Here is a 72,089-nt window from a genome sequence, read left to right on the forward strand (position 1 = left end):
TCCAAATGTCCATTTTGTAATATTATTATTTAACCACCGAAGTATGCTTAATACACGTCCTACATATGTACATATTGTGCCTGCTTAACCTATGGGCAAACAAATCTTTGCCAATGATGGTATCCGGTTTGCAGGCTATAGCAAAACCACAGTGTATACATGTATAGAGCATGAGCAGATGAAATATGCAGTGAAGAGCAGAAAAGTGTAACTTAAAAATCTTAGAAATGATGCATTGATTATCTTGCAAGTCTGCTTTGATTTCTAGTCCAGGAACCCTGCCAAAAATAGTATGGATGGCAGGCTTGCTTAAAGCTGCTTGACACTTACTAGATTTACTGAAAAACAGTATAATTACTGTCTGGAAAGAAATGACTCGATTTTAGCAGCTGCCCTTGAACAGCATACAAAGTCTTGGTTACTATCAGGGATTGCTCTACCATACAGCCAAACTAGGCAGCTCCCTAATGTGCCGAGCTCATAACAGCTGCCATCCCCAGGTTATTTCCTATGCTAGCGAGCAAGTCCATGCAGGAGCGGGTGCACTGGCCCAGATCACCTAGCGGTTTAGAAATCCTAAGGCCAGCTTGGGCCACATTCACATAAAACTTATACGGCAACATTGATATTTATTATATTTAAGCATTAGTGTCATAAAAAGCAAATAATACCGTGAAATGCAGGTCAGAGTTCTAGTTCATCATAGTCAAATAATTAGCCACTGCCTCTTTGATATTATTATTATTATTATCTTTTATTTATGTAGTGCCAACAGTTTACGCAGCGCTTAATACAATACATAAATTCAAGGGGTATGCCAAGAGGAGAATTGACAGACTAAGACAAAACGATACGTTAAGTGGAGGGAGCCCTGCTCCCAAGCTTACAATCTTGACGGATAAGTCTTTATTCCATTCCTCTGCGATAGTGTCAATGGATTCTAGCCAAGATTTACTAGACAAAGTCCATGCTAAATAGCCATTGTTCTCCCCTATTTGTCCTACTTTTTGTGAATAGTTTTCTCAATAGGCTGTCAAGAGACCTGTCCTAGAAAAGGTGATAAAAAGCAGGAATTCAGGACGATACTGGCCACATTAGTTCTTTAGGATGTTACCGGACACCATGTAGCAGCCCAAAACGTTCTAAAGCGTGTTTGAGGTTTTCCTTTATTAATCATTGGAAATCTACAGTCTTAGTAGACACTGCTGGTTTTTAGTAAAGAAAAGGATTATACTGTATATCACAAGGATTAGTATCTCAAAATCAGATATGGCGAAAAGCACCATATATATTACACCATTGAATGTTTGTGCTGGAAATACTGTTTACTAAAACAATAAGCATCCTTGATGTGCAGCCAAAATGATGTAACTGACTTGAGCGCACCACAAGCGGACGCGTCGGTTTTACACGGAACTTGCTTTATCTCCAAGAAAAACATAAAATAGACTTTGTACTGAAGTCAGTCGACTGCGGGGAGTGAACACTAATATAAACAGAACATCTGACTGAGAGAAAAGTGCATTTATAGCATGTATACGCATCGCAGGCCTTTGGTTTGCTGTTATTGAAAGAGTGGTTAGTAAAAGGAAGTCAGTAACCGCACAGGAGAAATGTTTATTACAGGTTAGCGACACTCTGCGTGAGTATGGGTTCGTCCCATGTGAAACATAGAAAACACATAGAATAACACGGCCTGAGATTTTGTGGACATTTTACTGTTGCTGTCAAACAGGAAGTATTAAGTTCCACATGAGTGAAATTAATTGCTCCTTTCAAACATGAGCCAGATGTTGACGTACAATCATAGACCACATGCTTCCTGCCAACCTAAACATACTCACTGCCCATAATTTCGAGCCTAAAAGTACTAAGGCCGAGGCACTGAGTTTTTGGGGCGGTAGTGGTGGTTTTTGTTTCCGTGCATTTATTTTTCTCTTCTAGTTATTAGTCTTAATAACCAATGTATTCCAGAATCGGGGCCAGATTAACAGCGGAGCACAAAGGACAATTGTTGCACCAATTGTTCCAGGGTCCCGGTGTTCCGATGCGTCCGTGCGTCTTGCCTGTCCCGCAAACCAGTAACCGAATCGGGCGCCGCGACGCGCAGCAAGCATTCTTCCTCACGGAAACTGCGCGCACTGAACTGACGTCACTTCCTGGCGAAGAGTAGCAGTGAGGGAGGATAGTTGGAGCGCGTAACGGACCCGATCAGATTGCCGAGCTGTAAATAAGTGATAGAAAGGAAATGAAGGACGCGGCAAGTACTCTGTGTATATCTGTATATCTTTTTATATGTATGTATGTATGTATGTATGTATGTATGTATGTATGTATGTATGTATGTATGTAGGGGGGGGGTCCTCGCTAAAGGCAGGAAGTCCAAGGAAGGGACCCTTCATGTGTAATTTCTCCAGGGCCCCTATCTCTCTAATCCAGCGTGGTCCACAATATTGATGGCTTCGTCTGGATCTCACACAGGAACACTCTGCACAATAAGGAAAGACTAAGACATCTGAATTGATAGAACTAATATGTGATATACTATATACGTTTTTATTACATTGAACTACTCTAAACAATATATAATTGCAGTAAAATAGAGCGATGTTATAATATAAGCATCAATATGATTACATATATGATATATATATATATATATATATATATATATATATATATATATAATCAAGCAAAGTAATCACACGGAAAGAGAAGCAGTTATAAATTGAGTAGCCTGTTGGAAAAGAAAGTCATGATGTATGATATTTTAAATCCTGAATTTCACTCTGGAAAAGTTGAGAAATTTTTGATGCTCAGATAAGACAATCCATGAAATGTTCCTCCTGTAATTTATGGCAATGGTTCAGAAATAAAAATAAGTAATTAGAATGGGACTTGGGACTCTAGACCTTAAGCCGTGACATAAGGTGGCGGTGTTAACATACATATACACACACATCACACACACACCACAGGCACTAATACCTGCCCAGCTGGTGCCTTTAACATTGCTGTCTTTACAGTAGAGAATATAGGAACCAGCTGCCCTGGGCTTGGGTACTCCACAGTAACTTTCCTTGTGTAACTTCAGCTTCCCTCTGTCAGTGCTAATTAAATTTTATCTAGAAAATTAGGTTACCACATCAGTCATCTCTTCCAGGTCACATTGCAGACCAACACATATATATTGTTGGGTGAATAGATTAATAAATTGGAATCAATTAGTTATACATCCTACAGTGCCCCAGTGACATTAACTCTCATTAAACCATATATAGTTGACAAAGTGGGGTCAAAGCGCCTGATTAATGTGTGCCTATGTAATATATTCAACTTCTTCTATGTTTCAAGATATGGAGGAAGCACGATTTCTCTCATGACATCATACACTCTCAGGATATAAGTACTGTTTGAATGTAACTATAAGTGGTTCTATTCAGTACAGATCAGTACGTGAATGTTTCCGCAGAAATACCTGAAAAAATATATATGTGTACATTTTGGTGAAATATCATACATATCGTCCCTGTGATACGCCATATGATGTGTGTGTATGTTTGTACACATAAGGTAATTTCCTGGGAACTTTTAACATAATTATTTAGTTTTTGCTACTTGGTGTGGCATCTATTGTGAATCATGATGTGTGTGTCCCCTTCCTTCAAGCACTATTGTAAAGCTGCTCAACTACAATCATGAATGTTTTGGCATTATACGGAAATATCTTTGAACAAATTAGAAGTACCGAGTTTATCACTCTGTGTTTTACAATTTTAGCAAGACATAAACTGTGGAAATAATTCACCTTGAAACAATGATGAGTTAACCATTAAGGACCAGGCTGTTTTTTTATTTTTTGTACCCTTTGGGGCCGAGGCCGTTTTAATACTTTTGCGGTGCTTGTGTTTAGCTGTAATTTTCTTCTCTCTCATATACTAAACCCACACAAGTTATATATTGGGGTTTTTCAGCACAAGAAGGGCTTTCTTCAGATACGATTTCCTTAATTTCCTATAAAATATAATAATAAAATATTATTTACGCCATACTCCATAAAATCAAATATTTTTGAAAACTAGACACCTCAAGGTATTTCAAATGCTGGCATTTTAACCCTTTCCATGCACTAATTCTACTACCATCCTGTGTTAAATTTCGTGGTAGTAATTTATTTTGTGTTTTTTTATCACACAAATTGTAATTCAGGTATTTTGGGGCGGATTTTCAGTGTCGCTGACTCCTTTAATTTAGAAGATGATCGTTTTAAGCGCTTTTAAATCAGGTGTCCGACCCAGGGAGGTGTACACGGGCCCCTGCTGTTGATCACAGTGTTGCTGAATGTCTCAACATTGATTCATTACAGCAACACCATTTAAGTGTTTAAATGCCATGAAATGCCATTAACAGTAGTTAACTGACTGTTTTTGCCTGACGTGTCTTGCATGTCATTGGTCATTAGGGAGTTAATGTATTTATTATTACTGTAACAATATAAAAGTGACGTGACAACTACAACAGTGCCATCTAGTGGTAATTTAACTCTTCGACACTCCAGTTTGCCACAATATCATACTTTACATGTGTTCAATGAATACTCAAATGTCCTGCTTTCTAAAATTTAATGATAATAATTCTTATGTTTAAGTAAATGTGTGATTATATAGTATGTACATAATGATTATTTATTATTAACATATAAACATTAGATTACACAGGAGCTGGGTGATTACAAGATTATTATTATTTATATAGCACGCATCATATTCTGCAGCAGTGTGCAATGGTAAACTGGATATAAGAAATAGTCAATGAAATAACAATTTGGACTTAAAGAAAGCAAAGGTGAGGATGATTCTTCTCAGACAAGCATACAGTCTAGAAGATGATAACATCTTATAACATAATACGAGACATATGGGGTAGAAGGGGTCCATCTTCTCTTTCAGTCTGAAGGTATTGAGACAGAAAATGAGGACCTGCTTGGATAAGCATTATTTAATTTGATGATGTATCCTTGAATCCTCTCTGCGGGAGAATTGTTAAAGAGACCTGTGAACTGGACAGGTTTTTAACACGCTATCCTTGTGTCATTTTAGCTGCTTGGCTAAAAATCATGAATGCCCACATTGAAACACTAAAATTTTACATTATTATCATGTGCAGAAGTCAGTAGCCTGGCGATCCCAGACATATCTATAGCCTAATATGTAAATGTAAATATTATCACTAGCATACAACATATTTATATCACATATAATAGGAAACTGTGCGCTTTATTTACAAAGAGAACAGTCCTGAAACAATGGTGAAGCATTTACCAGGAACATTCTACTGGTTTCCAAGGGCATTGTTCCACATTTTGAGCCCCATGAAGGCTCTTGATAAATACAGTCATATGTGAATCATGTGTGCTACAAATATAAATATTAAATGTTCCTTTGCTGTTATAAAATGTACTAAGAAAACAATTAAGCAAACCTTAGTTAAAAATAAGCTTCCTTTAGCCAGTCCCTGTGACATCCTGCTTTCTACTTTCTCTTACCAACACTATAGATCCCAGCAGCATCCATATACACTGTCACTTCTGAGAACGAAGATCCAACAGCATGCTATGGGCATTGCCACCAGTCCAGTATACTGTCTTCCTTGGCTGGGAAAAGTATGTTTATTCGTCACAGCGTATATAACATGCTCTTTCTGTGTTTTTCTCAATGGGACTACTGGAATACGATGTTATAGACTAGCACTAAGTTGAAAGGACAGTGTCCCATTAGATAGGTGTGATGAGAGAAAGCAGGATGATCACTGATACATAAGTAAATCTGTTCTTTTTTATTTTATTTACATAGGTCACCATGTATTTCCCTACATCATGCTTTATGGCATATAACGTCATTGTCTGTCACCAAAGAATAAAACATTGCATCCAGTGCTATATTATGATATGAATGGTATTAGAGATTGTTAGAGCTCTTGTTTATATTTTATCGAATGACTATGTACCACTGGAGCCAGATGCATACCTCCCAACTGTGCTGGATTTTATGAAACAGTCCTGATTTTCAAGCACTGTTCTCTGGTCTCCCCGTACTAGCCAAGGGTGGTGAAAAAGCAACATAGTTCCGTGCTATTTAAGCAGGGTGACTAGAAACTACTCCCTAACGCTCAGGGTTTTGCAGGGCAAGAAAGTACGGACTTGCAAGGGCTGACATCGTGAATCTATGTTTTCCTGTGGGGGCATGAAAAAAGCGGGGTAATGCACGTTACGTGACCCCACTTGGCACCTCATGAAAACTCAGAACTGGATGATTCTCCTTATGATGTCATGGTGACATCACTGGGTTTTTTTATTTTAAAATGTTATTACATTTGAATTTTTTTAAACTATATTTAAATTTTTTATGTTTTTTTTTATTTTACTGATCACAGGGGTGTACAGCCTGCGGCCCTCCAGCTGCTGCTGGACTACATCTCCCATACTTCTCTGCCAGGCCGTTAGCTGAAAGAGCATTATGGGAGATGTAGTCCTGCAGCAGCTGGAGGGCCACAGGTTGGACACCCTTGACATAGTGATTAGTGAGTTGGGCTCCATTGACCTGCATGGTTGCCTGGAGATACCTTCTGGAAACTCTACAGGTGTCTCTCCTAGAAGCGATCAAACTTGACCCCTAATTTAGCAGTTTAGGAGGTGATCATTGATCTTTTTTTTAGCTGTCGGGTGCCGCCACAATATGGTGCATACAAATGCTCCGAGGAGCCCTTACATTTTTTTTTGGGTGTTGCTGAATGCCTTGATGTTGAAGCATTGCAGCAACACCAGCTGAGCAAATGCTCGTTTAACTCCATGAAGTGCCAGGTGTGTCAATTGTCATTAAGGTGCCTGGCACGTTAATTGTTGTCAAGGAATTAAACCTCTCTCTAATTCTGAACATTTTCTGTTTTGCTTCTTTCAGGTTTCAGTTATGAAAACAGACAATTTGGCAATACATCAGCTTGCTTCTTACTCGTGTCATTAGGATACCAGGTAATGCTGCTGATATCTATGTTAATAGTTTTATGATGAAAATAAGTGTAAAATTGATTTTTCAAACTTGGCTGTAACAAATTTTGCCTTTGCTGTTCCAATATTTACGAGAGATTGTCCTTTTTCGGTCCTGCTTGTGTAAACAACATAACTTCCTTGCTGTATGTAACACATATGTTGCTATATTCACAAATCTTCAAGAGTGACCGAGTCTTGTAAGTGTTCTTCTCTTAGCACTACTGTTATCTGTGCCTTTACTTGGGCATTAACAGTATTGATCAGCCTTCTGGCGTTCATTTTTGTGTTGAATATAAGAATATAATTTAAAAACTATATAGAATAATGGCTAGGTAGGATGTCATCTCCAGTTGACTACAGGCCATGTTTGGCCCAATATTTTTCCTACAAATGGTTTTGTGCTATCAACACAATCTTTATGTAACTAGTTTGCCTGTTCTAAAAAGTTCACTTTCAATTTATTATATTATATTCTATCGATCTTAAAATTTATACAGATGTAATGAGCAAAGGCATCAGATGGTGGAATTAACTATACTCAACTTTGTATAAGCGTTAGGAAGCATTAGTGAAGAGGTTTGTACTAACCTAAAATCACGGGGTCCTAAGGAGGAATCTTGCCCTGAGATTCTTTATGTTTAAAGATGACCCCACATGTATCACGTGCTTGTTTGTGAGGTCACATAATCTTGAAGATTTTTCTGAGGCTAGTATTCCATCCCACAAAATTGTATTTCTTGTGTGGATGAATTTTTGGCTTTGCCTCCAAAATAATATAGCAATGATACAGCTCATGTGACAGTGTCCTTTCTGAAAAAACTATTGCTTACAAATATGCCCCAGATTTATATAGATTATTGATTATGCTTATTAATAGATTTTGGTAGTTAATTTTTACATCGTCATCACTATCTGATATCGCACTCTCGTTTTATAGGGCGAATCTGGAAAACATGATTCTTTTTCCCCATATACAGTGTTATATGAACTTAATTTCTTTCAATGTAGTCCTTGTGTTCTTCTACTGAAGAAATTGTTGGCTTCTACTTGTGAACATAAGTAAATAGCCCAGCGCAAGTTTTCCGGCATGTGATATGAATGGCTGCTTTAATGTTTTATATTGAGACATATTATTTTTATTTATGGCTACTGAATGTCAAACTTCTCATTGATGGGTGCTGCCCAGGTTGACCAAAAGGATAATGTGAAACCAATCTCATGGCGTCAGAATGTAAACTTATCAGAATATCAATGTTGATTTAAAAGTTATTATTCTTCCTTTATATCCTTTAATATTTTGTAAATGTATGTTCAGGCAGATCAGAAACAGTTTCCCTTTGTGAGAAAAACCAATCTTTGACCAGATTTGAACAAATCTGAGCAGTTCTCCTTGCTCACCTTATATATAATGCGGGAAGCATAACATTTTAAAGTTTTTTTTTTTTAATAATATAACAAACTGATTTCCTAAACATCACACGTATTAACTGAGAAGCTGCTTCGCTTTAAATGCTCCTGCGGAAAAAAAAAGAGAGAATCAGTAAAATGTTCCTCTGTGTGTGTGAGCATTGATGTGTAAATGTGTGTGAGAAGTAGGTGTTAACATGATTGTGTATGCTGTTATTGTCATTGAGTATGTATATGTGTGTTGGCATGAATGTGTAAGTCTGTGCAGATGTGAGTGTGTATACAAATATGTGCCGGTGTGTTGGTACGTTTCCTATTTGAGGAGAGGGGGGCTAAGGGACCAATGAAGTGGGTGCCAAAAATAGGATCCACTCCACGTGCCAAATACTATAAAATAATAGTGTGTGTGTGTGTGTGTATATATATATATATATATCACACATACATATATTAGGGATGGCAGACATTACTAACATAAACAAATTGTGGAATGACATTTAAATAACGAGTTTATTTACCTCATGAATCCATAAATGTAGTAGCTAAAGATTGTTGGCCGCTGGTGGTTTACTAAAAATAAATGATGAAAAAGTTAATAAGAATAATTATGCAACATAATAGTTTTCAGTTCTGTTAGCAGCTTATTTCAACATCTATCTCTCTACATATCTACATATATTGTGGCCCCAACCATTAACAACAACGCAATTGTGTACATGCATTTTACTGAATGCATTTGTGTCAGTGTCCCCATGGCAGTGCTGTTTAACTGAAATAATTATTTCCATGTGAAATTATCGTAGTAATCGGCCACTTATTGCAGATATTAGAAGATAAGAAGAGTGTCCGGTTACACCTGGTTACTTTACAACTTGTGTAACAATTTGTAACAAACTATTCTGTATCGGATACTTACCGTCCCACAAGAAATCTGTTAATTCTTCCTTCTACAATAAAATTAAGAAATTTAGAGAAAACGTATTAAGTTTATGTTCTTGATTCTCTAACACAGCCTGAAACCTAACAGAAAAAAGAGTATCAATCGGCCAATTTAGACTGCCCATTTTTCTTCATCTAAACACTCAAATGTTTATCAGTTGTTGGTCTTGTCTTAGATTAAAGGTAGCTTTGTGCCCATCCCATGCATGTTTAAGTTCTTCAACTTATCTACCATATTCTCGAAAGAAAAAAGTATTTACATTACTTCTTAGCTTCTGACTCTATATCCCCGTCCCCAACGCTGTGTCCAGCAAGTTCCTAATTGTATTTGTTGTATTGTAAACGTAATTATATAATGTATCTTACCATGTCTTTCAGATTTTCCTTCCTTTGATTGATCTTATTGACATATTCTGCACTGTAATCAAATACAAACACTGAGATATGTTTCTGCAATTTAATACATATGAAACATGGGTGATATATTTCTATCTACTTACATTTCTTCTTGCGACTTGAAATCTGTGGGAAAACACATGTAGAATTATAAAAAGGGTGAGAGAGAGACCCTAAATGTTTAATCTGAGCTGAGAATACATGTTTAACCCGAACAGTAAAATCATATTAACAATATTAAAATAACATGAAAAAAACATAATAATAGGGGCAAAAGGATGTTGGTCTTGCAAGCTAGCAATCTATTCTATCATACAATACCATATATTCTTTTTGGATCTGCTAATAGATGAGCATTATAATTGTTCAGGTAAAGGCCAGTGACTTCTGTATATTCAGTGAGGTCCAACGTTGCCCATACAAACAGTTAAGGTAGCACATGGGAGACTATACTTACGCTTCTTAATTTTTTTGGTCTTAATCTGTGGAAAAAGAATGAGAAATAGAAAGGAAATTATTAGAATTAAATATAATTTAATATCTGTGAAGAAATATGTTGTCATTTTTTTGTCAGGGCATAGGAGTTTATTTTCCTAGTAGAAACATTAACTGCTTTAGTAATTAGACACATACCACTGAAAATGGAAATGGCTAAACGGTATAGGGAGTATGAAACAAATATTAAATAGATGTTTCAATGAAGCATAGGGCTCTGCCATTATCATCTGCCTAAGATATTTGCTGATTAGCGCCTTACATATGAATTGTGGGGGCCAATATCTGGAGGTAAGCGGTCTAGTTAAATACACAATGCAGCAGATCCAGTGTACACCGATCTTATTGTATCAGTAACCCCAATCAAAGAAACAGAAGATTATTAATAGTTTAATATAAAAAATTACCTGAATATATTCTCTAACCTGCATGGAAAAAAGAAAAACATATAGATGTCAGTTCTGGACTGTAGCTTTTTTTATTTCTAATTTAAACCCTTATAGCATTGTTTCCAACCATAAGTGAGTCCCACCTACACATCCCGATTTATCTCAGGTTATTGTATCCATCCCTTTCCTGGAGCAGAGTTGGGTTAGAAGAGTTGGGTTTGTTACCCTGTTGCTAGCAAGTGCGCACACACTTGTAAATGTTCCACACACTCATATTACCAATATACACAACCCCAAACACATATTTCCATTAAAAAGAGTGAGATTGGTCTTATCTTACCATTTCACGTAAACCACGTAAAATAAAATGTTCTGCCATTTTCCAAACCTGTAAATAATAATGTCTCATTAGAAATATCAACAATAAAACAGCCCTATTTTCGCAAGGTTATCAATCTCCTAAAGTAGACCTTGTAAGTGTGTAAGTTCCCCCCCAACAAACCCAGTTACTCCATTAGAAAGCAGAGCACCTCAGATAACGATATACAGTACAGCACAATGTACTATTAATCATCTCTGCTGGTAATAAAGTTCATTACACCTTGTTTGCGTGGTCCTTTGGGTACAAGACTTTGGGTCAGAAACTTAACCCTAGTTATATAATGTATTTCCAAAGGAACATCAGTTTAGCTAACATCAATCACCATATATATGTCCTACCTGGAAACCTAGCCAAATAAAAGTACAATGAAGTTCTTTAGCATATTTTTGGGTACACTATATCCAAAACGTTGTAATATATTCTACTAAATGTTCCTGCAGTTGTGTTTGTTTTCCGAAGGAACCTACATAGTTGCATGTCTGTCTTTCATATGTTATCCTTCTGGCTTTATAATTAAACACATCCACTGATATAATTTAGGAATTCCGCACATTGCCCCACACTTTTGTTTTTAATTTGTCAGGTTGGTGGCTTCATCCACTCACCAAATGTCCGCAAAGCGAAGAATGGATCAGATAAGCAACAAATAACACCTGCTGGAGTCAAAGTGACTGGAGTCAAAGTGAGAAACTAACCGCAGAGCCTTTAGAACATGAACTACATCACAATGCTCCGCGTTGACAACCACCAAATGTTTACCATCCAAGAAGTAGCTAGCAATGTCTGGCCTGCCATATTATATAGTGATATAGGAGCTAATTTTTCATAAAGTTTGAATAATATTCAGTCCAATCACATGTGATATACAAAACAGATTCACACAAATATTCATACAATGCTACTGTATCAATACAAAATATAATACCCAAAGAGATCAATAATTGTGGGGTTTTAGGAGGTCTTTATTATGGAAGGACAATTATTATGAGGATGTTATGACATACATTAATCTAGAAGTCAGATTTTTTTAATATTTTACAAATGGTTTTCATTAGATTTGAACATGAATAATACTAGACAAAACATATTTGACTCCTTACTCTCCTGTTACTGCAGTCCTTTAAGGGAGAGCTTTGCATAAATAAAGTCATAAAATGGGACCAGCTTTTAGCACAAAATAAGCCATTTTTAGTCTTATTCTGCCACTGACTACAGAAGAGAAGAAATAACTCATAGGTTTTGCAGGACAAGAAAGTACAAACTGGCAAGGGCTGCCCTTGAGAATGTGACCCCCTATGCTTTCCTGCGGGGCCCCGGTGAAGTGGGGTAATGCACATTACGTGACCCCACTGGGCACCCTACTGTCTCCATGAGGAGGAGGAGGGAGGGAGAGTAATTTATGTGTTTGTGTAAATATATATATATAGATAGATATAGATATAGAGCCATCTATAGCTGGAATGTGGATATCTGCAATGGATAAAAGCCTGCATAGAGCAGTACAGCAACGATACTTAGCAGCATAAACAGAGAAAGGTGGCCTAAATGGGCTCTCACCTTGCCTGGAGCCCATAGCCTGGCTCCAGGTGTAAACAGCACTGTGCTGACTTAGTGCAGCACTCGCGTATCGGTGACTGGGGAGAGGACATTTGAGTATTAATTTTAACACTGAGTTTTAATAATATATTTATGTTGTGTATGAATATTAAATATACCTTTAGGCTACAAGCTGTGCATTTTATACTCACCTACCCCATCCATTGCTTTGCTGTCCAAACTGTTTACCCTAAAGGGGGAGTCAGCACAGTGCTGTTTACACCTGGAGCCAGGCTACGGGCTACGGGCTCCAGGCTACGGGCTCCAGGCAAGGTGAGAGCCCATTTGGGCCACATTTTCTGTTTATGCTGCTAAATATCGTTGCTGTACTGCTCTATGCAGGCTTTTATCCATTGCAGATATCCACATTCCAGCTATAGATGGATGTCGTATTCTTATATCACACTAGGCGACATAGATTGGTGTCAGTAGTATTGACTCCAAAGAATATCCTTTTAACCCTACAAGGGTGAATCCTGATTTTACGCTCCACTCAGTGATGGTGGGTCGCACCACCATTACCTTTGTTTATACTATTGTTATTGTGGGATAGTGGGATTCCCATAGGGTTTTGTAGTGTAGTGTGTGCTTTTACCTATTGTTTTTACCTGTGTGTGTGTGTTTATGTATATATATACATACACAAATAAGCGCTCCATAAATTGTTGGCGCTATATAAAATATATATATACATACATATATATATAGTGCTAGATGCAGTGTTTATATACTGTATATATAGTGCTAGTATCACTATGTGTGTATACTGTAGTGTCAGTGTGTGTGTAAATGTATAGTGCCATAACCAGTTTGTCTACTGTGTTTTAGTGTCAGATAATGCGTATATTTTTGTTTATGTATAGTGTTAGCCAGTGCATGTGTGTGTGTGTGTATGTTGTTAGATGGTGTGTGCATGTAAAAGTGTTGCGTTAATGTGTGTGGGGTGTTGTGTATGTTATAGTATGTATGTCAGCATATAGTGTTCAAGTGTGTGTATTAGGGTATGGTGTTAGTATGTGTGTACATGAGTGTAGCATGTTAGTGTGTGTGTTACTCTAAGGTGTTAGTGTTTGTAGGCATAAGATGTGTGTTAGTGTATGGCACTAACTCATTTGATTTAATCAAGACGTGTATCCTTAATAAAGGCACTGTCATCAGAATATAGATATTTTGTCGGAGATGGAAACATAACGCAAGCAAATCCTTTTTATCACATTTGATATTGCATGTTTGTGTGTTCTGTTTCAGAGTTTGCCTTGAGTTTAACATGTAAGTTATTTTTCCTTGAACAAACTTAATCGTTTTTTTTTTCCCTTGAAGAATAATATTCAATATAATAAGTTAGCTGACTGATTTTAATAATCTCCACTATTATGGCCATTACCTGTAATGGCATTTAAAAATGTTTTTTAATCTCCTTTAGTATTGTCTACAGATTATCCTTGGAATATTGGGACATCTGATCCACACAGGGCGAGTGTGTGGTACCCTTTGGCTGGTATGTAAGAGGGCCAGATCCTTACATATAATATGCACATATAGCTGTATTAAATATTTTGCTTTGTAGTAATTCATTGGAGCAGAGAGAGTATTTATTTTTCCATTTTAGAAATTAGAATAACATTTCATTTTATATTTACATCAAGTGATTAAAATTAAACACATTGTTTAATCATCTTTCATTTGGTACCTTTGTATGGCCATACATGGATAACCCAGGATTACCCAGATAAGAAATACGCCCAGTTCCTGACACTTGTTTTACTTGTCTTCATCTCCATCTTATTTTCCCCCTATTTTGGTTAGTCTGTTCTTATGCCCTATCTTGAACGTCCACTCCAATTTACCCCATCAAACCATTCATTTTTTTAATTAGACACCCCTTGGGTATTTGAAATGCTTTTACTTTAACTCTTTCCATGTCAAGATTTTTGGGAACATACCGTGCTAATTTTAGCACTTGTTCATGATAAAAAACGTTATTTTACTCTTTTTGGACTTTTTTTTTTTTACATTTTGCTGGAACTGGATGGTTCCTCTGATGCATAATAATTTTTAAATGTTACCATTTTTTTAAGCTTTTATTTTTCCATATTTTTGTATTTTTTAAGAAAATATTTTACTATTCACATAGTGATTAGAAAGCTGGGCTCCATTGACTTGCTTGGATGAATGCAGTACTTTTATTCAACCTGCAAGTGGAGCAAGACTTCTCTAGAGGGTCTGGAGGCCTTCTGTCAAACTTTTCCAACTTTATTTTTTTGACAGGACGAGCGCTATCTTGCGAGTGGCAAAATTACTCGCAGTGACGGTTGTGACCGCTCTCCGCGCGTCCTGGGGTGCGTGTTCGGTGTTGCTGAATCCTTCGTGATTGAGGCATTTCAGCAGCACCATTGAAGTTTAGGAGGTGATCATTGATCGCCTCCTAAACTTTTAAAACGGCCATCAGGGTATGGCGGGTGTTGACTGCCACGGGGAGGGACCAGACATGCCCCATGATACCGATCTCGGTGTTGCCGAATGCCTCTACATCGAGGCATTACAGCAACACCGTTTAAGCGATGAAAGTGATCATATAAGCTTGTTGAATTAAATGACGTGCCTGACCCATCAATGGACGTTAAGGTGTTAAAAATGTGCTGTGAGTGTGTGCCATTCATGATATGCGGGTTTGCGTCGCTAAAAATGTCTTGGCCCTTACTAGGCATATTAAGAAAAAGGTGCACAATTTAAAAATGATCACAGATTTATTTCTATGCGGAACTATAGTCAATATTTGGCAAATGTTTCCTCCAAATAGTTTTGTGCTACAAACACAATCTTGATGTTCTAAATTAAATCACGTGTTAAAAAGAATTGTAGCTTCATCTATGCTAACTAGTTTGCCTGTTCTAAAAAAAAAAAAAAAAAAAATCACTTTCAAATTATATTGATCTTAAAATAGATTGATGTAATAATCAAAGGTATCAGATGCCATAATTAACTATACTCAACTTTTCCACTTTGTATTAGTGTTAGGAAGCATTAGTGAAGAGGTCTGTACTAACCTTAAATCAAGCGGTCCCAATGAGGAAACATGCCCTGAGATTCTTTATTTTTGAACCCCTTAATGACAAAGGCCATACGTGTATGGGCTCAAAATGCATTGTTTTCAATGGGTTTAGGGACCGCTCATTGTCCTTAAGGGGTAAAAGATGGCCCCAAATGTATCATGTGCTTGTTTACATGTTCATATAATATTGACAATTATTAGTATTCCATCCCACAGAATTGTACATTATTTCCTCCAAAATAATCTAGCAATGATACAGCTTGTGCAAACAGTCTCCTTTCTATAAAAAAACCATTGTGTAAAAATATACCCCAGATTTAAATAGATTATTTATTATGCTTATTAATACATTTTGGTTGTTACTTTTTACATCGTCATCACTAGCGAATATCACACTCTTGTTTTATAGGGTGAATCTGGAAAACATGATGCTTTTTCCCCATATACAGTGTTATATGAACTTAATTTCTTTCAGTGTAGTCCTTGTGTTCTTCTACTGAAGAAATTGTTGGCTTCTACTTGTGAACATAAGTAAATAGCCCACTGCAAGTTTTCCGGCATGTGATATGAATGGCTGCTTGAACTGTTTTATATTGAGACATATTATTTTTATTCTTTATGGCTACTGAATGTCAAACTTCTCATTGATGGGTGCTGCCCAGGTTGACCAAAAGGATAATGTGAAACCAATCTCATGGCGTCAGAATGTAAACTTATCAGAATATCAATGTTGATTTAAAAGTTATTATTCTTCCTTTATATCCTTTAAGATTTTGTAAATGTATGTTCAGGAAGATCAGAAACAGTTTCCCTTTGTGAGAAAAACCAATCTTTGACCAGATTTGAACAAATCTGAGCAGTTCTCCTTGCTCACCTTATATATAATGCGGGAAGCATAACATTTTAAAGTTTTTTTTTTAATAATATAACAAACTGATTTCCTAAACATCACACGTATTAACTGAGAAGCTGCTTCGCTTTAAATGCTCCTGCGAAAAAAAAAGAGAGAATCAGTAAAATGTTCCTCTGTGTGTGTGAGCATGGATGTGTAAATGTGTGTGAGAAGTAGGTGTTAACATGATTGTGTATGCTGTTATTGTCATTGAGTATGTATATGTGTGTTGGCATGAATGTGTAAGTCTGTGCAGATGTGAGCGTGTATACAAATATGTGCCGGTGTGTTGGTACGTTTCCTATTTGAGGAGAGGGGGGCTAAGGGACCAATGAAGTGGGTGCCAAAAATAGGATCCACTCCACGTGCCAAATACTATAAAATAATAGTGTGTGTGTATGTATATATATATATATATATATCAAACATACATATATTAGGGATGGCAGACATTACTAACATAAACAAATTGTGGAATGACATTTAAATAATGAGTTTATTTACCTCATGAATCCATAAATGTAGTAGCTAAAGATTGTTGGCCGCTGGTGGTTTACTAAAAATAAATGATGGAAAAGTTAATAAGAATAATTATGCAACATAATAGTTTTCAGTTCTGTTAGCAACTTATTTCAACATCTATCTCTCTGCATATCTACATATATTGTGGCCCCAGCCATTAACAACAACGTAGTTGTGTGCATCCATTTTACTGAATGCATTTGTGTCAGTGTCCCCATGGCAGTGCTGTTTAACTGAAATAATTATTTCCATGTGAAATTATTATCGTAGTAATCGGCCACTTATTGCAGTTATTAGAAGATAACATTGTCCGGTTACACCTGGTTATTTTACAACTTGTGTAACAATTTGTAACAAACTATTCTGTATCGGATACTTACCGTCCCACAAGAAATCTGTTAATTCTTCCTTCTACAATAAAATTAAGAAATTTAGAGAAAACGTATGCATCCCATGCATGTTTAACCCCTTGATGACAATTGCCGGTCCGGGCACGTCACGGAAATTCATGTCGATAACGACAAATGACGTGCCAGGACCGGCACGTCATTAAACGGGTGCAGAAAGCGATCTATTTTCGCTTTCTGCACCGAAACGGCGTTGCTGTAATGCCTCGACCTCGAGGCATTCAGCAACGCCATTATCGGCACAAAGGGGCCATCTCTGGCCCCTCCCCGGGGCGTCAACATCCGCCATACTTTGTATGGCGGCGGACGCCCGTTTTAAAAGCGTTTAGGAGGCGATCAACGATCGCCTCCTAAACTTAAATGGTGTCGCTGGAATGCCTCGATCAGGAGGCATCCAGCGACACCAAACACTTACCTTTGGATGGGCTGTGACCGCTCCGGAGAGCGGTCACAGCCGCAGCTGCCGGTGATCTTCGCCATCTGCAAGATGGCGGCGGTCCGGGAAAATTCAATAAAGAAACAATAAAGTCTAAAAAGTTCGCTAGACGGTCTCCAGACCCTCTAGAGAACTCTGGCTCCACTTGCAGGTTGAATATAGGTACTGCATTCAACCATGCAAGTCAATGGAGCTCAGCTTTCTAATCACAGTGTGATTAGAAAAAATAAATTAAAAATAAAATTAATAATAATTAGAAAAAAAATAGTAAAAAAACAGTAAAATGTAAAAATAATTTCCCACTGATGTCACTATCAGGGGAACCTTCAAGTTGAAATTTTTTTTAAAAAAAATTAAAAAAAAAGGCAAAAAAAAAATATATATATATAAAATATATATTTTTGTGAGCAAGTCCTAAAATTAGCATATTAGCTTAAAACAATTCTCGCATGGAAAGAGTTAAAATACTGGCATATTAAATGCCCATGGGGTGTCTACTTTTAAAAAATTTATGATTTGATGGGGTAAATTGAATTGGCCGGGTTCAACAAGGTCCCAATTAACACGGGGGGAAGGATGGCCACACATCTAATTTCCAATTAGAAAAATGCACACGTACCAAATGTGGCCTTTTAGTTCCCCCCCAAAAATGACAAACCCATGCATGTGGGGTATCACTGTACTCAGGAGATGTTGCTGAACACATATTGGGGTGTCGTGTGACAGCGGCATATACCAGGAGCTGTAAATTCATACATAAAGTAGGTGTGTGTGGGAAAAATACACACACAAAAATACTACTGCAAACTTTAAAAAAAATGCTGGTGGTAAAATGTGTGCATGCAAAGAGTTAAAATACCAGCATTTAAAATACCCTGGGGTGTCTAGTTTTCAAAAATATATGGTTTTGTTGGGCATACTGAAATGGCCCGGCTCAAAGATGTACCAAATAGGGCACGGGCAGTGGATCCCCAAATGCCAAAGTTCAACATTGAAAAATGTGCATGCCCCAAATGTGGCTCTTTTGCCCCCGAACAGCCAGGCAAAATCATTCATGTGGGGTATCACTGCGCTCAGGAGATGTTGCTGAACACATATTGGGGTGTTTTGTGATAGTGACATATACGAGAACTTTTTAATTCATACCTGAAGTAAAATGTGTGTGACAAAACAAATGGAAAAAAATGACTATCACAAAGTTTGACAAAGACTGGTGGTAGATATGGTGCATGGAAAGAGTTAAAATACTAGCATTTGAAATACCCTGGGGTGTCTAGTTTTCAAAAATATATAGCTTTATTGGGCACACTGAAATGGCCCGGCTCAAAGATGTACCAAATAGGGCATGGGCAGTGGATCCCCAAATGCCAAAGTGCAACATTGAAAAATGTGCATGCCCCAAATGTGGCCCTTTTGCCCCCAAACAGCCAGGCAAAATCATTCATGTGAGGTATCGCTGTACTCAGTAGATGTTGCTAAACACATATTGGGGTGTTTTTTGATAGTGACATATACCAGAACCTGTTTATTTATACCTAAAGTAAAATGTGTGTGAAAAAACAAATGCAAAAAAATTACTACCATAAAGTTTGACAAAGGCTGATGGTAGAATAAGTGCTTGGAAAGGGTTAAAATACCAGCATTTGGAATACCCTGGGCTGTCTAGTTTTCAAAAATATATGACTTAATGGGGTAAATTGCATTGGCCGGCTTCAAAGATACCCGAAGTGGCACATGGGGGGAAGAATTACCAGATTTGGAAAAAATGGCTTTGAAATAGCAAAACGCTACCTGTACTTATTGCTCCATAACGTGCAGAAAAAAGCAAAAAAACATAAAAACATTGGGTATTTCTAAACTCAGGACAAATAGTAGAATCTATTTAGCAGGTTTTTTTATTACCTTTTATAGATGAGTAAAAGATTTTTCAACTAAAAGTTAGAAACAGTCATTTTTTTCTAAATTTTTCACCATATTTTATACTTTTTTTAATAGTAAATAATACGATACAATCAAAACAATGTCATCTAAAGAAAGCCCTTCTTGTCCTGAAAAAAAGCAATATCTAATGTGTGTGGGTTCAGTAAACGGGAAAGAAGAAAATTACAGCTAAACACGAGCAGCGCAGAAATGTTAAAACGGCCATTGTCACGAAGGGTACAAAAAGTAAAATCAGCCTTTGTCACGAAGGGGTTAAGTTCTTCTACCATATTCTCGAAAGAAAAACATATTTACATTACTTCTTAGCTTCTGACCCTATATCCCCGTCCCCAACGCTGTGTCCAGCAAGTTCCTAATTGTATTTATTGTATTGTAAACGTAATTATATAATGTATTTTACCATGTCTTTCAGATTTTCCTTCCTTTGATTGATCTTACTGACATATTCTGCACTGTAATCAAATACAAACACTGAGCTATGTTTCTGCAATTTAATACATATGAAACATGGGTGATATATTTCTATCTACTTACATCTCTTCTTGCGACTTGAAATCTGCGGGAAAACACATGTAGAATTATAAAAAGGGTGAGAGAGAGACCCTAAATGTTTAATCTGAGCTGAGAATACATGTTTAACCCGAACAGTAAAATCATATTAACAATATTAAAATAACATGAAAAAAACATATTAATAATAGGGGCAAAAGGATCTTGGTCTTGCAAGCTAGCAATCTATTCTATCATACAATACCATATATTCTTTTTGGATCTGCTAATAGATGAGCATTATAATTGTTCAGGTAAAGGCCAGTGACTTCTGTATATTGAGTGAGGTCCAACGTTGCCCATGCAAACAGTTAAGGTAGCACATGGGAGACTATACTTACGCTTCTTCATTTTTTTGGTCTTAATCTGCGGAAAAAGAATGACGTTCAGTCGTTGGTTGTCTTAAATTAAAATGATCACTCCATTAATTTATATACATAAGAGAAACAACACATGTAGAAGAGGGATCACATAAAACAACCTGTTAAATAATTGTATCAAATAATATAAGATACTTCTATCCCACTTGCTAAAAATATGCCAAAGGGGGAGCTTACATAGCACACTGGTGTCAAATGGAGTCAATCTTTCAATAAATGTAGCCAAAAAATACATGAAACGAAGTAATAAGATAAACAAATGCGTATTCTTACAGGACACTGTGTGTTAGTATGTCTCCAACTACTCAAGAATCACGCTTAATAAGGCGTCAGTCCTCGTTGGTAAGCCTCACATCCAATATTATGTTTTATCGTATATAGCAATTTCACAGCACATGACTGTATTGCTGGGCCAGACACATCCCCTTCCTGAGAATTGCAGTCTTGAGGGCATTTGCCCACGTTCTGCCTTGACGTTTGGGCCATGGTTCCTCGTGTGGGGGAGGGGGTCACCTGAAAATGCAGGTTGAAATGTACAAAGACCATCTGCTCACACCGTAGGAGTCCCCTTCCATAGTCACTGTTTCCCTGCACCTTAAATTAGTTAATTTTATAATTTTGTTCCGTTTAAAACCTTGCTGTTGTCTTGATGTTTCTGTGGGTATATATGCTATAGTCTGTTCAATAAAATGTTAATTCTTGCTGTACCTAATTCAAGGTAGTTGTGTCTACTTATTGGGTACACATAGCAGGGTTCCAAGGTATGCATGCTGACTGGTGCTGGAAGTGATTTCAGGGACAACAGGAGGATACATCTGGGTGATCTCTGGGAGTTACTACAGCTCTCTTGGTGAACCCGTTACACAGCCTTTGTCCCAAAGTGTTCTACAAGTAGAAAAAAACAGTTTGGTCATTAAGGGTTTAAACTGAATGAATTTCTGAAATAAATCAATAACAATACATGGGGAGTGAAATTCACCTCAGAAATAAGTGGGGAACAAATTAATTTTCTGGATCTAAAGATCTATATACAGGAAGGTAATACTAAAAAATATCGTTATTAAGTATATTTACGAGGTAATTGTGAAGTGATTCCCATCTCTGAGGCTTTTTTATTTATTGAGCAGTTGGAGACATACTCACACACAGTGTCCTGTAAGCATATGCATTTGTTTATCTTATTTCTGGAGTCTGGAGCAAGTCTAGGGATGCATCGGTAATTCGGGGGGCATATAGGGGGGTATAAGGCATATCTGTGGGGCAGAGTGGCATATAGGGGTATAAGGCATATGGGGCAGAGTGGCAAAAATTCTTTGTGAACACATAGCCCAGACCAGGTTCCCCAAATGCAGGGGTTTCAGAGGTAGACAAAATGTCTATACATGGAGATCAGTGTCTATAACAAAGCTTGGGGAGGCTCTCTAATGTTGTACAATAGGGGTTCTTTCATCCCATATACACTTAAAATGCACTATAGTGTCAGTCTTAACCTGTCCTCTTTACTCTCCCCATTTCAGGAATGTTGAACTTCTGCTTGTTTTTGCACACCCGTGTGATAATTTTAAGTCTAGGAGGGCACAGTATTTAAAAAAAAATAATCTATATTTAAAAAATATATTTACCAAATACACCAATCAGCCATAACATTATGATCCACCTTTTGCCACCAAAGCAGCCCTGACCCATTAAGGCATGGACTCCACTAGACCTCTGAAGGTGTGCTGTGGTATCTGGCACTACAACATTAGCAGGTCCTTTAAGTCCTGTAATTTGGGAAGTGAGGCCTCCATGGATGCACCTTGGTGCCATGTGTTCTCCAGGTAAGCAGTGCACACGCACACAGCCATCCATGCGATAAAAAAGAAAATGTAATTCACAAGACCAGGCCACCTTCTCTTATTTCTCCGTGGTCCATTTCTTATGCTCACCATAGCCTTTGCTTTCTTTTTTCCCACAATTCATTATTATGTTCTGTATGGTTTGCAAGAATGCAATGTTGTGTATGTTTCCGCCTACATGATGTGATTACTATGTATTAGAGAAATGTATTTTTTCTTTTCTATGTCACTTACACCATGTATGAAATTTCAGTTATATGATATTGTATTCTTGTATTTCTTTACCATTTGTGCAATCAACAGATAATTGATTACAGTTCTTTTGCTCACATGCCCATTGTAGGTGCTTTTGGCACTGGACAGGGCTCAGCATGGGCACCCTGACTTGTATGCAGCTACACAGCCCCATACCCAACAAAAGCATTAACGTTTTCAGCAATTTGAGCTACAGTAGCTTGTCTGTTAGATTTGACCACGCATGCCAGCCTTCATCCCCATGTGCATCAATGAGCCTTGGCCTGATCATGACCCTATTGCCAAGTTCACCACCTTTCCTTCATTGGACCTCTTTTGATATGTACCGACCACAGCAGACCGGGGACAGCCCATAAGAGCTGCCGTTTTGGCCTTTGTCAAATTCGCTCAGATCCCATTTTTCCTGCTTCTAACTCATCAACTTTGAGGGAGAAATGGTCACTTTCTGCCAAGGTCACCTGTGTATTCACCCACTGACAGGTACCATGATAAGATTATCAGTGTTTTTAGTGTCACTTCATCTGTCAATGGTCATAATGATTTATGATATTATGATTCTAAATCTGGGAATTAAAGGGTGTATAGGCCTCAATGCTATTTTCATAAAGAGTTCTAAACCAGAGAGAGACATACTCTTTCATATAAATCAAATGCATTTGAAATGTTTTTATTATGTAGCTATATGCCATAAGACAATAGAGAATATCACAATGCAAAACCAGGAAAAGATAGAGATAATGTATGTTGAACCCCCAACAGTAATCATACGTAATATTTGTCATGGGGAAGAACCTATTAACAATGTGCTGTTATGTTGTTATGATGGTGCATTCCCTTGTAGCAGGGCTCGACAAATCCCAGGCGCCAGATTGCCATGGCGACTGATAATTTTGTCCTGGCGCCTAGGTGTTTGTGAGCCAAACCTATAATTGGGTCCAGATTGCGGCGCTGCAGGGCTCTTGGATCCTCCTTTCCGGCAGCAGCGGACGTCTGTGCGATGCAGGCAACCCCGCTCACTGAACAGGGCTGTCACCTCCCACGAAGGTCACTGAGTCGTGCTGGCCAGCTGACTCAATTCTATTTCGGATCAACGGGGACAGCTTCTTAAAATGCCACCCCTGTCGATTCGAAATAGATGTGATTCAGCCGGCGCCGCTCAATAACTTTTGTGGGCGGCACCAGCGCTGCTCAATGCCCTTTGTGAGTGGTGCCAGCCCCGTTCAGTGAGGAGGGTGGAGCCGCCGGCAGCAGCAGCGGGGTTGTCTGCATCACACAGATATTTGGCAGTGGGAATCCAACAGCAGCGGGAGTGCACATCGGGGTCTTCAGTCGGGTAAGTTGATGTTGCTGGGGGCATGCTTGGCAGTGGGAGGCTGGGACAAAGATGGCAATGGGAGACTGGGGGCAAAGTCAAATTCTGTCCCCAGTTTCCCATAGGCATCTTTGTCACTAAACATGGGACTATGGGAAGCTATTTAGTGACAAAGATGCCTATGGGAAACTGGGGACAGAGTTAATGGGATTAATTAATGGTAGTTAAAAGTATGCACTGGTGCTTTTTAGTGTGGGTGCTGGGGCAAAGTGTAAGTGCAGGGCAAAGTGAGGGCTAGGGTAAAGTGTGAGACTGTGAGTGCTGGAGCAAAGTGTGAGTGTAGGGCAAAAAAAGTCCTGGCTCCTAACTTTTTTAGCTAGCTCCTAGATTTAAAACAAATTTGTCAAGCCCTGCCTTGTAGGTTTGTTTTATTGGATGAGCTGACTGCTGCTTTGTTGTATATGCATATATGAACAGAATCATTGTGCAATGTTGTTGATACAGTGTGTTTTTCTTTAAATGATATATATCAATTAACAACCCATCCAACCCCCACCTACCCAATAAAGACACATATGCAACAAGTTTTGTGGTAAGGGCTTTAAACCACAACTTTATTAATCAACTTCAGTATTCAGTATTTCTGAACATAAAAGTACTGGCTGTAGGGCAATGCTTTCAGCAGCCAATGGAGCTTGGCTCACCAAACTCATTTTTTGTTGGACCTTTCCACCATCAAGGACCACTGGGCAGGCGCCTCCTCCTGTGACAGCAATAATAATTAACAGAAACAAAACAACACAAAATAACAAAACAAAAAAGCTGTTGCAGGCCTGAAGAGCAGTGGCGTCGGCAGGGGGGGGCCAGAGGGGGCCATGGCCCCCCTAAATCATGCTGTGCCCCCCGGTGTGCCCCCCCAATTGAAACGCCGTCTTTTTTTTTTTTTTTTTAATAGATCCGGAGGAGAGAGAGAGAGGCGACGAGCGGTCGCTGAGGAATAAGTTCTCAGCGACCGTTCGGCGCCTCTCACTCTTTTCCGCGACCGCGAGGCCTCTGCCTTGGTCGCAGTGCTGGCATTTCAAGCCGAGCGCCGGTATATGATGTCATATCCGGCGCTCAGCAATGAAGCCGCGCACACTGCGGCAGAACCAGGAAGACAGAGACCTCGCGATCCCGCCGCTGGACTTCTACAAGCCCAAGGTAAGTGAACTTCAAAGGGGGGGGAGGAGGGTAGAAAGTTAGGAGGGGGTTAGAGAGTGAAAAGTGGTAGATAGGAAGTGAGAAGAGGTAGATAGGGATACATTGGGAGGGAGAGAGGGGGTAGATAGGATAGATTGGGAGGGAGAGGGGGTAGTTAGGATAGATTGGGAGGGAGAGGGGGTAGTTAGGATAGATTGGGAGGGAGAGGGGGTAGTTAGGATAGTTTGGGAGGGAGAGGGAGATATTAACATATATTGGCAGCAGGGGCTAATATTAATATTAATTGGCAGCAGGGTCTAGTATTTATATTCATATTGGCAGCAGGGTCTAGTATTTATATATATATCGGCAGCAGGGGCTAATATTAATATATATTGGCTGCAGGGGCTAAGTTTATATATATATATTGGCTGCAGGGACTAATAATATATATTGGCAGTAGGGGCTAATATTAATATATACTGGTAGCAGGGTCAAATATTAATATATATCGGCAGCAGGGTATAATTTTTATGTATATCGGCAGCAGGGTATAATATAAGTATATATCCGCAGCAGGGGCTAATATCAATATATATCCGCAGCAGGGGTTAATATTAATATATATCAGAAGCAGGGTGTAATATTTCTATATATTGTCATCAGCAGGGGCTAATATTAAAGAATGAGAAATAACTGCCTAACGTGTGTGTGTATATGTGTATATATATATATATATATATATATATATATATATATAGTGTATATGTACCGTTTTATAATTGGCCCCCATACTTTGGTTCCTGGCCCCCCATGTGCCCCCCCTAAATATGAAAGCTGGAGACGCCACTGCTGAAGAGGGTACATCTCACCTATATGCAGTTATGCATACCCCGATGTAACAATGCTATAACTTCTCCTAGACCAATGGTGCCACACCGTAGTGACTGATCAGTAGCCGTGCCCATCCCCAGCCGGTTTGGGGTGGCTCTTTTTATTTACTACTAGAAGTAAACTGTATCAAACATATTTCAGTCACGTCATTCACTTATTATCTCTGTTTAGTTGCAGCAAAGATGACCGTGGTAATTTTGTCAAAATCTCCCCATCCCCACAGTTTTCTTAACAAAATATTTTGGAAGCAGTTGGATCTAACCAGTTTTTTTCAGGTCCATATATACAGGGTGAAAACCATGAGCTGATATCAAAGTCTAAAGTGTTGATAGATAGGGTGAATTAAGTAGAACATTTTATGTTTGAATCAGTGATAAATTATTGTACAGGACAAAGTGCTTTCAATTTAAAATGGTTAAATATTTCCTTGCAATTTACCAGATAAGTTATTACTTTTTTGGCCAAATAAATAATGATAGCTAGAACTACTGTAAAAGTAACATCAGCAGCTGAATTGGGCTCAAGTTGCTCAGTGAGTTCACTATTCCAAGATTAAAAGATATGACGTATATGTATATGACACCTACTTTTTGTTGCCATAATGTATTGAAATGTATTCAAAAAGTAACCAACTTTTAACGATAGACCATTCCTTTAAATAAGGACAATGCACTGCATTATCAATGATTGTGAAACATGTCACACTTCCTGTAAGAATCATTAGTAAAAAGAAAAAAAAAATCAAATCATATGATTTTGCAGTTGAATTACTCCACCCAGTACGTGAATGATGAGAACTCATGCAACATAGTATGTCCAGAAATGTATGTCAAGCTGTAAATGTACGGTTTCACCAATTGTGTACATGTTGGTTATCCTAAAGCAAGACGTGAAAGAAAAAATGAAATACACATGAAATGGTTCATACTAGCAAATTAGTATAATAACATTTTTCCTTTGAGTCTTACTGTGTTGAAATTACTTAGCTTATTGCTTCTTCCCAGGCAACCTTGAATTCTATTAGTGTGTTAGCCTTCACTCCACTGGGAGGAATACTCTGTGCAAGAAAATGTGTACACATTATACTTCCATTCTCCACTGGATCTTATACAATCACTTTTTTTTCTTTAATATCAATGTGGTCCAAATACAGCCACATTCGTAATTAGCTCAAAAAACTAAGGAGGACCATGCTCAAAGGAGTTTACAATCCATGATTTAAACAATTATTGGGGTGTGTACTGCTCCTTTAAATGTGAGAAGTAGTCCCTTATCTCCCTTCATTGCTATTGAAAATAACTGCATGTTATGAAACACATCAATTGAACTTATCTTCAAGGTTAGCTCAGCCTGACAATCACTAGACAATCACAAGATTATGCTTTTAGCCTTTGACTCCTGATAAGACACACAAGAAAAAATGTTTACAAATAGCATTCACATATGAGGTTTTCCATTTGTCTAGCAGCCTTTCAAATAGGTTCAAATAGGTTGTCTGAATGAATACCATTATGTTTAACCATTTGCATCTCTACTAATATTCCATGCAGGCGAGGCTAGCACCTTTACTCTTACCCCTGGTCATTAACATTTGTACTGGCACACATATCTACACTCACACTTGTACACACACATTAAAACAATGTGTGTTAACACACCCATACGAATACACACTTATTAAACACATTAATTCTAACAAACACATTAATGTTAACGCACATTAATGTGTATATACTCTAGGGCTGAAACAACTAATCGATAATAATCGATAATGAAAATCGTCTATGATTTTCATTATCGATTAGTCAAATCGATTTTTATCGATTATAAAAAGAGGGTTTTTTTCAGAGCAAATGCTCTGAAAAACGCCTCTCCTTATATAATCCGACCTCAAACAGAGATCGGATTATAACACTAGAATCCAGATCCCCCGCAACGCTGCAGGAGACCTGGATTCCCCTCACTGTCGGCCGGTCTCTCACTTCCATTTCTCTCCCCCCTCCCATACACCCCTCTGACTCCTCCCCCCTCCCATACACCGCTCTGCCTCTCTCCCAACTCCCTGGTATTTTGTGAACCTCCGTTGCTGACAGGCACTTTCACCGCAGCATAAGTGAAGGGCAGTAACGGAGGCTGTCTGTGCGATGCAGACCCCCACCAGCTGACAGAGAGGATGCTTCTCTGTCAGCCGGTGGGGGTCTGCATCGCACAGACAGCCTCATTACTGCCCTTCACTTACGCTGAGGCTTCTATGAAGCTGCAGTGAAAGTGCCTGTCAGCAACGGAGGTTTACAAAACACCAGGGAGTCGGGAGGGAGGCAGAGTGGTGTATGGGAGGGGAGAGGAGTCAGAGGGGTGTATGGGAGCCACCCTCCCATACACCACTCTGGCTCCTCCCCCTCCCATACGCTACTCTGCCTCTCTACCCGGCTCCCTGGTGTCTTGTGAACCTCCGTTGCTGACAGGAGGCAGAGTGGAGTATGGGACGGGGAGGAGGAGGCAGAGTTGAGTATGGGAGGGGGGGAGGAGGCAGAGTGGAGTATGGGAGGGGGGGAGGAGGCAGGGTGAAGTATGGGAGGGGGGAGGAGGCAGAGTGAAGTATGGGAGGGGGGGAGGAGGCAGAGTGGAGTATGGGAGGGGGGAGGAGGCAGAGTGGAGAATGGGAGGGGAGGAGGCAAAGTGGAGTATGGGAGGGGGAGGAGCCAGAGTGGTGTATGGGAGGGGGAGGAGCCAGAGTGGTGTATGGGAGGGGGAGGATCCAGAGTGGTGTATGGGAGGGGGAGGAGCCAAAGTGGTGTATGGGAGGGAGAGGAGGCAGAGTGGAGTATGGGAGGGGGGAGGAGGCAGAGTGGAGTATGGGAGGAGGCAGAGTGCAGTATGGGAGGGGGGAGGAGGCAGAGTGGAGTATGGGAGGGGGAGGAGGCAGAGTGGTGTATGGGGGGGGTATTAAGAATTTCTGGGCATATGGGGGTATAAGGCATATCGATATTAGGCATATAAGGGGGGCATAAAACATATCTGGGGTAAAAGGTATATCAGGGGGCTCAGTTGTATATCACTGGCATATAAGGAGTATAAGGCATATCGGGGGCACAGTGACATATCAGGGGGCACAGTGGAATCTCTGGCATATAAGAGGTATAAGGCATATATGGGGGCACAGTGGAATTTGGCATATAAGAGGTATAAGGCATATATGGGGGCAGAGTGGCAAGCTGGGGGTCAGATGTGCATAACTGGGGGCAGTTTGGTAAATAAAAGAAAATATAAATGTGAGATATAATTAAATATGAGAAATAGTTATATGAATTAATATTTACTAATAATTTTGTTTTAAAACCTAGTTTGAGAAACACTGTGTTTGGGTTCTTTGGTAGCTTTCATTATTATGTCAGTAAAATAAGAAGGTGAATAGAGAGAGGCCATTGCAAAAAAAAAGAGATGAAAGTGTAAATGTACGTTTTTTATTACATTATCTTAAATTAATCGAAAAAATAATCGGCCAACTAATCGATTATTAAAATAATCGTTAGTTGCAGCCCTAATATACTCATGCTAACACTGAAGAAAATGTCCCAACCTGTGCATTTTTTTCCCCTTAAGATACCTGGAATGTTCTGATCATGGACATGGAAGCGTTGCTGAAGTGTAACTTCTGTAGTCAATTTCATTGCATAGAAAAAAAAATTGTTGTGTGATGTGGGAGCTCAGACCTGGGTCTACTTGATGCAGGTGCCCTCTCCTGCAGCAGAGGTATTTGCAGAGACAGATTCCATTGGGAGTGTATGATCAGCATGGCAAAGCTAGCTTCCTAGGATCAGCCAGTAAGAAGTTCCTTTTGTAAATCACATTTAATCAGGGGCGTACCTAGAGTATTTGGCACCTGGGGCGGATCCTGTAAGTGGCACCCCACCAAATGTAAAGACATCTACAAAATTATGTTAAGAATATTTATTGCACCAATTTGTAAACTGTATGTCAACTGTAAACAACAAGAAATCTGAAAAAATAAATTAATAACTTATAAGTAAAATAAATACGTTTAAATAACATTTTACTGAACATATAATAGTACTTTCTTTAATAACCCTCCAAAAAAAACAGCGTCCACATTGCCCACATAGAACCTGACCAGCACCCAAATTACACACACATAGGACATCTTTGTCCCCAAACAGCCCAGCATGAGTCAGCATTGTTCCCAAACAGCCGAGTGTACGCCATCTTTGTCCCATGAACACGCTACCTGTGCCATCTTTGTCCCATAAACACCCTGCCTGTGCCATTTTTGTCCCATAAACACCCTACTTATACCATCTTTGCCTTTTTGACAAATCAACTATACACCTATGATTAACACAAACACTTTTACAGTCACTCACTAATTCACTTTCATTCACACAATTCATTCACACAATCATTTATTCTTTCACACAAATTATTTACACATATTCATTGATGCATTCTCACAAATTCATTAATTCTCTCACTCATTCAAACAATTCATCCACACATTAATCCATTCATTTTCGCTCTCTCATTCAGACTCTTTATTTCAATATTCTTGCTACCCTCTTTTCTCCCTATCTACCCATTCTCACCCCCTTCTCACCCCCTTCTGCCCTATCTACCCCTTCTCACTCCCTTCTCCCTATCTACCCCCTATCCCCCCGTCTCACTCCCTTCTCCCTATCTACCCTCTCCCCCCTTTGAAGTTCACTTACCTTTCAGGAGTCCTGCGGTGGGGGTGCAAGGCCTCTGTCTCCCAGCTCTGCCACTGTATGGAACAGTATAGAGTGATGGGAGTTATGATGTACTTTAGAGCATAATTATATAATGAAAAAGACATTGGAAATGGTACAGCATAACACCCATCACTCTCACACACTTACCAATCCACACTTACCAATCCACAGATTCCACACATACCAATCCACAGATTCCACACATACCAATCCACAGATTCCACACATACCAATCCACACTTACCAATCCACATTTACCAATCCACAGATTCCACGCATACCAATCCGCATTTACCAATCCACAGATTCCACGCATACCAATCCACACATACCAATCCACAGATTCCACACATACCAATCCACACATACCAATCCACACATACCAATCCACAGATTCCACACATACCAATCCACAGATTCCACACATACCAATCCTCAGATTCCACACATACCAGTCCTCAGATTCCACACATACCAATCCACACTTACCAATCCACAGATTCCACACATACCAATCCGCAGTTACCAATCCACAGATTCCACACATACCAATCCACTCTCACTGTCACTCTCACTGAATGATTTCCTACCTTTCCTCTTTTCTTCTTACAGCAGTCAGCTCCTTTTCTTCCTCTTCGCTCCTCTTCTTCTGTCTTCTTCCGGTTCAGAGGGCACGGACGGCGGTGGGCGCGGCTTCAGTGTTGTGCGCCGGAATCTGACAACAAACCCCGGCGCACAGCAGCAGTTGCCGCGTGGATCGCGAGGGAGCGGTATCGGAGGTCTTTAACAGACCTCCGGCTCCCTTGAGTGATTTTAAGCCGGTTCAAGGGAACTGGCTTAAAATCACTCAAGGGAGCCGGAGGTCTGTTAAAGACCTCCGATACTGCTCCCTTGCGAGCCTTCTCCTCCAGCGGCGGACATTACTGTCCGTCTCTGGAGGGGTGCCGGGTGCCGGCAAGTTGGCACCCCCCTGATGAGCGGCACCCGGTGCGGACCGCCCCCCGCTAGGTACGCTACTGCATTTAATTGACATTTGATGGCCATTCAATTAGCTGACTACCTGTCACGCAGCTTTGTGGGAACGAAAACTTGATTTGCGTAATAGTCCTCCTCGTTTTGTTTGTAGTTACCTTCCTGTCCCTTAAATATGATTCATGAGAATGGTACTGACTAGAGCATCCCAGTACTAGACTGAATTGTGTCCCGACTGCTTATGTATATAGGGCTGTATATGTATATTAATTTTCTGGAGGAGCCCCCTGTAACAGTGTTGCCCCAGGGCCCTATCTTCCCCTGAACAGGTAGGACTAATGTTCTGCAGGGTCATGTTCACAGCAGATGATTGTTTTTCCTATGCACCTTGATCTACGTCATCACAGTGCCGTTTAGCAAGATAGGACTTATCAGTTACGTGACACACACCTTATTGCAGAAGACTGTAAACAGGGACTAGAGACTGTGAATGTAAGGAAGTGGCCATATTCAATGTTCAACATTTGTTTAGGAAATCCCCCTGCAGACAACAGCAAAATACTGAAGGCTGTAACAAACCACTGAAATGTAATAGTTTTTGGTGGTATAGCTGTGTAGTTAGTAGGATACCAACATGTGCTGCTGCTCGATCAAGCAGCATCTTCCTGAATCATTTTCTGATGATGTCAGATACCCTTTGTGTGAGTTCACATATTGGTGAAAATCCAGGTGAGTGTTCTTATTAAAGCCCCAGATAAGCCAAATAATAAAATAAAACATTAAAGTTAAATCCCTATTAAGGAAGAATGCATATCATAGCTGCAACTGCTCTTTTCCTCCATTGTCTAACTACTCCAGTCTCTTACTATTATTTAGCTGCTTTAAGTAGCCAAAGAGTAACCGAAGAATGCTGCCATTGAAATCAACAGAAGTGCTTGCTGCACACACCCACACACATGTCTGAAAAGACCCGCCCACAGCAGTCATCTAACCAGTATAGGAGCTGACTGGAGATAAGTATGCCTTATGCAGGGGGATGGAGGAGTCCTCTCTCTCCCCTTTTTTATTAGCCCTTTCACCTCTCCCATTTCATTTTATGTCTTCCTTTCTCTGATCCTCCTCTTTCTCATCACTACAATTTCTTTTTTTTATCTCATCTCTCCCATTTCACCCTTTATCTCTCCTCTTTCTCATTACCGCCTTTATCTCCCCGTTCTTTTTATCTCTTCCCTTCTCATTTGTCCTCCTCTTTCTCATCATCTATCCAATTACTCCCTTTATCTCTCCCTATTATTACTTCCCTCTGTCCCCATCTCTCTTCCTCCTTCCCGTATTGGTTATTTTCCCCCTTTCTTGTTAACGCTGCAACATTTCCTCATCCCTAATTTTTTCTCAGTATCCTCTCAATATATCTCCCCTTTCTCGCCATATATCATTTTTTCTTATTATCCCCCCTTCTCTCCCCTGCTTCTCCTCATTATCTCTACCCTATATATGTCTCTCTCCATTTTCTTACTAGTTCTCCCCTTTTCACCTAGCTATCTCCCCTTTCTCCCCATCACTTAACTTGCGGAAGTCCTGTGGCGGGAGCACTAGGCCTCTATTTTACTACTTTGTCGAGGTCAGAGACCTCATGCTCCCACCACAGCAGCCCTTCTCCCATAGCGGGCAATTCTGTCCACTGCATAAGAAGTGCACCCACAATGCTCTGCTCTCTAGGCAAGCGCCTACCTTGCCTATAACTAGAGCCACCCCTGTATATTAGGCATGTTGTTGCTCAAAATACATTTTTCTATGCTATATTTCTTTGCCACCTGAATGGAGTTTTCCTCAGGGCTAAATGTTGCTCTCTCATATCAATAGAAACACTTCAACGATTCTAACTGAAACCAGCCAAACACATTCTCTTCTTGAGAAAATCTAGTTTACTCCTATTTTCTAATACAGAAATCCACAGAGCATTTTGGTTACTGCCAGAATTTGTCCTGTGGGTGCCATTCCTTAGCACGCCAAAACATTTAAGGAACTTTTCCACATAGGGGATCATTTAATATATACTCCGTTCTGCATTATGTAGAGAGTAGTAAATGATAAGGTAACTGTCACTTTGTTTTTCTCTTTAATGCCCCCTCTCTTAAAACTGTTTTTTTTTTAAATACTGCAGTTGCCTGTCAGTCGTTCTTTCCAATGCACTCTTCTGTATACTAGATCACAGCAGTCCCACAAACAACAAAGCTTTATAGAGCCATGTTTACACAGTGATGACCAGTGACTGTGCTTGAGTGAAATGGTTTGTGTAATGAGAATTATTAGAAGAGCTTAAGGTTAACAGTGACAATGAAGAAAGTTAAGGGCTCATTTTTCTTAATACTATGGCTAGGGGTTTTAGCATCTTCAGATCCTTAAAGTGAGCTTGTCCAATGGACTTATCATACCCATCAACTTGCCTACATTTAACAGGCCAGCAGCCTGAACATAGTCAAGCTATCTAATGGTGCTGCCCTGTTCATTGAGCCCTGTAGACTAGGTTATAAAATAAACTTTAAAAAAAACAGTGCAGTTCCTATTCCTGTCACACTTGATGATTCTGTCAGATTTTGCAGTATTTCTTCAATACTTAACAGGATCAGAGGGGATGTGCCAAATACTAAAACACACAGGCTCACCAAAATTAGACAATGGAAGACTGGAAGAACGTTGGCTGGTCTGTTGTGCCTCGATTACAGTTGCAACATTTAGACGGCAGGGTCAGACTTTGGCGTAAACAACATGAAAGCATGGATCCATCCTGCCTTGTCCTTGGGGGACATTTTCTTGGCACACTTTGGGCCCCTTAGTACCAATTGAGCATTGCTTGAAAGCGACAGCCTACCTGAATGTTGTTGCTGATCATGTCCATCCCTTTATGACCACTGTGTACCCATCTTCTGATGGCTACTTCCAGCAGGATAATGCATCATGTCACAAAGCTCACATCTTCTCAAATTGGTTTCTTGAACATGACAATGAGTTCACTGTTTTCCAAGGCCTCCACAGTCACCAGATCTCAATGCAATAGACTACCTTTGGGATGAGGTGGAACAGGAGATTCGCATCATGGATGTGCAGTCGACAAATCTGTAGCAACTGCGTGATTCCGTCATGTCCATATGGGCCAAAATCTCTGAGGAATGTTTCCAGCACCTTGTAGAAAGTTTGCCATGAAGAATGAAGGCAAAAGGGGGTCCAACCCTGTACTAGAAAGGTGTACCTAATAAAGTGGCCAGTGAGTGTATAGGGTAGGGGAGAGGTTGTGTCTCTATATGCACTGGTTTTTTTTTTTAAACAAACAGAGTACTGGCATCTCATTTCTTACAAAAAAGCACCAATTCTAAGCCACTAAAATATGTATAGGTCCAGTGCTATTCATTGATATTCAATGTTTCCTGTGATATTTAGAAAATAGAAAATGTAAAAAAAAATCAGAATGCCATGCACTACATTTAAACTGGCTTAATATACTGCATGCATCAGTAAAAATCGTCAAACAAAATCATACATACATTTTGCATTGGCACAATGTAAAATACTAATACATTGAAACATTGTCTATAATACCACTTAATTGTCTATTATGACATAACCTCCATCAATGTGATCTTTATCTATAAATATGATGTTACAGCAAAATAAACAGTACATTATTAAAGAGTTTGTATTGGTTCCACGTATAGAAAAACACAAGTAGTATAAAGCTGGTCGCCATATATACTGTAGTATTGATTATGTTAATGTTATATCATGTTATATAATTATTACTTTGTATCTCTTAGAAAAAGGGGGAAAAATGGTGAAAAAGAGACTGCCCCCTCCACCCAGCACTAGGAACCTATGTGAAACCCAAAGTAACAAATCCTAAAAACCCAAAGATTAACCCTACTAAGAATGAATAAGTAACCAAAAATAATAAATAAAATTATGTCCCTATTCCTGAAATTATTTAAAAAAAAAAAAACAATTGTAGATCATCTGCATAGGTCTCTTCTAGGAATGCCACAGCTTTGCCTTACATTTTCCATTAAACGTATATTTCCCCTGGTGCTCCCCTCACTAAACACCATAGACAGGCGTCTGTAGGCTTGTTCTACATTCAGAATCAAAATGCAAGGCTTTAAATATACATTTGATATGTGGTGAAAGTGCTTTACATGATTTTATTATTTTTTTCTCATTCTATATTCTTCCCCCTTTATAGACTTGCTATATAAACGTTCTTATGCTAAGGGTGCAATTATAAATGCTTGTTTTAATGCTGTTATTTGATATCGACAAAACAAATGACACGTACATTTTAAAAAAGCAATGTTTATTTTGTTTACAGAACTTTAAACATAACACAAATGTATCATTCTTAATCACATATCATAATCTATACACAAAAAGATAATCTATAACATGTTTGATGGGCTCTATTCACTGAATTGGAGGTTTGCGGTACAGCTAAACATTCTATCACAGAATTCACTATGCATTAGGGAAGGGTTAACACCTGTGAGCGTCTCCTGCGAGAAAGACTGAGCTTTCGCTGAATAATGCATAGTTATTGCTGCACAGGTGGGGGCCTTGGTGCAGTTTCTCCCCACAACCCCCCAAATAAACCTACACGCTCTTTATTTCAGAGAAAAATGTATTATAGTAAATAAGTCTGTTCCTGTCATTCATGCAATTCAACAACCTAGATTGTCTGTGTAACAAATATATACCGTATATATGGATCCATCTATGCTCGTTCTAGGAGATATAAAAGAGGTAAATCAGCCTTAAGACCTTGTGTTAATAAACTGTTGTATAGGTAATAAAAGTAAATGTAAAAGAAGTATACATAGCATATGCCTTCTGATTTAATTGCTAATATATTTTCTTTATACTTATCGTACATCGTACAATTCAATGAAATAGCTTGTCAAGGAACAGACATTTTATAATATGCATCTAAAGTGCGGTTTTCAATAGCTGGAGGAAAACGTCTCTTTGGTACATATTCTTCCATGAATTGCAATTGAAAAATTAGATTAAACACAGTAATTCATTCTATTTCAGTTCATTAATGTGACCCTATCATGTGAATATCTATGTTTTTATGCATTTCTATTCAGTTACTTGGGGTAGATTTCTTTCAAGTTATGAAATGTAGCCCAAAGTATATACAACTTGGCATTTATTTTTCACATGAATAGATGCAATAATTTCAAGTAAATTACAACAATAAAGTGCAAAATGTTTTTTTTTTAAAAGTATGGAACTTTTGAATAGTAGTATAAAATCCTATTTAGTTGTAAAAAACCTTTTCATTTCAATGAGTTATGTGGACACCACTCCTCTGTCTTAAATTTCTGAAAATGTGGAAAATGACATTAAATCTTAGCAGCAGATTTCAATTTAAAGCTTAAGCAATGATTTGAATCATTCATGCAGATATGTATATTTGTGTTTCCATGTGAATGTTTATTTATTATTCCTGATGATCCGCGAATTGCAAAGTACCTTCCAGGTAGTGCTATCCATTTTTTTCTATCCGTGTTTACCTAAAAAAAAAAAAAATAAAGTACGTGTAATTATGCATTTAACATCACTGAGCAATGTACACAATAGATATTGCATGCCTATGACTTTTATTCTGGTAAAGTTAAGCTCAATGTTGATTGATTTCATGGAATACTTTTAAAAATTTTGAATGATATGAAAATTGCTTATTATTTTCTGTCATCAAGTTTGTATTTGTTATTTGTATAAGATGCAATGTGTCCATTTTCAGAACTTTTATTTTATGGCTTAATAAAAACTGCCTTTTAACACACACTTTCTGTATATAAACAAAGCATATGTAGAAATAACCAACTCATTGTGCGATACCAGCACTCTAGCCCATTAATATCCATCCTCTGAATGTAGCGGGGTACATACCTTTGGTTGAGGATACAATTAACTAAAATCTGACAACCTCTGATTTGAAACAACTCATGGGGGCAAAACAGGTAAATGACATAGTAGTAATTAAATTTTAAAGCTGTATGCTTTTTTTGCAATAGTATGGATAAAAGGAATTATAGAAAATTCATAGTCACATAGCAGAAATAAAATTGACTGAACTTATAGCCTTAATTAATACTTACTCATTGCAAACCATGATCACTTTAGTCCCCTTCTGAATGTGGTTATTCCACATTGGCTTAAAAAATTGGGCCATAATACCCAGCTTTGGTTTTAGAGGCATTGGTAAGGGAAACAACGTTTGCCTTATTAATGCTTTTTACAATTACAGTTGTAATGGTAGTTGCTGCCCACTTCCTGGTATGCAACACAGCCAGGTTTCTTGCACTTGAATGCTCTCTCCCCTGGCACTAGGTTTCAAGATTGAATATTGATAGTATCCATCGAGCAAAATGTCACAGTAGTCTGTTTACAAAAAAAAAGAGGCAAACCGCTTCTATAGTGGTTGGAGGTAAGCAGGGCTGTTAGTTCTCTGAGTTCTCTAAATGTAAAAAAAAAACCATAATATTGTCAGGAACAATTAATGTACTTACCTTTTGATTTTTTACAGCTTTTTACAATAAGTGCTATTGAACATGGTAGAAAAGTAGCAAAGCCAATACAAAGCAGCACAATTTGAATTATCTCCAGCAGCTTCATTGGGAATGTTACGCTGTTAATAAATTCATCTGCTGATTCATCAGAAATGGTGGCACTCTGAAAAATATAAGGTGGGCATAGAAGTATTAATATAATATGGCTCAGCATGCAACAAGAGAAAAGTAGCATAATAATATTTAAAACAATGTCAGCTGATGTTAAAATACTACCTTACCTCATTCAGCCATAACACCGGGAACACAAAATCGGAACTAAGATTTGCCAGTACACTGAAAACAGAATACCAAATATTAGTAAAGAAATATGTATCCTGTTAGTGGCATATATACAAAATTAAAATGATGTTAACAATAATGTAGCGACCAAAGACATTGCATAGACATATGGATAGAATATTATTGAAACTAATGTGCAGTTTAGTAACCTATAGATGTTATAATGTGATATCAGTATTGAGTATTTGTTTCAAATATACATTGAACATGTTTGTCCTAATTCGACAAACCTGTTCCCATAAGTAACAGCACAAGAGGGATGTGGGTGAAAAAGAATTGTGTGTATTCTGCCAGCTCAATTACTGTCCTGTATGGGAAATAAGGTGTCATGGTTCAACATCATAGGTTAAGAAACAGACTTGTGCTTCCTCCACTAGACCCAGGAGAAACAAAAGATAGATGGCAGATAATAAAATAAATACTGGAGAAACATAAAGTGGAAATCATGACACTCAAAAAGAAAAATGGTAGAGAAATAGCTTTAAATAGGAAGAATATTGATGCAATGAAAAGTGGGCATGACGGGAGCAAAAAAGAGACGATGATGAGATATGAAATAGTAGAAGGTGATGTTAGGCCATGTCACGGTGCCAGTTAGGGAGATAGCATGGAATGGTTATGAGTCTCAAGGAGCAATGAAACAATAAAAGGTTGGAGATGGGTAAAATGATAGAAGCTGAAAAGATGGAATGAAATGTACAAAGTAGAATTGCCTGACCTTGGTAATTCAATAGATGAATAGATAAAGTATGTCACAAAATGGATAATGAATAATGAGCAAAATTACTACGTCCAAAGCAATAAGAAGGTATGTTGCTAGTCAAATTGCGATATTGTCAACTCTTTACCCCAGAAATGTGCTTTTTTTTTTATTAGGTTTTTAAAGGGAATTCTCTCTAGTTCCAGTATTAATAAAGAAAAACATCAAGTGCAGAATACTCACTGTATTTTTTCTTGTTTCTGAAAAAATAAATTCACTTGTAACCTTTTAGAAAAGTGCATTGTGAATCCAGTTATCTGAAATCAGAAAACAACACTGCAAACATTTTCCTACAATATCATTGTGTATTACGACACATTCATTCATCAAATAATGTTGCACAAGGTGTTCTGGATGTTTACAGGCAACAAAGAATAATTAACACCTTGAGCAAAATATAACTTTGTACCATGTAATTGATTGATGGATGATGTGCAAAAGTAACACACACACTAAGAATAACATAGTAAACTAACACCCAACATGCACACATGCTCACACCAAATACTTGAATACATATACAAAAATATATACTGACATACTGTATGCATGCTAACACCATACACTAACACACAGTGTAATGCCATGCAAAAAACACACATTCAAACACCGCAACATGCACACACTAACACCATACTTTTCGCCATTCCCACACACTTATTTTAGCACAATACACAAACACACACAGAGCTGCAAATCTACTACTGCAAGGCCACATAATGTATGTAATGTGACCCTTCTGGCAGGCTCGCTACCAGGCGCCTGGGTGCCATGCACTCGCAGCTCCCCTGCTAATATGCATTATTGAGTCAGAACTTACTGGTTCCACATCTACATATGTTTTATGTTCTTCTACAACAGGCTTCAGGCCATCCACAGATTCCAAAAGGAAGTCGCTTGCATATAGATAATGGGGCAGTGTAAGAAAAATTGGTTTGTCTACAGAAAATATAAATGTATATTAGTCCTTGCCTTTACAGGAAAGAAAGTACATCTGTTCAACTACATTGCCATCTAAAGCTAACAAGTTTTATCAGGCATCGTTAACCATGCTAAGGTGTGCAAGTGTCTGTTTTTGTAAAATAATTAGGAACTTGTTAACCCTGCCCTGCTGATTACTGCACACTTGACATTTTGATTTTACCAAATTATGTTTTATGACTTAAAATGACCATTACCTATTCTGCCCAACCTGGTGTTTATTTATTAATTGCATGGTTTTAATTACAGTAACAGTAATTTCCTTGAATCTGAAGCCGAAAAACACTACAAATAGCATGCAGTGAACTTATATAGTCTTCTTCTTTTATTGGATAGAAATGCATTTTGGTTTTGTTTAATCACTTACTATTTTGGCATTTTCTGAGATCTAGCACACCTGCTGCAGTGCAGTTTCTTGAAAGCTCCATTTCTGTGCAGTAGCAATAATTGTCTTTATTTTCCAGTGGAGATGCAAGTGCCATTTGTGGAAGTTCAAATCGATATAATTTAATTCCCTTTAACACATATTCTTTTTCAAAAACTCCATATATTGATCTGTTTTAAAGGTAGCATAACGTATTTTGAATTATTATTATGTCTTGAGTATATCTTGATATATTGATCATTATACACTAGTTCTTTCCTAATCAGAACACGTCAACCAAACTGGTGATAAGAAGGATGCTTTAACTTTCAATGGATAGCTGTATATATTTTTGTACAAATAGGAACTAAAACAAAAACAGGAATGAAATCTTGTAGGTAGACATGGTTGTCACAACAAAGAAAGCTTACAAGAGAGAATATTCTCCCAAAACCATGTTAGGCATTAGTCTTCAAATACTTTGGACACGTTAGAGTGAATTTCAATATACATTTCTAGAGTTGGTAACTATACTCAACATGTAAAAGAAACAAAAGTAGGATTTCATGCATGGAGAAACATTTTTCTTTAGGTGACATTTCGCTTTCCAAAATTAATTAACTCGCTTGCAAAAACCCAAATTTTGAGGAATGAAACTAACTAAATCAGAGAGTTTTTTGCATTTAAATTGTATTTCAATTGTAAACCAAAAGATAAAATTATATGAATTTCACGAAGAGTAACTGGTGGCTCTAGACTGTCTATACTTGCTAACATAGGAAGAATGTCAACACATACCAGGTAAACACCCCAGCCACCTGATATGCCTTTACTGCCGAGACATCCTTGGTAAGTGACCTGACAAGAAGTGCTAGTAGGTCAAAGTATTAAAGAACTTTTAAACAGAGCCTTCCCTTAAACTCCTGTTACAATGTATGGGTGTACTTACCTACAGATCTCAGAAGAAAAGAAGTAGAGTGGTTTCAATTTATCAACAAATGGTGGGAATGAAGCAGCATCTGTTCCAAAAATACAACATTTTAAAATATATATTTAAACAGGTTGTTTTATGGGGTGATCCATAGGTCAGTAGACTAAGTTTCATTGTAACAAAATTATTAGGTCCTGTCTACCCATTGTACAGTTCTAGAGAATAGGGAGTCATCCAAAATATCACAGGACTGAAAACAATGTCAGGCCCCAGTTCTACATAAAAAGAGTTGTTTATTGAAATAATGCGTTATTGTTATTTTTAATTTTTATATTGCACCATCATACTCAGCAGCACTTAAATGCAAATCACTGATGTTGCAATGGTGAAAAAACAGCACCTTAACATGAAATTACCGTATTTGCTCGATTATAAGACGAGGTTTTTTTCAGAGCATTTGGAATACCCCTCGTCTTCTAATCGGGGTCGTCTTCTAATCAGACCTCAAATAGAGGTCTAATTATGAGACTAAGATCCAGATCCCCCGCACCGCTAAAGGGGACCTGGATCCTCCTGTCTCCCCCCCACACACACACTTACCGGTGCTTCCTGCTGTATTGCCGGGGCAGCGTAGACAACGTCCGCTGCAGCCGGAAGGAGGTGTGGCTAGCAGCTAGGGTTGTCTGCGTCCGTCGCGGATACCTTCCCCGACTGTCAGAGATCAGAGTTCGCCGCACCGGTGCAAACCCCCGCTGCCAACTCCACCTCCTTCCGGCTGCAGCGGAAGGAGACGTCAACCCGCTGCCCCGGCAATACAGCAGGAAATTGGAAGCACCGGTAAGTGTGTGTGTGTGTGTGTGTTAAATGGGGGCATAGGGCATTTCTGGAATGCCTTATACCCCTATATGCCACTCTGGCACTTAGGGGGTTAAAAGGCATATTATGGGACAGAGTGGCATATAGGGAGGTATAAGGCATTTCAGGAGGCAGAGTGGGGTTAAGGGGGCATTTAATAGAGCAGTCTGCCTCCTGAAATGCCTTATACCTCCCTATATGCCACTCTGCCCCATAATATGCCTTTTAACCCCCTAAATGCCAGAGTGGCATATAGGGGTATAAGGCATTTCTGGAGGCAGAGTGCTCTATACAATGCCTTTTAACTCCCTTAATGCCACTCTGCCTCCTGGAATGCCTTATACCTCCCTATATGCCACTCTGCCCCATAATATGCATTTTTACCCCCTAAATGCCAGAATGGGATATAGGGGTATAAGGCATTTCTGGAGGCAGAGTGGCACATAGGGGGTCAAAAGGCATACCATGGGGCACAGTGGCATATAGAGGGTTAAAAGGCATATCATGGGCCACAGTGCCATATTGGTGTGGCAAGCCTGGGGGCAGATGTGCGTAACTGGGGGACAGGTTGGAAAATACAAGGAAATAAAAACAAAAAAAATATTTTTCTCAATCATAGCATTTATTTAAAAAAATAGTTTACATGAATTAACATTTACTGGTAAAACTTTTTTCCTTTAGGGTTGTCTTATATTCAGGGTTTTTCTTTTTTTCCTAAGTTAATATTCAGATTTTGGGGGGTCGTCTTATAATCAGGGTCGTCTTATAATCGAGCAAATACGGTAATAATTCAAGTACTTGTGTTTATGTAATATAATGGTATAATCTTATGTATACCATGTGATTATTATTCATTTGTGCGTGTATGTTGAACTGAAATATTCCCTTTGCAAGACAAAAAACACATTTTTCAAAAAATAATGTGATTTTGGAAACAATGTAGTTGATTTGCCCAAGTTTTTGTGATCCATTGTGTTCATATTAAATACAGGCTGGCAATGAGCTATCTTTATAGCATGCTGGTTTACATTTATTTAATGAAATATGTTATATATCGTCTCTGAAAGTCCCCAAATCAGCACATTAGTACTGAGGCTTTTTATCCACAGAACCGCATATGCCTGGCACTTGTACATACCTGTACCGTTAATCATGTCACAGTAGTCATTCATCCAGTAAGACAGTGTTCTAAAAAGAGCAATTCAAAAAATAAATGACATGCCTTGGAAAAATCCAAAATATATATAGTGTTCTCTGCAAGTTAATATTGGCATTGCCTGCTCTGAAAGGCTTATGTAGCATCTTAAGAAAGATTATAAAGCATTTACCTTTCACCCCTGTACCTATCTATTATTGCAACTTTCTTGATGTCGTCCTTTCCATTATAGACAGTATAGGGACCATCTGCTGTATTGTTGTACTGTAAGAATTAAGTAAAACAAAGCACGTTAACAAATTTCAGAGTTTCCTTAGTGAAACACTATTTTACATATTGGAGTTAATCTTCATTTTATAGCATTTAAGTATTATATTGAGTTTAGAAAATGAGATTTCTGTCCCTTTTGCCCCCCCATCTGTAGGGAATGTACTAAGCATGCTTCCTATACTTGGTCTGTAGTGCCCCTATAAGATGCCAGTGTACAAGTGATTTAGTGGGACTACTATTAATTTCACAGAAACTCAAAAAAAAAAAAAAAGCTTTACACCACATAGGTAAATTTTTTTGTATATCTATTATTTGAATCTATTATAGTGCGGAATACAATTGCTTATATGCCAAATTAGGACTGTTACTCAAGTTTAGCTTAAAAAATACTTGTAAACATCAGCTAATACTCCAGATGTTACAGGACGAAAGTGCTATGATCCTTATATAGTGGCTATTGTTGCAGATGGGAAAAAAAAATCAAGAAAATAGTGCTGATCATTTTATCATAATTACCAGAACAGGTTTCGTTGTGTTTCTTTAGAATTTATTTTCTGATAGATAGAAATTAAAACTTACTGGGTAGAACACTCCAGTTGTCTTATCTTTTATCAGTGCATCTGGTATTTTTTGCAAAAAAGGATCTATGTAACCCCACAGAAGCTCTCGAACACTTCTCTTTTGGAACAATGAAGAATTAGATTCCCGAATAAATGCATTCACTAATGCTGGATATTGTGGAAGTAAAGCAGGTGCAGCCTAAAATAAAAATGCAAAAAAAGTTTAATAACACAACAAATTTACGTAAAATTAATATTATTAAACAGACATTCATCACTTTTGGTGCATATTCCATATTAAACAAACTGTGACCAAAACTTTTCCCTTCCTCTACTTTTCATAATGTAACATTGTGCCATAACATACATGACGACTGCACCTAAGGATTTTGTACATTACTTATGACTTATATTAAGTCGGGGTTGTCTTTTTCGGCATTCCTCGCCTCTTCCATGATTACAAGCTTGTAGATACATGAGATATAAAATAGTTAAGTATAATATATATATATTATATAATGTTTATGAGCAATATTGCGTTCCTCTAAAAGTGTAGAAAAAGGTATGAATATTATGCGTATGTTGCACTTTAAGTATTTAATACAGTCATTTTAGTATAGGTTTGGTAATTAAGTCTTATGTTCATGATAAAATTGTTTTACTTACAGCAACAGCAAGGTTCAGCACTGTATACTGATCATGCTCTGATCCAATAGATTTGCTTGGCTGAAAGATGGCTTCATTTGGCTGCCAGAATGATACAGTGCTATTGTGGTTCTGTGTCACATTAACTTTTGGTAAATGCCGAACCCTTTAAAACAAGTGAAATACTTTTTACCTTTGTAAGCAATAAGTCCATAGCAGTATAATGATAGATAGATAGATAGATAGATAGATAGATAGATCTGGTGTGCAAGATAAATGTTGCTAGCCAGGCTGGTCGGCGTTTTGCTCCATTTCAATAGAAGCTAGCCTAATTCGCATGTTATTAAGCTAAAGGAAAAATGGGCTGATATTGAACTTTTCATTTTGGAAAGGCTCTGTAAAGATGGCTTTGTAAGGTAAATGTTATTTTGTTAACTTTATACTGGGTAACTGAAGTAGCCTTTACAATTACAAAGAAAGCTCTGAGTTTGTTTTGAGGTTTTTTTCTGTTTGTACTGACACGCTGATAACAAAAATGAATGTGGCTGTTTTAGCCAAAGAGACAATAGTCATTAGTTGAAGTTGATACCTTTTATTGGGCTAACGTAGAAAAAGAAAGTGAACAACTTTTATCTGTTTGCATTTTTTGCAGATCCACTAATCTTTTGTCCCCTTCTGTATTATGTAATAAGCCCCATTGTCTTTCTACTTCGGTAATGTACAGTTGAGCTCAAAAGTTGCATACCCTGGCAGAAGTTGTGAAATGTTGGCATTGATTTGAAAAAAATGACTGATCATGCAAAAAAATATTTTTATTTGATTATGAAGCCATGTATTATCACATAGTTGGCTTCTTTTGAAGTCATAATGATAACAGATATCACCCAAATGGTCCTGATCAAAAGTTTAAATAGCCTTGCATGTCTGGCCTTGTTACACACACACACACACAAGGAGACACATACAGGTTAAAATGGCAATTAAAGGTTAATTTCCCACACCTGTGACTTGCAAGCTAGAGACTGAGCCATGGGGATCAGAAAAGACCTGCGTAACAAGGTAATGGAACTTTATAAAGATGTAAAGGGATATGAAAAGATATCCAAAGCCTTGAACATGCGAGTCAATACTGTTCAATCACTTATTAAAAAGTGGAAAATTCTGGCATCTCTTGATACCATATACGCTATGTTTGGCAAGGAGTCAACAAGGTCTATAGTGAAAAGAATACCGTCTGTGAAGCATGGTGGCTTACTAATGTTTTGGGGGGGTCTGAGCTTTAAAGGCACGGGGAATCTTGTGAAAATTGATGGCAAGATGAATGCAGCATGTTATCAGAAAATACCGTTAGACAATTTGCATTCCTCTGCACGAAAGCTGCGCATGGGACGATCTTGGACTTTATAGCACAACAATGACCCTAAGCACAAGGCCAAATCGACTCTCCAGTGGTTAGAGCAGGAAAAGGTGAAGGTTCTGGAGTGGCCATCACAGTCTCCTGACCTTAATATCATCGAGACACTCTGGGTAGATTTGAAACGTGCGGTTCATGCAAGATGACCAAAGACTTCGCATGACGTGGAGACGTTTTGCAAAAATTTGGGGCCTCATAGACAACTATTACAAAAGACTGCCCGCTGTCATTGATGAAGACTTTTGAACAGGGTATTTTTTTGTCGCCATGTTTTGTTTTAGGATTGTACCATTCTGTTATAACCTACAGTGGAAAATGAATCCCATAACAAATAAAAGAAATGTGTTTTGCCTGCTCACTCGTTTTTTTTTAAAAAATGGTACATATATTACCAATTACTCCAAGGGTATGCAAACTTTTGGTCACAACTGTATACTAGATAATAAAGCCCCTGTGCAGACACAGTGAACGGAATGATAATTGTTACATAACTCTCTTTATAAACAACATTTTGGGTATAAACTTTTTTATTTGAGGGTACCAAGCAACCCTGAGGGAGAGAATGAGAACATTTCACCTTGACTGCCTTTTCAGCTGTAGCTCTGGAAAAAACAGAAAAGACATACAATTGTCAATGACTAAATACGGGTTGGGACAAATATATTCCAACCTTACTTAACCCCTTCGCGACGTTTGCCGATTCAGGACCGTCATAACAAGAAGGTCACTAAATGACCTTTGACGGTCCTGAACCGTCAAAAAATTAAATAAGCTTAGAAAGTGATCAAGGATCACTTTCTTCGCTTAAACGGCCTTGCTGCAATGCCTCGATGTCGAGGCATTCAGCAAGGCCGAGATCGGCATCGGGGGCCATGTCTGGCCCCTCCCCGGGGCGTCAACAGCCACCATACATTGTATGGCGGCGGACGCCCGTTTTAAAAGCGTTTAGGAGGCGATCAACGATCGCCTCCTAAACTTAAATGGTGTCGCTGGAATGCCTCGACCAGGAGGCATCCAGCGACACCAAACACTTACCTCTGGGTGGGCTGTGGCCGCTCCGGAGAGCGGTCACAGCCGCCGCTGCCGGTGATCTTCGCCATCAAGCAAGATGGCGGCGGCCCGGGAAATAAAACAATAAAGACGAAAAAGTTCGCTAGAGGGTCTCCAGACCCTCTAGAGAACTGGCTCCACTTGCTGGTTGAATACAGGTACTGCATTCAACCATGCAAGTCAATGGAGCCCAGCTTTCTAATCACTATGTGATTAGTAAAATATTCAAAAAAATTAAAAATAAATAAAAAATGGAAAAAAAAATTTAAAAAAAATGTGCTAACATTTAAAAATAATTATGCAGTGATGTCACTAGATGAACCATCCAGTACCAGCAAAATGTGTAAAAAAAAATATAAAAAAAGTATTAAAAAAATAAAATTAAAAAATAAAGTTTATTATTTTGAGCAAGTGCTAAAATTTCTCAAAAATCTCAACAAAGAGTTAAAATAAAAGCACTTCAAATACCCAAGGGGTGTCTAATATATAAAAAAATGGCTGATGGGGTAAATTGGAGTGGCCTAGCTCAAAGATAGGGCATAGGTACAGACTGACCAAAATGGAGAAAAAAAGCGCACTTCCCAAATGTGGCATTTTAAATCTGAAACAACCCGACAAACCCATGCATGTCGGGTATCACTGCACTCAGGATATGTTCCTGAACACACATTGGGGTGTTGTTTGACCGTGGCATATACCAGGACCTGTATATCTATAACTAAAGTACAATTTGTGTGAAAAAAAAATAAAAAAAATTACTATTACAAAGTTTGACAAAGTGTAGTTCTATAATTGGTGCATGGAAAGGGTTAAAATAACAGCATTTGGAATACCCTGGGGTGTCTAGTGTTCAAAAATATATGGTTTGAATGGGTTAAATTGAGTTAACCGGCTTCAAAGATATTCCAAAGAGGAGAGGGAGGCACAATGACCAAATGACCACCTGAATTACGCATGCCCCAAAAGTAGCCTTTTACCAGGCAAACAATCTGACAAACCCATGCATGTGGGGTATCGCTGTACTCAGGAGATGTTGCTGAACACATATTGGGGTGTTGTTTGACAGTGACATATACCAGCACCTGTATATCTATAACTAAAGTACAATTTGTGTGGAAAAAAAAATAAAAAAAATTACTATTACAAAGTTTGACAAAGTGTAGTTGTAAAATTGGTGCATGGAAAGGGTTAAAATAACAGCATTTGGAATACCCTGGGGTGTCTAGTTTTCAAAAATATATGGTTTGAATGGGTTAAATTGAGTTAACCGGCTTCAAAGATGTTCCAAAGAGGAGATGGAGGCAGACTGACCAGATTTGTTAAAAAAGATTTGGAAATCATAAAACGCTGCTTGTACTTATTGCCCTATAACTTACAAAAAACAGCAAAAAAACATAAAAACATTGGGTATTTCTAAACTCAGGACAAGTAGTAGAATCTATTTAGCTAGTTTTTTTACTTGCTTTTTTAGGTGAGTAAAAGATTTTTCAAATAAAAGTCATAAAATGTGTTTTTTTTTCAATTTTTCACCATGTTTTTTTATTTTTTTTTATAGTAAATAAGATGATACGATCAAAATAATGGTATCTGAAGAAAGCCCATCTTGTCCTGAAAAAAACAATATATAACTTATGTGGGTACACTAAATGGGTGAGGAGAAAATTACAGCTGAACACAAGCACCACAAAAGTGTCAAAACAGCCTCGGTCCCACAGGGTACAAAACGAAAAATGAGCCCGGTCCTTAAGGGGTTAAAGCCTGACCCTTTCTTTTGTTAATGCTTATGGCAAAATCAACATGGTACCCATGCTACTGTAAGCAACAGTTTCTCCGGCCACAGGTTTTGTATCACTTAGATGCCCATGAAATTGGTTCAAGGAGGTAAGGGCTAGATGCCAATAAAATTGCCTCTCAGGTATGACACTGGTATCAATCGATTTTACTTTATGGTAAGTGGATGTTTTGCTGTTAATTTAGCTTTTAAAGTCATTAAAGCAGTTACTGAGCTCTTCCATTTGAAGACAATACAATGACAAACTGTGTTACGCACTTAATTAGTTATCAATGTCTGTCTTATTCAGGGAGAACACAGAATTGAAGAAAAGGGAGAACAGTGGGGAAGTAAAGAGAAATGAGGAAGACAGAGAAAGGGAAAGGTGAGAGACAGTGAGATAGAGAAGAGATAATGAGGAGAATGGAGAAGATAAAAAGAAAAGAGGGATAATGGGGATAGAAGAAGAATAAGAGATTAAAGAAATGTAAATAAAAAGGGGAGGTGATGTGTTTGTATTTTGAAAGTGTGTTATTGAAGGTGTGTGGCTGCAAGGACAATTTTTGGGCCTGCTACAGAACAGGTGATTGTTATTATGTCCTGAGATTTGAAACCAAAGAGAGTGTACTTTTGTTTTCACACAGCTTTGTGTGCACAAATTTTAATGACATTTGCCAGTTTCGTTAATTTGCATGAATGTCTGAAAATGAGGAAGGACCCCAACAAAGCAGAGAGCTCCAAATTTGTATTTGCGGTTCTGTCCCTTTTTTTTACTTTCACTCACTGTTACTCTGTTTTTGAAAAAAATATATACATCTTCCTCAATATGATGCTGACACCACCAACAGCAGAATCCCAAGTTAAGCCTGACTTGTGTCCAAGATAAAACGTGTGTGTGTAACAGTTGGATCCTAACTCATCTTTGTCCTTTCCCTCTGTAGAGCTGCCACTGCCCCTCTTTCTTCCTGAACATCATTTCCACAGGCTGTTGGCCAAAGAACAAATTTAATGTACTAGATCATGTACTATTGGCACCAGTGTCCCTGAACGAAAACTGTACTTTTGAGAAATTAACAGACAGAGTGGATACACAGGCTGTTACCTAGTAGACCATTGTTATCGTTACTCTTAGCCTGTGTTACTCTTATATAATTTTAATAACATTCACTAGAAAAATTCTCAAACTCTAAAGCACAAATAGAAGAAGGATGAAAGAAGAGAATCTGATGATGGAGTTTTTCTGGGCTTGGTGATATACCCAATGTATTAAATAATAAAAGCACAATAGAGAAGCTCACAGACTATAAAAAAATGACAGAAGACAAAATTTTTTACATAAAATAGAGCTGGCTTGGTCCTTTAAATCTAGCATGTTAGTCAAGTAAAGTGTATTATTAATTACTGCAATATAGTACCGTATTTGCTCGATTATAAGACGAGGTTTTTTTCAGACCAAATGCTCTGAAAAATACCCCTCGTCTTCTAATCGGGGTCGTCTTCTAATCAGACCTCAAATAGAGGTCTGATTATGAGACTAAGATCCAGATCCCCCGCACCGCTGCAGGGGACCTGGATCCTCCCCCCCACACACACACTTACCGGTGCTTCCTGCTGTATTGCCGGGGCAGCGGGTTGACGTCCACGCGATCCGCGTAGACAACGTCCGCTGCAGCCGGAAGGAGGTGTGGCTAGCAGCGGGGGTTGTCTGCGTCCGTCGCGGATACCTTCCCCGACTGTCAGAAATCAGAGTGCGGGGAACTCTGATCTCTGACAGCCGGGGACGGTATCCGCGATGGACGCAGACAAACCCCCGCTGCCAACTCCACCTCCTTCCGGCTGCAGCAGAAGGAGACGTCAACCCGCTGCCCCGGCAATACAGCAGGAATTTGGAAGCACCGGTAAGTGTGTGCGTGTGTGTGTTAAATGGGGGACATAGGGCATTTAGGGGGTTAAAAGGCATATTATGGGGCAGAGTGGCATATAGGGAGGTATAAGGCATTTCAGGAAGCAGAGTGGCGTTAAGGGGGCATTTAATAGAGCACTCTGCCTCCTGAAATGCCTTATACCTCCCTATATGCCACTCTGCCCCATAATATGCCTTTTAACCCCCTAAATGCCAGAGTGGCATATAGGGGTATAAGGCATTTCTGGAGGCAGAGTGCTCTATACAATGCCTTTTAACTCCCTTAATGCCACTGCCTCCTGGAATGCCTTATACCTCCCTATATGCCACTCTGCCCCATAATATGCATTTTAACCCCCTAAATGCCAGAATGGGATATAGGGGTATAAGGCATTTCTGGAGGCAGAGTGGCACATAGGGGGTCAAAAGGCATATCATGGGCCACAGTGCCATATTGGTGTGGCAAGCCTGGGGGCAGATGTGCGTAACTGGGGGACAGGTTGGAAAATACAAGGAAATAAAAACAAAAAAAATATTTTTCTCAATCATAGCTTTATTTAAAAAATAGTTTACATGAATTAACTTTTACTGGCAAAACTTTTTTCCTTTAGGGTCGTCTTATATTCAGGCTTTTTCTTTTTTTTCCTAAGTTAATATTCAGATTTTGGGGGGTCGTCTTATAATCAGGGTCGTCTTATAATCGAGCAAATACGGTACTTAGGTTCAAATTGTAGTGCTAGTTTTGTAACGAATATAGCCAAGCCAACTAATTTATAGTCAAGTGTCCGCAAAACCTCTTAAAATATGTTCTGTCTAAGGTATATATACTGTTAATTTTCCAAGACTGGAGACGTTAGTCATAAAATACAAAAGAACAATCCAAGAAATATAAATTATTACTTACAGGTATGTGTATGGTCCTCTTTGCCTTAGTATTGGTTTCTCTGCATTTAATACTCCATTAGGATTTAAAACTTCATATACCCAAAATTCCCTGTAGACTGGGCTTCCAGGCACAACCCAGTTTTCATAAGCAATGGTTCCTTCCTCAATTACTGCTTCCTATTAATAAGAAATATTTAATAACTCGAGAAACCTCTTTTAAATGTATTGATTCTCAAAGTTAGGACATATTCTCACACGTGAATATAAAATACAATTTAAGCAATTATAAGATGTCTGTTGCAGAAGCAACCTGATAGCTGAATGTGATGGGTGATGTTTCGCATATTAATCTATAAAATATAATATGCTAGATTAAGAGACACGAGTATTATACTCGGTTGTTAGTGAGTGGGAGTCTATTATCTGATTAATTATATTTCAAATTTCCATGTTCTTTTATAAATGTTTTGTGTGTGTGTGTTTGAAGCATTTGGTTTATGCTATTCCTCTCGATAAGGAGTTCACTACTGTGCCTGAAATGTATTTGCAGTACCTCATACTGGTCAATAAGATGCCCTTACATACTTCCTATCACCTTGTAAATAATGGACATTATACTTTAGACTTTCTAAACATACTCCAACTCTGAATACATATATATATTGTATATACTTATATAGAATAAACATTTTTTAATCATAACAGGGCCACATTTTTAACAGGTAGACAATATTTAAATATATATATATATATATATATATATAAAGATACAGTACCTTGTCTATTTCATCACTGATGATTTTGTCTCCCAAGGGTATTAGAATTCCGCCTAAAATAGCCAGCAGCCCTCCGATGACAGAACCAACAATAAGCCAGTACTGTGCCTTGCAGCACATTGTGTTTATCCAAACCCTACTGCGAAACAGGCTTGAAACCCAGCTCTCAGTTTCTTTTATAGTCGTTTCGTGCTTGGGTAGATAATATTAATGTTACTGTTAACTGTGCAGATAATAGGGAAAAAAATCTCGGTCATTAAAGATCAAAGTGCAAGATACAAAAAGGAAAAGATAAGATAGTAGGTCTTGCAAACAGTGCTGGATACATCATGGCACTGACTGTAAGTGTCTATAAAGTGTTGAAAGCTTTGCAAATAACATTTGTATGAACGACTGGTTGAAGCAAGTTCCTAGAGCACTGTATCATTACATATTGTGTATAAATATTTGTACATTAAGCATTTTAGCACTTGATCAATTGACAAACCATCACTACTGGAAGGAAAGCTTTCTTTTAAATTAAGCAATGTTGAGTATTAAGGCAAGGATGTGCTTTCCATCCAAAGAAGAGACCTTTAAATTATTTAAAGCTTATGCGACTAAATCTGTTCCTCTGATGGCCAATTAAAGTTACCACCTTCAAGTCTATCATTTCTTAGGCCAATACTACTATGTCCATTTTCTTTATTAAGGCTGGGATGCATAACAAAATGTTTTACAGTTGGTGAAGAGCATGCCACACAAGCTAAACAGGCAGGGTATATCCGTGGCTAGTGTAATTTAACAACATTTTGTCCAACACCAACATCATCTATTTTAAGCTAAGCGCCAACTTCACAAGCAAATTCTAGTCAGCTTGGGAATTATGAGGGCCCATTTCTTCATGTGTTTTGGTGGAGACGTTTCAAGTGTATCTGGCTTCTTTACAGTGTTACATTTTACATTTCCATGTGCTAAATAAGCCTTAACTTTATGTTCTTATGATCTACATGATGTTTGCTCCCTTTTTTTTATCTCCAAGTCATCCGCATTGCCTTGAGTAAGTCTCAAAGAATTCAATGAAATCACCAGACATGAATGGGACCCAATCAACTCAATGGAGGATGCAGTACAAACCCTGGGGGGCCCTTGTACAGAGTACAATATATATAGAAAACATGAGTGAGCAGGCAAAACACGTTCTACTTCTTATGGGATTCATATTCAACTGAAGGTTATAACAGAATGGCAGAATCATAAAACAAAACATGGCAACAAAAAAAAACAATTAAATGACCCCTGTCCAAAAGTCTGCATACCCTTAGTTCTTAATACAGTTCTTAATATTGCCCCCTTAAGCGTCAATGACAGCGTGCAGTACTTTGTAATAGTTGTCTTTGAAGTCCCATGGCAAAATGTCTCCAGTCTTTGGTCATCTGGCATGAATCGCATGTTTGAGATCTCCCTAGAGTGTCTCAATGATATTAAGGTCAGGAGACTGTGGTGGCGACTCCAAAACCTTCACCTTTTTCTACTGTAACCACTGAAAGGTAAGTTCGGCCTTGTGCTTAGGGTCATTGTCGTGCTGGAAAGTCCAAGAGCGTCCCATGCGCAGCTTTCATGCAGAAGAATGGAAATTGCCTGCCAGTATTTTCTGATAACATGCTGCATTCATCTTGCCATCAATTCTCACAAGATTCCCTGTGCCTTTAGAGCTCACCCCCCCCCCCAAACCATCAGTTAGCCACCACCATGCTTCACAGTGGGGATTGTATTCTTTTCACTATAGACCTTGTACATGGTATCAAGAGATCCCCAAATTTTCTTCTTCTTAATAAGTGATTGAACAGTACTGACTAGTATTTTTAAAGCTTTGGATATCATTTTATATCCATTTCCATCTTAATAAAGTTCCATTACCTTGTTACGCAGATCTTTTGACAGTTCTTTTCTACCTGCTCAGTATCTAGCCTGCTCAGTGCATCCACGTGAGAGCTCACAAACTCATTGACTATATACAGACACTAATTGCAATTTATTAAGCCACGGGTACGGGAAATTAACCTTTAATTGCCATGTTGACCTGTGTGTCACCTAGTGTGTCTGTAACAAGGGCAAACATTCAAGCCTATGTAAATTTTTGATCAGGGGTAATTGGGTGATATCTGTTATCATTATGATTTATATGATGGCTTCAAATGATCATGATAAATAAAAGAAGTCATATTTTTAAAATCAGTGCCAACATTTCACAATTTCTGCCAGGGTATGGAAACATTTTACTGCCATCGGATGAATTTATTTTTATTTATTTTTTTGCTGCAATTTTTCTACTTTTGTGTTGCATTGCTGTGTATTGGTGTAGGGTCTTTGTATCACCAAAAAAGTGACATACGGGTGTTATATTTTGACAATACCCAATGTTTAATTACCCTAATAACCATACATGGTTAATAGGGGGTCCTAGGGTTTTCTGTTTAGTTTCTTTATTATAGTGGTTTGTAGAAACCTTAGGCTGTAGTTTTGGCCTACCATGCTACCACGATCACAATCGCGGAGTTTCCAGGAATCCTGCAGTGACGGAGGACAGCTGCGGAGAGCAGGTAAGGGTTAGAGGGGCATGACACCTGGTGTGACTTCAAGCATATGGAATGTCCACTCCCGGAATCGATATAGATGGTGTGAGCGCGAGATTAAAAGGTTAGCAGGAATTGAACACGCTTGCTCAACACGGAACATGCACTGGGAGGCCTGGAGTTGGTAACAGGGGCTCTAGCGGTGTAACTGTAAGCACAGGTGGTCGAGAACAAGCCGGGGTCAGGATACCAGAAGTCATGATAGCCGTTAAGCAAGCCGGGGTCAGGATACCAGAAGTCACAATAGCCGTTTAGCAAGCCTGGGTCAAGATACCAGAAGTCACGGAGAAAATCAGGAACACCGATAGGCTCAGAGGTAGCAAGAAGCAGGAACATCCACATAGGGGGCCACAGTACAACTAAGCACCGGCATAGCTGTAAGGGAGCTTTAAATAGCCTGGGGGGGGCGTTCCTAAATGTCTGGAGCATAACCGCGTCTTCCGTCGCCATAGCGATACAGCGCAATCCAAGAGGCGGTCCGCCTCATAAATATTCATGAAGCGGCCGCTTCGTGTAGTGGTGAGCGGCCACGTCCCTGCAGGGGAGAAGAGGAGGACGTCTGCTGTGTCCCCGAGGTAAGTGCCTTACATGTACATTCTTTGGATTATTTGGTAATGCATTTAAGTATAGATCAATTTGGCCAGTATCGTAGTTCTGGTGTCACTTTATAGATATCTGTACAGGATATGTTCTCTAGCAACCTGGCCCATTTAAAACTGCCGGCTTTGCAGGCTCCACGGCTGGCCAGGGATCATGGGAGGAAAGCCCTCCCCGTAAAAAAAAAATGGCTGCCGCCAAACCGTTCATCAAAGATAGCAATATTGCCAGATTTTTATGGTGTTGAGCAGTACCACCATGCAATAGGGCCGCAATGATGCTGTATAATATGGTATTATGTAGAATGCAGTATAATATAATGATAGGTTGCTGTGGATCTACATCAGGTAGCAGCTGTATAGTTGATTACATTTTTTGGAGATCTGAGGGCCAGGCTAATGTAAGGACATCTACGGCGTGATGCTTCTAGATCATCACGCCAACTGCTTTGGAGCCAGGCCTATGCAGGCTGCGGACTGTGATGCCACTCGAGCCGCAACTGGCTCGCACCCCAAGTGTTTCAGACACACTCAGAGGATGGCTTGTAATGTTGCCCAAGCTTGTCTGTCCCACTATTCCCATGCGCAAGTGTGATTTGGGTGCTATAGAGGTGAGTCCTTCTAAAACTTGGCTTTTCTCCCTGCCCCTGTAAGTTTTTTGTAATTATTATTTTTAAATATTTATGCAAGGGGTGAGTGAACTCCCTGGTGTTTCAAGTCACGTTTGCAACATTCAGGGTAATTAATCTGCTAGTTACCTGTTTTTACAACTAGTATACACTTCCATACACTCGACTTAGTGGAAGGCGAGTGTATACAAGATGAGGGTTATTCTTCCAAGTACAAATGCAAGGTGACAATATATATGTTAAACTTTGAGTTTATATGTTATCACTTAGACAATAATTATGGTAAAACTCAAGATGTATCTGATTTTACTTGTTAGCCGTTTTTGCCTTTTACAGCAGCGTCATCTAGTGGGCAAGTTTGTTTTAGGCCAACTGATTTGATGCATTTTGTTATATTAAATGTCTTTATATATTGTGGGTTTTTTTCTTATGACTACAGAGTAAGTACCAGTAATTTTGTTGTGATCTTTTAAATACCTTTTGCTATCTGGATCTTTTTATTTGATTGCCCAGACTTCAGTTAAGTCTCATGTTCTGACATGCGAATGTAACGGGTTTTTGGGTAGACCCACCAATATCTCTGTGGTCATTTATCCCAGTTACCTCTTTGTGCTCTGCAGGCCAATCCTGAGCCTCCGCTACCTGGGAGTTGGGATACATAACTGTGGCAGTGCCTCCACCCAACGGAGCATCCAGGGTATGGATATGAGCTCCCGCTGGGAACATAGCCGAGTGATTAATAAAACTGACACAGGGCTAACTTAAAATTAACTTTGTATTGCACAGCAAAACACTATGCATAAATGCAACAGAAAAAACATGAAATATAGTAGAATAAAATATACAGAAATGAAATATACAATACAAGGTTCAGCCACCCACAACAATCACTGCGGCCCACCCTAATCTTCACCCTAGTGGCCGCTGGGTACCTTTAGTTGGTGCACATAACACAGTTGGGGCCCATGAGTAACTTACTCCACAGTATGGGTTGAATTGTATTGGAAACTTCAGTATGTCAGTGGGACTGGAGATCAAAAGCTTTTATTGGTGTGTGGCTGAATTCAGGGTGCCCTGTTGTGGAGACAGGGGGAGAGGTTTTAGGCTTACCACTCTACCACCTGCAATCAGGGCAGTTCAGCCTTTAACTTCTTCACTGCCAACTCTGCTGCAAACAGCTCTGTATCTCTGTCTGCTGGAAGATTCTGCCAGGATGCTGCAACTCTCCTCTGAGCATGGATTTCAAGCAGGCCTCTGGTCCTAGGCCTCTCTCACTCTCCTTCTCTCTCTCAGCAAGGGGTCCTTCACCTCTGGCATCCAACTCTCAACTCCCCTCTCCAAACTCCAATGGCCACTTTTGTACCTCACCCATGTGCTTTGCAGTTCGCCATCTGCTGGTCACTCCATAAGAACTGCAGGTGAGTCAGTGACACAGCAGCAATCACTAAAACCCCTTGAGGGGTTACACGAACATTAAAAAATATATATATTTACTAATTATGCAAGTACATGCCCTATCCTTGAACTCTCCACAATACACACACAAAATTATTATATGACAAACGATATAACTAGAAAGAGTGCAAGCTGGCCAGTGATGATAATGGAGCCTTTATCACCAAAAGCAAAGCCTTGCAGGGGTATAGTTGTTGTGGATAGTAAAAAGGATTGACAGTATTTAAATACAATGCCTGTCTATTTGCTTTATATATAATATTCAAATCCTTTGTCATTTATTTTGTAGCGGATGTTGTTCTGTACTGTAGTGCAGACAGTAACATTAAATCAGGCTATACTGTTTAAGCTAAGGATGCTATATTGTTTATATTAAAGAGGCATTACATTCTCATATACTGTTCTGGGATTAACAAGGGAAGTAAAGAATGTAGTGTTATAGGTCCCTGGACTAACTGAAAAGCTATTTTGCCTTGGTTTCATTTATGAAAACTTCTCAGCATCTCACCGTATGCTAAAAATGACATCAGAAAAAAATATATGTTTTGTTTCATTTTAAGTTAATTAATCTCATTTAAAAAAAAGGATCTAGCTTTTACCATCCATTACACTATTTAAACTACCAATTAAGGCAAATGTGACCCAAAGTTTAATTCAAACTCTTCAACACAAGGAATAATTCAAACTATAGCACTTTATAACAAGAAATAATCAATTATGGGGTTAATTTTATTTGGGATGATAATACACTCAATAATACACGTATTTGAATTTAAAGGGTTCTCTTTATGGAAATGTCCTTTTACAATACAGATTTTCCTAATGCAGCCCATTTTTACTAATTGTGAACAATTCACCAAAGCATGTCCTGAAATTACTGGAAATGCACTCACCTGCACTCTCTCCTGTTCCACTTTAGTAAAAAAATATTATTTCCTAGTGTCAAAGATGTGCTTTTAAGAACTTTAGTTTGCTTCTTGATAACCTAGTGTGGACAAAAAGTTGTCTGAAGTTTGTGTTGAGATACTAAGAAATAACCGAAATGCCATCTGCAGTTACAAAGAGTCACAACTGGCTTTATCAGCTTGGTGGAATCACATGAATCAGATTCACTGGGTACTTTTCATCTTTTAAACTGTTCATCCAATTCATTTGGATTAATAAATTTTATAATTAATCCCATCCATTTTAAAATGATGATACTGAAGCCGGGTATCTAGATTGCAAAATCTGATGACTAGTCTTGATCTGACATCCTCCTGTTTACAAGCAAAATTTAGCCCCCCCCCAAAGATTTATACTTGGCTCTAGAAGATCTTGGGATTGGTCTGAAAATCCCCCAAATGTTTAATAAAGCTATCTCTGAAGCTTCAGACTATGAACACATACTATTAAATCCATAAATTGTTATCCAGCAGAAGAATTGATTTTTAACAGGGATATATTATGTATGTGACCATTTCATATTTTTCTGGGAGACAGCAAGACATGAAAAATACCCAAATTTAAAGACAAATAACTGACCAATGCCCAAACCTACAGGTGTATACTTTATTTAATAAAATATATAATCAATATATACATTTATACTATGAACTTAGCTTTTTTACATAGCAGCTACAAACCTTTTTAAAAGTTTTTAGAAAATAAAGTGCACCGACTCCTGGACAGAAAGACAATGACCCTCCCCCTCTATTTTTGTTCAGCTTCATATTAAGGGTTAAATTGGTGAGGTATATACAGCATGTCCTCTTATCATTGTTTGTGAGCCTATGTATCCATGTATCTTAGGACTCACCTATCATAGAGTACCTTTCCTTGGGTTTGGTTTTGAGCATTGATAAATCCATTCTTTGTTTTCAAAAATTGCCACCCATCTACCCGCTAGCGTTCCTTAAGATAAGGCAGAGAGGTAAGTGTGTGTTAATGGGCATCTGTACATAATATATATGTATATATTTGTAATAAAGCTGTCAAGATTTTACTTGTGTCCTATAGTGTTTTCGTCTTGGCTTATGTCCAAAAGGGACTACAAAGAATAAAAGGGAAGTGCAAATTAATTATCTATTATGTCATACATTTTGCTGTTATTAGGTACTGTAGAACAGCACTCGTCAGTAACATGTGAAATGTATCTCTCTCCTGGGAAGAAAAGCAAATATAACAAATCTATCTGTGTTCATATGAGGAGATCACACTTTCTGAATGTGCACAGCGTAAACTAGATTTGTGAAAATGAGTGCATTGTGTATAAAGTCTTACATCTTTCCAGCCTTAGATTTATTATTATTTCTTTACTGAAATTAAATAGCCCAGCTTCCCCTACCCAACCAAAAACAAATCAAACAAACTTAACATCTCCTTGATGAAGGAAGTTGTATGCCATTCTCAAAGCAGCGGTAATTTGTGATGGAGGACAGTATAAAATATCCTCTTTTATATTACTCAGCACTCATGTGATGAGTGTGATGACAGCCCAATCCCCTCATTGCTGCCTCCCAGACTTACTACTTTATGCCCCTAATTTCCAGGAGGAGGTAGGGTTCACTCTCTGTTCACACAGGGCATGTTAGTATGTGTATCTGAGTTTGTGTGTTAATCTTTCTGGCTGAGTATGTCAGTGTGTGTGTTAATCAGTGTCATTGCCTCTCCCAAAAAACAGGCTCTTCATCTGCCGCTGGTCCACTGTGACATTTGTAGAGGTACATGCTATTTACCCAAGAAACTCTCTAATCATGTAACAAATAAAAATTAGGAGGTGAGAAAAGATAAATAAAAAGTAAAACAAAATAAAGTTCTTCAGCATCCAGTCTCCCTCCAAGGAGAGGTATGAAATATAAAAAACCCTTTGTTGCCCACAAAACATGGAAAAACTGCATACCAGATATTGTTGTACTCAAGAGATATTGCTTAAAATCCATTCAGTATAGGAATATGTTTAGCAATGGTAGCTATCATGTGCAAAAAAAACCATTCATGACACATTGGGTCTGTTGGATAATAGTTACTTGGGGCTACCTGTTTGAATTCATATGGGTTTACTTTTCTATGTGAACATGCCTCCTGGTAAACTGCAAAAGAACAGAGCTTCTGGGCACACCTTCTCCCCTGATTGGAGGAATAAGGGGAGAGGCTCCGCACTTTTGTGTCAGTGGAAACAGGGAGATATTGAGAGAGAGTGCGAGAGTGAAAGCATGAGAGAGTAATTAAGGTTAAGTGGCAACTTTGGTTTCTGAATGTAAAATCCCCTTCAAATTTCTTCCAATCCGAAAGGGCAGGAAACAAATATGTTGCTTGTCTCACTAACTCTGTGTCCTTTTATAACAATGTACTTTGTTTTTGCCTATTGAACAGTAAACATATTTAATATAGATAATATACAATAGAACAGATTCCAATCTTAATATGCATCTTCTATGTTCCAAAATAACCATTCAACATTAAAAATGTCAGGGAGCAGGAAGTTATGTATTTGGGAGCAAAAACAACCAAAATATTTTCAAAATGTTCAGATAATTGTGTACTATATGTTAGAAAATATATCAGAACAATTTCAAATAAAGATAGTAATAAGAATATCACTATGGTTTTGCTGACCCTGCTCAGCTTTGTAATAAATGAATTACCGTATTTGCTTGATTATAAGACGACCCCCCAAATCTGAATATTTAGGGAAAAAAGAAAAAGCCTGAATATAAGATGACCCTATAGGAAAAAAGTTTTTCCAGTAAATATTAATTCTTTTTTTAATAAAAGCTATGATTGAGAAAAATATTTTGGTTTTATTTCCTTCTATTTTCCAACCTGCCCCCCAGTTATGCACATCTGCCCCAGAAATGCCTTATATCCCCTATATGCCACTGTGCCCCATGATATGCCTTTTAACCCTCTAAATGCCAGTGTGCCCCATGATATGCCTTTTAACCCTATATGCCACTGTGCCCCATGATATGCATTTTGACCCCCTATGTGCCACTCTGCCTCCAGAAATGCCTTATACCCCTATATGCCACTTTGGCATTTAGAGGGTTAAAAGGCACATTATGGGGAAGAGTGGCATATAGGGAGGTTTAAGGCATTCAGGAGGCAGAGTGGCGTATAGAGGGTTAAAAAGGCATTTCTGGAGGCAGAGTGGCATTAAGGGGGTTAAAAGGCATTTCACAGAGCACTCTGCCTCCAGAAATGCCTTATGCCCCCAATTTAACACTCCCCCAGCCCCCCCACCTTACCGGTGCTTCTGACTTCATGTAGCCGGTGCAGCGTGTAGAGTTCCCGGCACCGGTGCGCAGACAACCCCCGCTGCTAGCCACTCCTCCTTCCTGCTGCAGCGTAAGTTGTCTACGCGAATCGCGTAGACATCTACACGCTGCCCCAGCTACACACCGGGGACTCAGAAGTACCGGTAAGTGGGGCGGGGGGGGAGACAGGAGGATCCAGGTCCCCTGCAGCTGCGGGGGATCTGGACCTTAGTCATCTCATAGTCAGACCTATTTGAGGTCTGATTGTAAGACGACCCCGATTATAATACGAGGGGTATTTTTCTGAGCATTTGCTCTAAAAAAACACCTTGTCTTATAATCGAGCAAATACGGTATGTAAATTGTAGTAATCTTTACTCCGTTTGACCCATTCATCCCCTACAGTGCAAATATTTCCCTACCATTACTGTTACTAACCGATGTTACGGAAAGTTAACAATCCCAATTTGAATTATTATTTTGGTTGGTAAATCAGTGGTGGTAAAATGTCATGTCTTTTGAGAAAATAGATGAAATGATTTCCAATTCAACAAAATTAATTGTACAGTCATGGCCAAAAGTTTTAAGAATGACACAAATATTTTTCACAAAGTCTGTTGCCTCAGTTTAGATGATGGCAATTTGCATATACTCCCGAATGTTATGAACAGTGATCAGATGAATTGCGATTAATTCATCAAGTCCCTCTTTGCCATGAAAATGAACTTAATCCCACAAAAACATTTCCACTGCATTTCAGCCCTGCCCCGAAAGGACCAGCTGACATGTCAATGATTCTCTGGTTAACACAGGTGAGAGTGTTGACATGGACAAGGCTGGAGATCACTCTGTTATGCTGATTGTGTTAGAATAACCGACTGGAAGCTTTAAAAGGAGGGCGGTGCTTGAAATAATTGCTCTTCCTCCGTTAACCATGGTTACCTGCAAGGAGACATGTGCTGTCATCATTGCTTTGCACAAAAAGGGCTTCACAGGCAAGGATATTGCTGCTAGTAAGATTACACCTAAATCAACCAAGAACTTCAAGGAGAGAGTTCAGTTGTTGTGAAGAATGCATCAGGTGCCCAAGAAAGTCCAGCAAGCGCCAGGAATGTCTCTTAAAGTTAGTTCAGCTGTGGGATCAGGGCACCACTGGGAATGGCAGCAGGCAAGCGTGAGTGCATCTGCACGCACAGTGAGGTGAAGACTTTTGGAGGATGGCCTGGTTTCAAGAAGAGCAGCAAAGAAGTGACATCAGGGACAGACTGATATTCTGCTAAAGGTAAAGGGATTATACTGCTGAAGACTCTGATGAGTCCCCTTTCCCATTGTTTGGGGCATCTGGAAAAAAGCTTATCCTGGGAGAAGACAAGGTGAGCACTACCATCAGTCCTGTGTCATGCCAACAGTAAAGCATCCTGAAACCATTCATTTGTGGGGTTGCTTCTTAGCCAAGGGGGTGGGCTCACTCACAAAAGAACACAGCCATGAATAAAGAATGGTACCAACTCACCCTTCAAGAGCAACTTCTCCCAACCATTCAAGAACAGTTTGGTGATGAACAATGCCTTTTCAAGCATTATGGAGCACCTTGCCATAAGGCAAAAGTGATAACTAAGTGGCTCTGGGAACAAAACATCGAAATTTTGGGTCCATGGCCAGGAAATTCCCCAGACCTTAATACCATTGAGAACTTAAGAGGCGGATGGACCAACAAAAACCCACAAATTCTGACTAATTCCAAGCATTGATTATGCAAGAATGGGCTGCCATCAGTCAGGATGTGGCCCAGAAGTTAATTGACAGCATCCCAAGGCAGATTGCAGAGATCTTGAAAATGAAGGGTCAACACTGCAAATATTGACTCTTTGCATAAACTTAATGCAATTGTCAAAAAAAGCTTTTGACACTTATGAAATGCTTGTAATTGTACTTCAGTATACTATAGTAACATCGACAAAAATATCTAAGAACACTGAAGCAGCAAACTTTGAAGACCAATACTTGTGTCATTCTCAAAAACCGTAAATAAAAGGAAACAAAAAAAGCTTTATGTGGAATGCAATTTTCATATGAGTTAGTTTAAAAAGAAAAAAAGATATAATATGTTTTATAGGGTTTTTAGTGTGTCCCTTATTTAATTTACATTCTTCCTGACTTTCTATGAATACATCATATTCATAGACAACAGCTGGTCTTAAATCAGAAAGACTTTATTTACCGTATTTGCTCGATTATAAGACGAGGGTTTTTTCAGAAAAATACCCCTCGTCTTATAATCGGGGTCGTCTTCTAATCAGACCTCAAATAGAGGTCTGACTATGAGACTAAGATCCAGATCCCCTGCAGCGCTGCAGGGGACCTGGATCCTCCTGTCTGATAACCTCAGCTGCTGCTGGCACTTCCACCGGCGTCTGTCACCGAGCGCCGGCGAAAGTGCGGACAGCAGCGGAGGTTGCATATGTGTGTACCTTCTCACTGCTGGGATAGCCCGCCCACTCCCGGGGAAGCAGAGCCGGTCGAAGAGATCAGAAGAAAGACCGGGACCCCAGCGGCACTGTGCTGTCCCAAAGTCATTGGCAGATCTGGTAATTTTCTGGAGGAGGTGGGGCCTAGCGGGGTCACACAGCGTCATTGTGTGTGATCCCGTGGGAGCTGCAGTAAGCACCTGCTGAGGCATCATAGTGAGTGAAGTCTCTTAGTTGCTTGAGTGTATATTAGGGTCTGGGTATGTAAGTTTCAGAGTGGGTATGTAAGTGGGTATATTAGTGTCTGGGTGTGTAAGTTTCCCCCTATATGCCACTCTGCCCCATGTTATGCCTTTTAACCCCCTATATGCCACTCTGTCCCATGATATGCCTTTTAACCCCCTATATGCCAGAGTGACATATAGGAGGTTCTGGAGGCAGAGTGGCATATAGGAGGTTAAAAGGCATAACATGGGGCAGAGTGGCAAATAAAAGAAAATAAAAACATGAATTAAATTTACATGAATTAAACTTTTTTCCTATAGGGTCGTCTTATAATCAGGCTTTTTCTTTTTTTTAAATTAATATTCAGATTTTGGGGGGGTCGTCTTAAAATCAGGGTCATCTTATAATCGAGCAAATACGGTAATAATAGGACCTTTTTTATTTCTGTAGCACAAAAGTGTCATATTACAGTCCTCAGGAACTGCATACAGACCTGAAATTCAGTATATGATTCTTTTAATCTTCAAAGTATAATCACTTTGTATAATTTGTCTATGCTTAACCTAAGATATATATATATATAAAATTAGTAATAGCACACAGGAATGTTATTGTGCCTAGCTGATCCTGACACACATAACTAGTGCTGTTTAATTTTACATGACTCTGATAATGTATAATTTACTTTACCCGCATAAATTATAGTGTGTTTAGCTCTAAATATAGCTGTATGTCTTCCACTAGCAGAAACCTATAATAAAGATCCTTTAAGTTGTGCACTAACATAAGCTGATACACAATTTTGAAGATTTTTTTTGACAGTAGAGTGACAGCTAACTGTTTGAATAGGCGGTACAATTCTGGGCACCAGTCTTTGAAAAGGACATTATGGAACTAGAAAATGTGCAAAGGAGGGCTACAAAATTAATTAGAGGATTGAAAGATATTAGTTATGAAGAGAGACTAAAAAAGTTAATGATATACACTAGAAAAACGGCATCTCAGAGGGGATAGGATAACATTATATAAATATCTGCAGGGCCAATATAAAGAGCAAGTCAGTGACCTGTTCCTTAACAGAAATGTACAAAGAACAAGAGGTCACCCTATGAGACTGGAAGAGCAAAGATTTCAAAGACGACAAAGGAAGGGATTCTTTACAGTGAGGACAATAAAGATATGGAATTCACTGTCAAGGGAGGTGGTGTTGTCAAATACCGTATTTGCTCGACGAGGTTTTTTCCAGAGCAAATGGAGCAAAACAGGTCTGACTATGAGACTAAGATCCAGATCCCCCGCAGCGATGCAGGGGACCTGGATGCTCCTGTGTTATGCCTCCCCCCCAACTAACACAGGAGGTGTCGCGTATCGCGTAGACCTCTACACGCTGCCCGGACTAAGCACCGGGGACTCAGAAGCACTGGTAAGTTTGGAGGAGGGAGGGAGTGTTAAACGAGGGGCATAAGGCATTTCTGGAGGCAGAGTGCTCTGTGAAATGCCTTTTAACCCCCTTAATGCCAATCTGCCTCCAGAAATGCCTTTTAACCCTCTATACGCCACTCTGCCTCCTGAAATGCCTTTTACCTCCCTATATGCCACTCTGCCCTATAATATGCCTTTTAACCCCCTAAATGCCAGAGTGGCATATAGGGGTATAAGGCAATTCTGGAGGAAGAGTGGCACATAGGGGGTCAAAAGGCATATCATGGGGCACAGTGGCATTTAGAGGGTTAAAAGGTGTATCATGGGGCACAGTGGCATTTAGAGGGTTAAAAGGCATATCATGGCACAGTGGCATATAGGGGGTATAAGGCATTTCTGGGGCAGAGTGGGGGTAGATGTGCATAACTAGGGGAGCAGGTTGTAAAAAAAGGAAATAAAAACAAAATATTTTTCTCAATCATAGCTTTTATTAACAAACAATTGTTCACATAGTTTACATGAATTAACATTTACTGGTAAAACTTTTTTCCTATAGGGTCGTCTTATATTCAGGCTTTTTCTTTTTTTCCTAAATTAATATTCAGATTTTGGGGGGTCGTCTTATAATCGAGCAAATACGGTACGTTAGATGCCTTAAAAAGTGGTCTAGAGATTTTTTTTTGTTTGAAAGGCATGACATACAGGGCTATAAATAGCTTCTTGATCCAAGGAGAAATCCAATTGCCTTTTGGAGTGAAGAAGGATTTTTTCCTCTACTTTTGGATCAAGAGTAGGAAGGTTAGGTAGAAGGGTTGAACTTGATGTACTTAAGTCTTTTTTTTCAACCTTATTTACTATGTATATGTAACTAGGTAACGCCAATTGATGTTCCTGGAAGGTCATGACTTTAAATGAGTGTAGAAAGTGATCTTACGGTCACAATAACCAGGTATATTTAAATTTAATTACTGTATTAACTTCTACCACTTATTTACCAAACTGAGTCTCTAGAGTGAAACTTCCTTTCATTACATCTAAGCTTCTGACTCTAGATTATGACCACAATGGGGTGGTCACAGCAAAGTCAAACCTAGAAGGTATGCATATGGAATGAGAAAACCAGAATAATGGAAATACAAGTGGTATTTTGAGAGGTTTGTATATTAATGTCAACTTTGTAACTTTGTGTGGATGTTACTTGCAATCTAGAAGTAAATGTTTATGTTGCTTAGAAAGGAAGTGTTGGGAAGAGAACACCAAAGATAACCCTAAAACATTTTTGGGCACCGTAAGAAAACTGAAATGAGAGCAGGTGGAACCTGTACAATAAACACCTGGATCCTCATGTGGAATCAACATTGTACAAATAAATGTATAGAAAGGAAGCTGCATGCCAATATAGATGTAATGAGGGCTGTCTAGAAAATATGTGAAGTTGGGAAGCATTGTTCCATTGATCCGTCGGTCAGCATGAGTTCTTTGAGAGTAAATAAAGTTATTAATAGCAAAAACGGCAAGCCCTGTGCTTTTTGTTCCTCAGGAGCTTATAGTCTTTATAAACCAGTAGAATGCGTGGAAAAAATTTAGCCAATTATAATTAGTTGTCATATGACAACCATCTACCTATTCTATGTATACAGGGAAATCCCACCACAAAAAGATACAAATTACACAATATCCCAATGCTATGTCCATTTTGAGTGAATTATTGCATCACAAAAGATAATTAACCTGAAAGAAATACAAGAAGACTATATGCTTAAAAATAAGATTTGATGATACCAGAAATGTACAAAAATACTTTAGAATTTTAGGCTCTTAATCAATTTAAAGATAATTATAAATTATGATCAATTTTAATAATATTTAAGATCTATTAATAAATATAATTATGATAACAATACATACATTTAATATTTTATATCAAATCCATATTCATTCCTATAGGAGACAATGTCTTTAATTTATGAATCCAATAACCCTCATGTCTTTTATGTACCCTGTCCAATGACTTTTTACATATTCAATCCCCAGGAAAATAAGAATTTTCTTATACTATGATGGACAACTATTGCAATGTGTGTTTAGCATACCCCCTTTTATGCTTCCTTTATGTTCCAATAGGTTTCTGCTATACTACTATTTCTATATTTTATAGGCCTTACACCGGCCACATTTAAAAACAAAAAAGCATTGTCCTCTAAATGTCCTGTGTTTAGATATGTTATAAGGGCCAATGTGTTCTTACAAATTATAGTTCTAAGAGCAATGGGAATATGTTGTCCCAAAATATTATCGGTCAACAGAATGGGCCTTTTTTATTTATTTTTTTAACCATATTTCCTAATTTAACCCCTTAAGGACAATGGGCAGTCCCTAAACCCATTGAAAACAATGTATTTTGAGTCTGTACATGTACGGGCTTTGTCATTAAGGGGTTAAAAGAGTGTATATTGTACTGCAATCACTGCAAAATCACTAAACTAATGCAAAGAGCAAAGTAAAATACTTGCTAATGTGATAAATTTTTTCAGATGAGAAATATTTAATATATGTACGTAACTCTGATGCTTTAATATCACCTTATGCAACTCCAATGCACATGAGGCATTAATGGGATGGGTTATCATGGTAATCTATTAAATATGAAGGGAGAATAAGATGCCAAATAAAAAAATGCACTTGCAGAATATATCAAGACAGAAAAGCTGAGTTTAGTTATTGTGTTCCCTAATGATACTTCCATAGTATGCTGTACTTAACTATGTAAAATGAAAATATTTATCAAACAAATAAGATGAAAACAACAAGAACATTAGCTGGAGTCAGTGCTGCCAGACATCTGCCTTCAATTAGTAACCGAACAAGTCAAACAGAAATCATGACCTAGATTTTAGGAATGATACTCCTTCGTTGAACATAAAGCAAGGGATGCCTTTCAGTTAAATTAAAGGGACATGATCATAACAAGTAAGCATTTTAAAGGGAGGTCCTGTGGGCATTAAGTGCTCTATGGCATACCATAATGTAAACTGTGTTTTACGTTTTATTTTGTGCCTAGACTAAAACTAGGTATTTAGAGAGCGTGTAAGAGAGACAGTGAACATGAACGAGAGTCCAAACCAAATGGGCAGGGAACATAATTCATTGCCCGGAGATAAATAATCACCAAATTATACAGGCATGTCAGTAACACAACCCCCTGCCCAGATTGCCTTGTAAGTGCTCCGAAGAGCAACCACAAGCGCCGTCAGTGGATGGTGTTGCCGCCACTCACAAGATGGAGGCGCCAACTGTCAGATCAATGAGTTTACAGAGGGTCTATTGAGCAGGTACTGCATTCAACCATGCAGGTCAATGGAGCCCAGCTCCATAATCACAATGTGATTACTAAAGTAAAATATTAAAAAAAATGGTAATATGTCAAATCCCCCACTGTCTGAATCCCCCACTGTCTGAAAAGTCTGAATATATATATATATATATATATGCAAAAAAGTTCTGTATGAGCAAATCCTACAATTAGCGCAATATCTTAATATCTTCACAAAGCTTGTTCCATGGAAAGAGTTAAAATATTGGCATTTTAAATGCCCATGGGGTACCTAGTTTAAAAAAAATGTATGATTTGATGGGGTAAATCAAATTGGCCAGCTTTAAAGATGTCCCAAATATAGGACATGGGCACAGACTGATTACCCAACAAACCTACGCATAGGGGGTATCGTTGTACTCAGGAGATGTTACTGAGTACGTATTGGGTTGTTGTTTGATAGTGACGTATACCAGGAGTGGTAAATTCACACCTGAAGTACGATGTGTGTGAAAAAGAAAATACTAATACCATAAAGTTTGACAAAGGCTGATGTAGAATAAAAGCATGGAAAGGGTTAAAATACCAGCATTTGAAATACCCTACGGTGTCTAGTTTTCAAAAATACATGGTTTGATTGGATAAATTGCATTGGCCGGCTTCAAAGATACCTGAAATAGCACATGAGGCAGAATCACGATTTCTGGAAAAATGGTTTTGAAACTTGCAGAAAAAAAAAGCAAAACAATATAAAAACTTTGGGTATTTCTAAACTAAGAACAAAATGTATTTATGACAGAATGACCTGTCATATAGAGCCCCAATGTACTCAGAGATGGCTCCAGCCTGGCTTTCAAGCAAGGATAGCACACAAGGCTGTCAAACAAGGACAGGTAGGAACTTCATTATTTAACTATTCCCATTAATAGGATTGCTGCCAGGGAAATTAAAGGTTGGGTTTAATTCATGCATCTGTTTATCTATGTTAATGCAGTTCTGTGGATATATGAGGCTATGTTTTACAATAATAAAATGTTCATTCTTGCTGTCTACTTACTGGGTACACATAGCAGGGTTCCAAGGTGCGCATGCTGACTGGTGCTGGAAGTGATTTCAGGGACAACAGGAGGATATATCTGGGTGATCTCTGGGAGTTACTACAGCTCTCTTGGTGAACCCTTTACACTATTTAGCAAGTTTTTTCATTAGTTTTTGCAGACGAGTAAAATATTTTTCCAACTGAGGGAAAAGTCCTTTTTTTAAACAGAAAATCACCATATTTTATCTTTTTATAGTAAATAAGATGATATGATAAAAATAATGGTATCCAAAGAAAGCCCTGCTTGTCCTGAAAAAAACAGTATATGATATGTGTGGTTGCACAAAATGAGAAATTAGAAAATTACAGCTAAACAGCAACACTGAAAAAGAGCCTTTGTCCCAAAGTGTAATACGAAAAAAAGTCTTGTCATCAAGGGGTTAATAATAAAAACATTGTAAGTGTATAGTGATAAGAGAGGCTGTGTATCTGTGACTGTGATATGTACGCACGTGGTTTATGTTGCTGTACATGTTCTTCATATGTTAAATCTGGCCTCAATAAGAGAGAAGGATATTGCTTTTTTGGTCTTGATGCTTGTCGGCCTAATGGGATCAACGCAGTTCAAGATCTTAGTTATGTTTTTAGACATTGTTAATATATTCATTACAGTTGATCATTACATGGTCCTTTAAGTTAAGTTAAACTAGGTTGGCCACATTGTATTAAGCACTGCGTAAATTGTTGCGGCTATATAAATAAAAGGTAATAATAATATGATTGTCCATATAATTGTAAGTGTTAGAATATTCTTTGTCTTGAATATCTAAAATTCTCCAG

At 38.5% G+C, this 72,089-nt stretch overlaps 1 protein-coding gene across 1 annotated transcript; it reads right to left on the reverse strand.

Moving 5' to 3' along the window:
- Nucleotides 1-8,550: 8,550 nt before the first annotated feature.
- Nucleotides 8,551-53,369, reverse strand: LOC149298839 (platelet glycoprotein 4-like). Its single transcript, XM_089487203.1, has 23 exons — nucleotides 53,250-53,369; nucleotides 52,493-52,650; nucleotides 45,472-45,616; nucleotides 44,825-45,004; nucleotides 44,148-44,239; nucleotides 43,958-44,007; nucleotides 41,983-42,052; nucleotides 41,037-41,224; nucleotides 40,509-40,627; nucleotides 39,872-39,945; nucleotides 38,868-38,922; nucleotides 38,587-38,749; nucleotides 20,434-20,455; nucleotides 20,300-20,351; nucleotides 17,496-17,526; nucleotides 17,098-17,149; nucleotides 11,749-11,841; nucleotides 10,690-10,707; nucleotides 10,245-10,269; nucleotides 9,758-9,841; nucleotides 9,369-9,399; nucleotides 8,971-9,022; nucleotides 8,551-8,560 (listed from the first exon to the last, which is right to left on the reverse strand). Exons 1-23 carry the CDS (start codon nucleotides 53,367-53,369, stop codon nucleotides 8,551-8,553), a joined length of 1,884 nt encoding a protein of 627 aa, XP_089343329.1.
- Between the last annotated feature and the right edge of the window lie 18,720 nt (nucleotides 53,370-72,089).

This window comes from Sceloporus occidentalis, unplaced genomic scaffold (genome assembly GCF_023333645.1).
Source record: "Sceloporus occidentalis isolate IW3139 unplaced genomic scaffold, rSceOcc1.0.p SCAF_31, whole genome shotgun sequence".
NCBI lineage: Eukaryota > Metazoa > Chordata > Lepidosauria > Squamata > Phrynosomatidae > Sceloporus > Sceloporus occidentalis.

What these genes read in the sequence shown, in the direction of transcription:
- LOC149298839 (XM_089487203.1), bottom strand. Translation starts at nt 53,369, where the DNA reads ATGTGCTGCAAGGCACAGTACTGGCTTATTGTTGGTTCTGTCATCGGA. An exon ending in CATATGTAGATGTGGAACCA is followed by an intron (nt 39,946 to 40,508) that starts GTAAGTTCTGAC and finishes TTCTGATTTCAG; the next exon opens with ATAACTGGATTCACAATGCA. An exon ending in CAGAAACAAGAAAAAATACA is followed by an intron (nt 38,923 to 39,871) that starts GTGAGTATTCTG and finishes TTCTGTTTTCAG; the next exon opens with TGTACTGGCAAATCTTAGTT.